Source organism: Lampetra fluviatilis, chromosome 5, assembly GCF_964198595.1.
Source record: "Lampetra fluviatilis chromosome 5, kcLamFluv1.1, whole genome shotgun sequence".
NCBI classification, from domain to species: Eukaryota; Metazoa; Chordata; class Hyperoartia; order Petromyzontiformes; family Petromyzontidae; genus Lampetra; species Lampetra fluviatilis.
This window is the reverse complement of record NC_136279.1, coordinates 18946390-19018138: the sequence shown is the minus strand read 5'-3', so window position 1 is coordinate 19018138 and position 71749 is coordinate 18946390. Positions and strand designations below refer to the sequence as shown.

Here is a 71749-nt window from a genome sequence, read left to right as displayed (position 1 = left end):
AATTCAACGCTTCCACCGTCAATGTTCCGCGCAGTGGGCCAGCCGTGCAGGACAGACGAGGCCAGGCGTGGGACCGACTCGTTCCCGAGGCAGGAGCCTCTCCACCACCACCACCCCCATCAACACCACCACCATCAACACCACCCCCATCACCACCACCCCCATCACCACCACCCCCATCACCACCACCCCCATCACCACCACCCCCATCACCACCACCCCCATCACCACCACCCCCATCACCACCACCCACAACCCCCATCATCACCACCCCCATCATCACCACCACCACCACCACCCCCATCACCACCACCCCCATCATCACCACCCCCATCATCACCACCCCCATCATCACCACCACCACCCCCATCACCACCACCCCCATCACCACCACCCCCATCACCACCACCCCCATCACCACCACCCCCATCACCACCACCCCCATCACCACCACCCCCATCACCACCCCCACCACCACCCCCATCACCACCCCCACCACCACCCCCACCACCACCCCCATCACCACCACCCCCATTACCTTCGATGCGAGTGTCGAGTCCGCCTCCCCATTGACCGTCTCCAGCACGCCGCTGTCCGGCGCGTACAGGTTGCTGGCCTCTGCCGCTGACCCGGGGAACTCCATCTCGGTGGTGGTGGTGGCGGTGATGGTGGTGGTGGTAGTGGTGATGGTGGTGGTGCTACCACCAGGTGCTCGCTCGCTCTTCCTCCTTCACCTCACCGACGGCGATTCACTGAAAATAAACTTGACCCCGAGTGTCGCCTTCCAACGCAGACCTGCGACCTCTAACCCCCCCGCTCCCACGATACAATCAACGTCTCTCCCCCCCCCCCCCAAACTCGCGTTGCTTCTACGACACCACAACGGGGGAATCGGTGGCAATAAATAAGTGCACCTGGGACCCGAACGACAATGGTCACGTCTGAGGTGATCGCGAAAAGCGAACGTTAAGAGCGGCTGTCACTTTCCCACGCGTCAACAACAAGTGTGACCCCCCCCCCCCCCTAAACCACTAAACAACTCAGCGCTGTTGTAATCGATGTTGTGCTCGTGTTAGTAGGAGTCGAACTGTCCCCGCGGATATCAACGGCAGCGAAATCGACGGCAGCAGTGGCCGTGCCGAGCCGGGGCCGCGCGACGAAACGAAGCCTCCGCTCGCCATTCCGACTCCAGGAGCCGCCGTCAAAAGCCTCTTCTCGTCCTCGCCGTCCGCCCCCCCCCCTGCCTCAACTCCTTGCGCTTTGACGACGCCGCGAATACCCTCTCCACCGCCGCTCTTGCCGCTCCTCAGCAGTTGCACGGCCGCGCTAAGTCACGAAGACGACGACGACGACATCATCATCATCATCGGGACGTTTCCTCGGCAGCGCGCACTGTCCGCGCTCGGTTGTGCTGACGACATCAGCCCGCAACGAACCCCGGGGTGGTGGTGGGGGGGTGGTGTGGGTGGGTGGGGGGGTCAGTGGTGGTGGTGGGGGGTGTGGTGGGTGGAGAGGCGACGTCCTGAAGCGTCGTCACACAGTGGGGAGGCCGCTGCTGCCGCTGCCCCTCCTCGCCGCGGTGCTAACGGTGTCTTTGGCGGCCATCTTGGTACTCCGGCGCGCACTGATTGGTCGGCTTCGAAGACGCGGCGTGGGAGGAGCGGGTGGGGGTTCAGATCCCGCCTCGCCATTGGTTCCTCCACACACCCCCCCGTCGTCGCTTGTGACGTCATCGGAGCAGGCAGTCAACCCCGTGGTAAGATGGCGGCGGGCGGGCGGTCGCCGCGTTGCCCCTCCTCCAATAGGGCCGCGCGACGGCGTAACGGGCAAACAGCCGCCGCCTCGCGGGTTGCGCTGATTGGTCACCGCGGGCGAACGCTCTTGTGATTGGTTCGCGGCCCAATAGGGGGGTGTGGCCTGGGGCGTGCGTGGTGTTGATTGGATGGATGGGGAGAGAGGGCGGGGGCAGAGCTGATGATCACCAATGGATTTGTCGAGCGGCGGGCGGCATGTTGACTGCGGGCGAACGCTCTTGTGATTGGTTCCGCGGCTCAATAGGGGGGTGTGGCCTGGGGCGTGCGTGGTGTTGATTGGATGGATGGGGCGAGAGGGCGGGGGATGCGGCCGCGCTGATGATCACCAATGGAGACGAAGCCAGTTGTTTCATGCCAGTTTAACACGCAGTAAGTAGGCTTTCGCGACCAATATCATCCACAATAGAGTTTTTTTTTAGTTAGCGTAAATATTTCAATTTAAAGCTTTCGTGACTGCAGGGATTCATCTTCTTGGTTCTTTCGGTAAAGTCACGTAGAATGGAAATAATAAAATAATAAAAATAAAACAATTAAATAATTCTCACGACGTTTCGGCCACAACGCAAGCAGCCGTCCTCAGGTGGAGAACAGGTATGTCGAGAAGACAGAGTCTGAATGACCTAGTGTAAATATATCAATGTGTCGTAAAGCCGCCACCACCCGACAGCCAATTTAGTAAGGTTTGTCACGATAAACAGCGTGGGTTTAACGACACATTTACGCGATCTGACCCAAGAAAACCTGTATAATGGATGTTTCATAGCTGTCAACCCATACGGGTTACCCTGTATTCTTGTACAGGGAAATTGAGTTTTCAGATCCATACGGCGTACAGCCGTTTCAATATGGGCAACATTTGTGCGCCTTTTGGCGTCATCTGGTCCAACACCATGTGAGACTAGGCTCTAAGAAAAGCTGTCTCGGGTGTGGACCAATCAATTACAAGGACAGTGCATACATTATCAGAGTTGCGTGTTTTTTGTTTGCATTCTGACTGCAGGTATTGTGATCTATGCAAACATGACTCCGTGTAAAAAAGGTGTCAGTTTTGTTGCCAGATAAAAGGGTAAAAACCCAATTATCAACATTTGTGTTGTCTATTTGTTTGTGTTTCTCCCTTGTGATGGGACTTTGTAGGATGAACGTTGAGATTTATAAGGGCACGGGGTGACCAGTAAGGTCTGAATTGGGCTGTAATAATGTAAAACGCTGATAAGGGGTTGACAGGTGTGTTGTTTACACACAATAAGCATCTTTATTTTGACTGGAAGAATCCGATTAGCTATAAAGCTCTTTTTTCACACGTGTCCTCTCGTGTACTTTGCACTCCTATTGTTTTGGACTGTTTGTTATTGCAATGTCCTTACCCGCCCCTAATGGGCATCTGTGAAAAAAATTAACCCGTAAAAACAAAGTTTTTCACTATAAATCCTTTATATGCGTGGCGGCTAGAGTCCTCTCTAATTTTTTCCTAAAAAAGTGTAAAATTTTGTAAACTTTTTTTTCACGAAAATACATTGTCACGCACAACGAGTCTGTGTGCAAAATGTCAGCTCGATTGGGTCACGGGAAGTGGGTTAAAAAAACGACCGAAAGATTTGCACGGTCGTAAGCAAGCAAGCAAGTGAACTTAATATAAAGGATTTTAAAATAGCTTGGGGGGCGTCCATAAATGACGTCACGCACCTAGGGGGGGGGGGTTCAGACATTTGTGACGATGTGTGACGAGGGGGGGGGGGTGAGAAATGTGACGTCACGTAAAAATGCGCAACTTTAAATAAATATAGACAACACGTTCTACTTAATTAAATAGACTTTTTAATAAATGTTTTCTCCTACAACATCATAGCGCAGCGCCACATTAAATACGCACTACAATGACAATAGTTTAAAGCGATTTGAAGCATGTTTTATTTTCAAAATGTTAATATGGTTTGGGGGGGGGGGCAGAGCTTTGTGATGTCATATTTGATGGGGGTATGACTTTGTGACGAGGGGGGGGGGTCAAAAATCGTCCAAAATAGCGTGACGTCATTTATGGACGGCCCCTTGAGAGCTCATCGGATTCCTCCTGTGTAAATAAATATTCTTATTCTGAACGAACAATGTGAAATACACGTTAGTAGCGCAACGTATAGGTAAGGTAAGCAAATCACAATTTTTTGAGACTTTTCTATTTACGTGGCTTTACCAAAAGACCCAAAGAATATAATAATAAACTTTTTATATCAATAAACAAACAACTTTTACCAGGTAAAGTCCACTGAGTTATAACGGTTGCTTCTTTGTCATGGATTACGGAGATATAATAAGTAAGAATAAAACCCACGTTATATACAAAGTAGCAGTAATTAGTGGCTGTATATCACTGATGAAGTTCAATAAAGGTGAAACCGTGACTGTCATGACGATTGCCATTATGCCAACAAGGCCATGTCGATGATGAACACAAAGAGTGAAAGAGTAGCACAGTTGCTATTTGGGTTAACACGGTCACGTCACTCACGAGTCACAGAGTTAACCCCATAATGGCACGTTTGCCCGATACAAATTGGCATGGTTATGTCAGCGATGAGCATAACAAGAGTGAATCCTGTACGAACACAGATGTCATCTACATCTGTGTAAGATGTGGGAGGGGGAGGGTTATTTGACTATACTTCATCATCAGTGCGGGTTGGTGAAGGCGGGAAACGTGAACTTGGAAGCGTAGAAGTACGGTACAACATTTTTCTGTACTGCCCTCTGCGGTGCACAACAAAGCCTGGCAGCTCCCTAAAACAACCCGTTAATGTATAGGAGTCACCAACCCGTGGACTATCCAGGCTTACACCTGCTTAGATTGGCCATAGCTGCTTTGCTTTGGTTACTTGGTAATTTTTGTAATTTTCAAATAACCTCTAAAAAAATGCGTTATGTGCGTCTTCTCATGTGTGTTGTCTGTGTGCCATATTCATGTGTTGTCTGTGTGCCATATTTGGGCTGGCTGATCCGGATTAAATTGTGACTGACTAATGCGCACAAACTCGCCGCACTGCGAGTTAATGCTGTGTGGAGCATTCTGGAGGGAAACCAAATATAAACAGAATTCCGTTCCGTCTCCACATTAATAAAACATATACTGTATAGTCTATACTCTTGGTTTTTTCCGTAAAGTCACGTAGGTAAAAAATTGAATTAAAATTAATAAGAAATAAAATAATAAAAATCAATTGATTTTATAGATTTGAAGCTTTCGTGACTGCAAGGATTCATACTCTTAGTAAAATAATAAAAATCAAATGATTTTTATTATTTTATATTTTTTATTAATTTTAATTACATGTTTTACCTACGTGACTTTACCGAAAAAACTAAGAGTATGAATCCTTGCAGTCACGAAAGCTTCAAATCTAGAACTGTATAGTCTATCCGCCTTTTGCATGTCTTTCTAGATCACAATGTCTTTAACAAGCCTGACCGCTGATGAGGCCCAGATTTGTCTAAACCGCTGCAGAGTTTGCTTGCTCTGGTAACATTTATTGCCAATTATTTTTAGAGACAAACCATATCTACAGTGTGAAATGACGTGACGAAATAAATGTTTTACGAATCGTATAATATTTGGGCTGATCCACGTAAATAAATTATCCGGCCAAATATGTGTTGTAAGACCCTCCACCAACCGGACACAAATTCAGTCGTCACGCGTACGAAGCGTGGCACGTGACACATTTGGCCAGATCATTTCGCGTGACCTAACTCGCGACCAACTCAATTGTGAATCATGATCATTGGTGGCGACTAAAAACCACATTAGGGGCCGTCCATAAATGACGTCACTCGATTTTGGACGATTTTTGACCCCCCCCCCCTTCGTCACACGGCGTCACAAAAAGTCAGACCCCCCCCCCCTCAAATATGATGTCACAAAGCTCTGCCCCCCCCCAAAAAATAAAACATGCTTCAAATCGCTTTAAACTATTGTCATTGTAGTGCTTATTTAATGTGGCGCTGCACTCTGATGTTGTAGGAGAAAACATTTATTAAAAAGTCTATTTAATTAAGTGGAACGCGTTGTCTAAATTTAAAGTTTCGCATTTTGATGTGACGTCACATTTCTCCCCTCGTCATACATCGTCACAAATGTCTGACCCTCCCCCCCCCCCAGGTGCGTGACGTCATTTATGTACGGCCCTTAAGTGCTTAAAGTTAAAATTAATTTAATTGGCACAGGCACCCACGGAGAGCTCTGCGGGTAGCCCTAGCCCCCACCCACCACCAGAAAGGACCCCAACTACCAGCCCCCACCCCGATGCATGACGGGACACCCCCCCCCCCCCCCGGCTAAATTTAATTATTTTCGTAATTAACTCGCGACTTTGGTTTTCTTAACCATCACCAAGATTCATCATAAGCACACGAAAAAAAAAACATTTTTAAACAAACTAAAAAAAATAACCACGCAAGTGTGGATTATCAACTTAATTGTTTACGGCTCCGCGGCGGGACGCTCAGATTGGCCGAGGTGAGTCCACGTGACCGCGTCGTCGACCAATGGGAGGCGTCCCAGTGGTGGGGGTGGAAGTGCTGCCCGGGTGAGGGGGTGAGGGAGTGAGGAGGGGGGGAGGGCAGCAGAGCGAGGGAGGAGGCCGCCGAGGACGGTCACGCGGTGAAGGTGGTCGTGGTGGTCGTGGTGGTGGTGGTCGTGGTGGTGGTGGAGGAGGTTGATAAGGTGGATGCTGAGGAGGTAGTGGTGGTTCGTGTCGAGGAGGTGGTGGGAAATCGGGTGAGGAATAGAGTGGTGGTGGAGGACGTTGACGAAGTGGCTGCTAAAGAGACGTGGAGGGGGTAGTGTGGTGGTTCGTGTCGAAGAGGCGGTGGGTTGAGGTGGTTGGCTGAGTGGTGAGGAACAGAGTGGTGGTGAGGAGGTTGACGAAGTGGATACCACAAAGGTGTTGAGGAGGTAGTAGTGGTTCGTGTCGAAGAAGTGGTGGGCAATCGGGTGAGAAATAGAGTGGTGGTGGTGGTGGTGAAGGTGGTGGTAGACGAGGTGGATGTTGAGGAGGTAGTAGTGGTTCGTGTCGAAGAGACGGTGGGTTATCATCGGGTGGGGTGGTGAGGAATAGTGTGAGGTGCCTGTTTGTGGTGGGGAATAGAGGGTGGTGGTGGTGAGGAGGAGGCAGACGAGGTGGGGATTGAAGAGGTGTGGAGGTGGTTGTGTGGGAAATAGGGTGACGTGGTGGTGGTGGGGGGTAGTAGTAAGGTGGTGAGGAGGAGGAGGTGGCGATTGGTGTTCAAATAGGTGGTGTGGCAGGGGTCGTGAGGCGTCGTCGTGGTGAGCTTCGGAAGAGAAGTGGTGGTGAGGAGGAGGAGAGGTAGGAGGAGGACGAAGGGTGGTTGGTGGTGAATGTTGTTGTTGATGAGGAGGTGAAGAGGTGAACACGGTAACAGCGAGGACCCCTCCGTTGGGCCGAGAGCTCCCGGTGGTGGTGGTGGTTGTTGTTGTTGTGGTTTCTTTGGCCTCCTCTTCCTCACCAACAACAACAACGTCTTTCACGTCGTCGTCTTCCTCATCTCCATCGTCGTCTTCCTCAATCGGCATCGAGCTCGGGGTAAATGAGATTCACCCTTCTTCACCATCATCGCCATCATCACCATCATCCTCATCATCATCATCACCCTCATCATCATCATCACCCTCATCATCATCACCCTCATCATCATTCTTCATCATCACCCTCATCATCACCATCATCATTCTTCATCATCATCATTCTTCATCATCACCCTCATCATCATCACCCTCATCCTCATCACCCTCATCATCTTCATCATCACCCTCATCATCATCATCACCATCATCATTCTTCATCATCATCATTCATCATCATCATTCTTCATCATCACCCTCATCATCATCACCCTCATCATCATCACCCTCATCCTCATCACCCTCATCATCTTCATCATCACCCTCATCATCTTCATCATCACCCTCATCTTCATCATCATCACCCTCATCATCATCATCCTCATCATCTCCATCATCACCCTCATCATCACCCTCATCATCACCATCCTCATCATCACCACCCTCATCTCCATCATCACCCTCATCGTCATCATCATCACCCTCATCGTCATCATCATCACCCTCATCATCACCCTCATCATCATCTCCATCTCCATCATCACCCTCATCGTCATCATCACCCTCATCACCCTCATCATCATCATCACCCTCATCGTCATCATCATCACCCTCATCACCCTCATCATCATCACCCTCATCATCATCATCACCCTCATCATCATCATCACCCTCATCATCATCATCACCCTCATCATCATCATCACCCTCATCATCATCATCACCCTCATCGTCATCATCACCCTCATCACCCTCATCATCATCACCCTCATCATCACCCTCATCATCACCCTCATCATCACCCTCATCATCATCACCCTCATGATCACCCTCATCATCATCATCACCCTCATCATCATCACCCTCATCATCATCATCACCCTCATCATCACCATCACCCTCATCACCATCACCCTCATCACCCTCATCATCATCACCCTCATCATCACCCTCATCATCATCACCCTCATCATCATCATCACCCTCATCATCATCATCACCATCATCATCATCACCCTCATCATCATCATCATCACCCTCATCATCATCATCACCCTCATCATCATCATCACCCTCATCATCATCATCACCCTCATCATCATCATCACCCTCATCATCACCCTCATCATCACCCTCATCACCCTCATCATCATCATCACCCTCATCATCATCATCACCCTCATCATCACCCTCATCATCATCATGAATAATCCCGCAGCGCAACATTTGCATCGCACCGCACTCTCTTCTTATCTATTGTCGATACCCACGATCTTCCTCATCGTATTAACAACAAAAGAAAGTACCGTATCTCCTTTCAACATTTGTTATTAACTTGTGATTGCACAGTACTGTACAGCTCTCTACCGCCTCCGGTAGTCTCGGTTAGCTTACACTGTACACAATGATGATCATCATCATCCTCCAACGTCGTCTTTTACTATCTTTTAAAACTATCGCCAACATCATCGTCTTTCCGGCGTCTCGGTGGATGGGTTTCTGGCCAGTTGATAGTTGTCTTCATTACGTTCAAAGTGTCATTAATTACCCGTCTGTCTATCTCGATTAATCTGCGTAATAGCCGCACACACACACACAACACGTGCGCCCTGCCTGGGGTTGTCTCGGTGAATGGTCGTCAACGTTATCGCATCTCGCATAGGGTGGTGGGGTGGTGGCGGCAAACATCAACAACATCATCATCATCTTGTTTGTATGGCTTAGCCTCATCATCATCGGCGGTATCGTCTTCATCGGCAGCGTCTTCATCAATAGCGTACTCATCGCAGCATCTTCATCATCGTCAGCAGCACCTTCATCAGCATCATATTCAGCATCATCGCAATCATGCTGTTTATGGTCATCCTAAAGTGTTGGCTAATCTAACATCGGTTTGTTTTTGTGTGGTGAGAATACAAGATCGGAAATGTAGCGTTCTCTTGCGCTTATCAATCAAGCTCATCACCAATCACCCGAAGGTGTTGTATGATCTCTAAATCGTCGTGTTGGCAGTAGGAACCCAATACAACAACAGCTTTCTCTTGTGCTCATCACCCAACCCCCCCCCTCTCCCTTATAGGTCTCCCCAGCGAATGGTCGACATCGCTTGCATCCCCATCCCCCTAGATATCTGCTTCGCCACCACCATCACCATCACCACCATCATCATCATCGTCGTGGCCACACGCTTCGCCCTGGCGGCTTCGGCTAAGACCTCGACCACGGCAGCAGCAGCAACGACGACGACATCATCATCATCATCCACGGCCATGAACTGCGTGCCGTGGACGAGCGCAGCGAAGAAGATGAAGGTGGAAGCCGACGCGTTGCAGCAGCTGCAGCAGCAGCAGCAGCAGGCGGCGGCCCCCATCGGCCTGTACCACGAACGGCAGCGGCGCGAGCTGTGCGCGTTGCACGCCCTCAACAACGTCTTCCAGGACGGCGACGCCTTCACCAAGGAGCAGCTCGACGAGATCTGCCAGAGGTGTGTGTGGTGTGGTGGGGGGGTGGGGTGTGGGGGGTGTGTGTGGGGTGGTGTGTGTGGTGGGGGGTGATGTGTGTGTGATGCTGGGGGGTGATGGGGTGATGGGGGTGATAGGGAGTGTGTGGTGTGATGGGGGTGATGTGTTGGTGTGTGTGATGGAGTTTATGTGTTGGTGTGATGGGGGTGGTGTGTGGTGTGATGGGGGTCATGTGTTGGTATGATGGGGGTGATGTGTTGGTGTGATGGGGGTGATGTGTTTGTGTGTGTGTGGTGTGATGTGGGTGGTGTGTGTGGGTGATGGGGGTGATGTGTTTGTCTGTGTGGTGTGATGGGGGTGGTGTGTGTGGTGTGATGGGGGTGATGTGTTTGTGTGTGTGGTGTGTGTGGTGTGATGGGGGTGATGTGTTTGTGTGTGGTGTGATGGGGGGTATTTGTGATGTGATGGGGATGTGTGTGTGTGTGGTATGAAGGGGGTGATGGGGAGTGTGTGGTGTGATGGGGGTGATGTGTGGTGTGATTTTATCGGGGGTGGTGTGTTTGTGTGATGGGGGGATGTAGTATGATATGATGGGGGTAGTGTGATGTGGGGTGATGTGTTTGTGTGATGGGGGTGATGTGTATGGTTGTGGTGTGAGGGGTTTGATGTGTTTGTATGTGTGTGGTGTTATTTTATGGGGGTGGTGTGTTTGTGTGACGTGATGTGCGTGGTGTGATGTATGTACAGTATGTTGAACTTCATTCGCACCGTACGTAGCCAACCGTGCTACTCGGAGGTCCGTGATAGGGGTAGCATGCGTGTTGTTGTTGCGAGAGAGCAGTGTGGCGAGGCGGTGTGTTGTACATGTACGTAGTTTAGATATCGAGTTGTGTGTGAGTGGTTCGTGTGTGTGATGATGGGAGCTGCATGATCTCAGAGGTGCCGTGTGTGTGAACGGGTGGGTGTTTGTGTGCGATGGTTGGGAGTGTTTTTAGGTGTGTATGTGTGTGTGTGAGAGAGGTGTTGGTGTGTGTGGTGATTTGTGGCATAGTAGGTGGTGTGTGTGGTGGTTGTGAGCGGTGTGTGGGGAGTGGTCAGCGCGTTGCGCTACGAACTTTGCGACCTGAGTTCGATTCCCGCTCACGGCCAACACCTGTGACGAGTATTTGAATCGGTCCTGGGCCTCCCCTAGGTCGACTCAGCCTCGCATGAGTACTTGGTGTGGTGTGTAAACATCGCCACTGGGGAGACAAAGGCGGCCGGCCGTGGTGTTGGCCACCCACCCCCTCGTGTGGCGTGCCGGCCTTCATAGGTGCTCGCTAACAGCGCTTACCGCAACAGCCTGTTAAAGACTATACAGGTGGTCTTTGCCTCTGTGTACAAGATGTGTGCAGGATGCTGGGATATGTATGTATGTTGAACTTATTTCGCACCATATGTAGCCAACAGTGCTAAATGTGTGTTACAGGAGGTGTGTTTGTGTGCTAGAGGTGTGGGTGTGTATCGTTTCAGTAGATATGTATAAGGAGGAGTGTTTGAGATGTGGCGTTTGATATCGTTTCTTTTGTTTATTTGGGAGGGTGCGTTTTCCTTTTGTGTATACTGGAAGTGTGATGGAGCGTGTGTGTATTGCTAGAGATGTTTGTGTTGGAGGTGTTTGCACAAAAAGTATGTGTGTGTTAGAGTCTTTGTGGTTCAGTTTGGAGCGGTGGTGTAGCAGCGGTTAGCGCGCTGCGCTACGAACCCGACGACCCAAGTTCGATTCCCGCTCACGGCCGCGAAGACCAGTGACGATTATCTAAACCGGTCCTGGGCCTCCCCTAGGTCGACTCAGTCTCAAATGATTACCTGGTGTGGTGTGTAAATATCGCCACTGGGAAGACAAAGGCGGCCGGACGTGGTGTTGGCCACCCACCCCCTCATGTGCTGTGCTGGCCTTCATAGGTGCTACTCGCTAACAGCACTTGCCCCTACAGACTGTTAAAGGCTACACGGGGGAATCTTTTCTTTTAGTGCTACCCACACCACCCTGATGTACAGTGCTGACCTTCTTAGGTGCTCGCTAAACATTTTTTTGGGGATATGATTGTGGTGTGGATGAGTATTGTTCTGTACGTCGTGTTCCGGGGATATTGGTGTATTTGTGTGTCGTAGTTGTGTCTGTGTGTGTGCACACTAATGTGCACTGCAGGTGTCTTGTATGTGTGTTACTGAAAGTGTTCGAGGTGGAGATGCGGTGGGTGATGGAGGTGTGTGTATGCTGCGATGGGTGTTTGTATGCAAGTATGTATGGGTGGCATGTGCTGAATCAGAATTGTGTGTGTACTGTGGGTGTGTGTGTGTGTGCGGCATGCAAATAGTAATATACGTTATCTTTTAGTTTATAGCAATTCTGTGTTATTGAAGCTTGTATCTCTGCTTTATTGTGCTTTGAGTTTGTTGGTGTGTGAGTGTTAACCAGCAGTTTGCTTGTTTCAACTTGTGGTGTGTATGCGCCTGTGTGTCTACGCTGTACAAGTGTGTAAGCTATATATTTGGCATGAGCATGCAGTGTGATGTGCGTTGAGCTTGTGGTGTATCTGAGCCTTGTATTTGTTTTATTGCCTTGTGTTGTGCACTTTTGTGTGAGTTTGTGCAGGCTGGTGTGTGCGAGTGGCATGAATACCATAAATATTCTTGACCATGGTGGGAGGGTAGTTCAGGTGAAAGTCATTCAAACACACTATTCTGTCGCCGTTGCAAACTAAACAAACCCATAACTTTCACCGTTTAATACCACTTTCTATATAGCATACTCATGTATTGAGTTATTTTCTCATTGTTATTACAGTACATACCACTGTCGACGCAGTCCCGACCTGTTAATTTCACCGGTTAGAAGCTCTTAAGAGTTAAATCTTGACTTAACGCTTTCGTGACTGCAGGAATTAATATTCTTTGGGTCTTTCGGTAAAGTCATGTAGATAGGTTCAAAGAAAATAACCAAAAACTACGACGTTTCGATGACGACCGCTTGTGTTGCGATCGAAACGTCGTAGTTTTTGGTTATTTTATTTGAACCTATCTATGTGACTTTACCCAAAGGACCCAAAGAACCCTTACGAGTTGACAAAAACCTTTTGAAAGAGACACAAAATACAGGAACAATTGCTTGAATAGGGTACAGACTTATCAGCACACGAAGCCCGGTTTGATACAGGCGTTGTATTTTGTTGTTTCGGTGGAGATTTTGGTGATTGGACTTTACGCGTGGTCACCATTAGACCATAATGAGCTTCGGCAGTAATTGTGACGGAGGGTAAAGTAAAAAAAATAAAAAACGTCACTTGTTTAACGTGGCCCGCTTGCACGCGCGTGAGGGCCCCGCGCGCGATTAGAGCCAGCCGGGGAGAGATCAAAAACACCCAATTAAATATTAACGTAATGCGACGAGCCGATGATGTGCCTTGCGCATCGGTGACATGCCCGTGCGGGTTATAATTACCGGAGCATGCGACTGGGTTCGCCCCCCCCCTCCCCCATTTGATTCTGCCAGCGTTCGTAGTTTTTGGAAAAATATTTTTTGTTTACTTTCTGTATTTTCCGCTATTTGCCCCCACCACCACCTCGACCGGGCTTCTGGCGTCGCGGTTGTCATGGAACGGAGGAATTTCCCGTTGGGTCACTGAGGGCCAGAGTGCTGTGTATCATCACACATCGTGTCCGTCTCCTAGGAAGATGTCACCCAACTACGTCTGGAGTCGTGAATATTATCGGGGCGTCTTATCCGCACGACTCCACGCCCACCGTTCCTCTTAAATTCCTCGCAAAGAGTATTCGTAGCATCGTGATGAAACTTTTTATTCTCTACTTAATTGTGCCAAATTGTGACCAACTGAACTTTAATCATATTTTTTTTTCTGCGACCATCGACTCACTCGGTGACTCCATTTCTTGCCCAGGATCCCGGCGGCGCTAGTTCGGTGTCTCTGACGCGGTCACGATGAACCCGCCCCCCCCCCCGACCTCTGGTCACCTATTTTTTATATCACCAGCAATGACCACCCCCACTTAACACTGGGTGTGTCCGCTAACATTTCTAATAAAAAAAATGCCACAGTGTTATTGAGAGCTATTTCGGTGGTTTGGTATGTAATGTTGCGTAAGCGTCGGCGCTGGTGATACAAGAGGTGGCCGGGTGTGGTGCCCTCGTCACCACCACTCCTTCATCACGTGCCGTACCGGCCTTAATAGGTGCTCGCTAACAACATTTACTGTGGTCTGTCATATTAACGGCTGGGGGGTGTATCGATTGTCTTCTCACAGGCTGTCTCCAGACTCGATGCTGAACCCACACAAGAGCATGCTGGGAACGGGAAACTACGACGTGAACGTCATCATGGCCGCCCTGCAGACCAAGGCGTGCGAAGCCGTGTGGTGGGATAAGCGCAGGTATTGAACCAGTCACACTAGCACTCCGAGACCTCTCGGTCAGAACACCATGGCGGGATCTTCTTGGTTCTTTCGGTAAAGTCACGTAGAAGGGAAGTAATAAAATAATAAAAATTAAACGTAATAAAATAATTCTCACGACGTTTCGGCCACAACGCAAGCAGCCATCCTCAGGTGAAAACCAGGTCTGTCGAGGCGACAGCGTCTGAATGAAACAGCACCATGCTTGGAGCATATAATATTTAAGCTGGGTTGGAAGTGGGGGAAAGGGAGCCTTGACAAAATAATTTGCATATCAAGAGGAATTTGGCATATTTATGGGAAATGCAGGTATGTGATTAGTACTACTTATGCCCGTGCATTATGCAGGATTACTTCCCTTCTACGTGACTTTACCGAAAGAACCAAGAAGATGAATCCCCGCAGTCACGAAAGCTTTAAATCGAAATTTAACCATGGCGGGAGTCCGCAAGACGATCGCTGATTATTGTAATAACATCTCTACCATGCCGACATGCCAGATACCTTGCTGATCTCGTCAAGGAGCATAAACCATCACTGAAACTCCGGTCATCCTCGTAGCAGCAGCAGCAGCAGCAACAGCTTTTGGGTCGCCATCGAACAAAGATGGTCACTACATCGCGCGCTTTCAGATGGGCTTCTATGGCCATCTTGAACGCTGTTCTTTCCGATATTAGGAAGCCATTTGAGCTTTGCACTTTTAATTCTAAGTTAAAAACGTATTTCTTTCGAACTGATTTATGTTTAGTTTGTTGTCCTTCCCCTACACCTCCGATTAGCACATTTGGCTACATACGGTGCGAAAGAAGTTCAACATACATGTCATCAGGAAAGTCGAGGAGGAGGCTTGTGTGTTCACAATGGCCGCGTCGAAACGCAACACTTCACAGCACTCCACTGTGGCATTCACATAATCGAGGCAGAATTTGTGATGTTTTAATCTCAAATGTATTTGCTATCACGTTTTTTTTCTTTATTCCGTTGTCTGCCTCGCAAAACACAGAAAAACGACAGTTAAACATTGATAGGCAACGGTTTCTGGTTAAACAAATCGTGTGCAGGGACCTGGATTTTATTCCCAGTGCTTATTTGCTTGGCTGGGCTGTCCAAGCAAAGCTGCTTGTGGGACACGGTGGTGAGACGTTAATTACCTCGCCCGGTATGGAGGAGGTCGTGGGTTCGATCCCGACCCTGACGCCTGCTGCTGTGTATGTGGACTTTGTGCGTCTCTCTTCCTGTGGATTCTTCTCCGGGTCCTCCGGTTCTTCCCCGCCACATTTAGAAACATGCTTTTCAGAGTATTTGGCTGCTATACATTTCCACATGATGAGCGTTTTTGTTGAGCTATTATTTGTTTCCAGGTCGCTTCTAAAAAAGAGCTATGTATCTCAGTGGGCCTTAACTGGTGAAAAAAAAAAATTTGTTTTCATAGTTTGTGGGTTCTTGGCAGAGACGGATCCTCCAACAGAATTTCACTGACAAAAGTGCAGGCAGTCCCCGAGATGCGAACATTCGCACTAACAAACGAACCACCATAAGATTTATCTTCTTGGTTCTTTCGGTAAAGTCACGTAGAAGGGAAGTAATAAAATAATAAAAATAAAACATAATAATTCTCACGACGTTTCGGCTACAACGCAAGCAGCCGTCTTCAGGTGAAGAATGAGACACTACCAAGCTAGGAGCTTATATATAAACTGGGTTGGAGGTGGAAGAGCGCCTTAACAAAAAGAATGTGCATATGAAGAGGAATTTAGCATATTCATGGAAAATGCGTAGGAGGTGGGCGTGGGGGGTTTCAAAGTCATATTATGCCCATGCATTATGCAGGATCAGCAGCACCAAGGGGGGGTGCAGGGAGTAGCATTAACAAAGGAAAGGAATGTTAATGATATGTAGCTGCAGTTACTAAACAACCACGTAGAAAACTAAAGTATAAACTACATAAAAAACTAAAGTATAAACTGCATAGCACCATCAGTATACTTACTATACTCTACAATAAGCTGAGTTACTAACAGCAAGTAATACATTACAATTCTACGTCGTAAAAATTATATAATATGCTTCCATCTAAACTTTATTCTCTTACATCACACGAGCATATACCGTACTATATACTGCCATAGATAAACCCAACATTAAATTATATACTGTATTACTATAAACCACCTTATACATTTCAACATAACACTATGTATTATTCTACCCACCCTAATGTGTATCGAAATGGTTTATTACGTCCTTCCAATGATTGCTAAGCCAGAATCCATCTTCTCGGTTAAAATTGTCTCTGTGTTTGTATATGTGGATCGCCTCATGAACGAATCTCTCATGATAGCCAGATGGCTTGCAGAGAACCTCTGTCTTGGAGAAGTCAATGTCATGTGAGCCCACTGAGTTGTAACAGTGATCTGCCACGGCTGAGGTGTTTGTCCTACCGTGTTTCAGGTCAGCTTTATGTTCACGGATGCGGTCCGAGACATGTCGTTTGGTTTCCCCAATGTAACTGCTACCGCAGAGGCAACTTAGTTTGTAGACACCAGGGTACTGTATGTCTGGAACCACATCTTTTACAGACGGTACCAGATCACGGATTTTATGTACTGTGTTGAATCGGACCTGGATCTTGTGTTTAATCAGGATTTTGGAGATCTTTTTTGTGACCCCAGCAATGTAGAGTAAGGTGATGGTCTTGAAAGGCTCCTCAACAGGATCCTTCTTGATGGTTGGAGTGATGGCTTTGCGGATTGTGTAGTCGGAGTAACCATTAGCCTTAAGAGCTTATTAGCCTTAAGAGCTTGTGAGAACCTAAGGTCGTACTTACGAACCGAACCGCATAACTATTTTGTTCAGCGGAGGGATCCCCCGCAAGATGTAATGAGTCCCAGCATCCTAGAAACACCCTTTCAGGATTCAACGTACGTGAAAGTAAAACTATTTTTGGTTCTTTTCATGTCACTTTAAGTTACGCTTTCTTTACAGTCATATTACATGCACGTGTACACATTCTTCTCATGAGTTTCACAAAACTTCCCTTTTTTGTTGAACCATAACACGTTTTATGACACTGACCGTACGTACCAGTGAATACTGAGTTTCCGAGATGCGAACAACTCCACTCACGAACGGATCCCGGGGAACGTAGCCCGTCGTTCGTAAGTCGAGGACTGCCCGTGGTAAAAAAGGTCAACAGACTCCCAAAGCCGTGAGGGGTGTGGATCAGTGGGGGTAGATCCCGGGTCGGAGGACGCAGAACCGGCACCACTATCCCGAGATCCTGGGTTCAAATCCAGGTTTCGGCCGCACATGGTTACAAACCACCCAGAAGAGTTGACGGTCCCAGTCCGTTCGCCAAGTTCCCCCACCTCTGATTAGCACAGTCGGATGCTTTTACGGTGCCAAAGATGTGCAACATACATGCATGCATACACACAAGTCATGCAGTATAATGTAAATAATTAGCTCCCACATTCGACGAATGCTTGGAGTTGACGGTCCCAGTCCGTTCACCAAGTTCCCCCACCTCTGATTAGCACAGTCGGATGCTTTTACGGTGCCAAAGATGTGCAACATACATGCATGCATACACACAAGTCATGCAGTATCATGTAAATAATTAGCTCCCACATTCGACGAATGCTTGGATTTTCAGACCGGCCACAACGGATACTTAACAAAGCGGTCACAAGGCGTGGCGTGATTTCACCGCCCTGCCGATTAGATGATAAATCAAAACCGGCGACTTGGTTATTTTCCTGGAACTATTTCAATTTTCTGTCGTCTCATTTGTCGTGTATCGTTTTCATGGTCTGTCTCATATTGTGTTTTGTTCTTTTATAGCATCAAGGTACAGTAGTATTTAATTTGCATACACGGGGGAAAAAGTTTTTTTACTTCCATGTCAATGCACGTACAAACCAGTTTTGACGTATGAATTGTTCAAGGTCACATAATCAAGTTCGTGTCTCCATTCTCAAATGAACATCGGGTTGATGGCTCATCTCAGCTGTCCTGACACAATGGTGCAAATTCCACATTCGGATGACAATACAATTTTCAATACAATGCAAGTCAGTCGTAGGCAGACTAAACAAGAGGGCCTTGAGCCTGGACTTGAACAGTGGCAGGGAGTCGACAGCACTCATTGCTCGGGGAACGACATTCCAGACTGTGGGAGCAGCAGGGGAGAAAGAGCAACTGTACAGGAGGCAGTCTTCTGAATAGAGCAGGCAACTTGTGTTGACTTCCCACAAGGCAGTGCTCATTTTAACCCTTTCCCATTCCAAGACGCCTGCAAGTTGCAGGGTGGGTCCCGTTCACCGCTGAATCTCGGAACGCGCAAGCCGTTCAGCATTTATTTCATTTAGAGAGGCATAGCATCATTGTTTTTAAAGACATTGGACTGTAATCATCACAGAACCTTAGTGACACGACCACACTTTGATAGCTGGCGCCAAACTGCCACACACCCTTACGCATGGCCTTTGACTTCCGATTCCGTTGGGAATTGATTCGATTCCGATGATGTAAACGTACGTAAATCGGAACGGAATCAGAAGGGTTCATGAACCTCAATTGGGGGGGTCATGATAGTGGTGATTGACGCAGGCGACCCCCTGGCAGGATTTGAACTCGACTCGCCGTTGTCGCCAGGAGGACACCCGTCTGATCGGACGCAGCGGGTTTCGTTCACTTTGCGATTCTAACAACGATGAGCAATTTTAGCTCGTGACCTTACAATTTTGAGTTGGCGACGCAAGCGGCTGAAGACATTTAAATGTTAGCAGTGTCGGCGGAGACCAACGAGTTTGTGTCAAGAATTAAAAATATTGCAGCCTTTTTGCCCAGGCTCTTTATAGCAATGCTCAACGAGAGTGGCCTTTTAGTACGAGAAAAAAACATTGGAATTTAATGATAATAATTGTAATAACTGTAATGGCGAGTGGGGCTTTACGTCAAACAGATTTAGAAGCTCTCAAACAGATTTAGCGGAGACGTATTGCGCATTTTGAAATCAGCTTTGTAAAGAGACTCATCAGGATTAAAAAACGGGCGAGGGCTTGTATCAGTCTGTGAGCCAGCAATGCTGATATTTTTTAGTATTTGAGTGTAAAAAAAACAAATTCCATTAAAAAAACATTTCCACTGGTCTGTAAGAGATTCAAAGAGAACAATGAAACTTGATGGACGCTGGATTATGGTTTTACATTCAGCGGGTGGGAACCTGGACTGAGACCTATAAGCTTAGTGGTTCATATTCTTAGGTTTTTTTTCGGTAAAGTCACGTAGGTAAAACATTAAATTAATAAAAGTAAAATAAAATAAAAATCACGACGTTTCGGAGGCAACACAAGCTTCCGTCTTCAGGTGGAACCGTCACAGCCACGACAGCTGTATCAAGTAAATGAGAGATTGCAAGAGCTACCACTCCGTGTGAAAGCGATGGGTATTACCTTGTTATCTCGGCATCTCTTGAGGAAGGCCAGCGTCTCGAGAAGCTGTGACTTCTTGTCTCGTTGTCTGTTAAAAACTCTAACAGATAGGTGGAATTCCTCCCCGTAGAGGGCATTAATTCTAGATTTGAAGCTTTCGTGACTGCAAGGATTCATATTCTGAGGTTTTTTTTATTTTTATTTTATTTTACTTTTATTAATTTTAATGTTTTACCTACGTGACTTTACCGAAAAAAAACAAAACCTAAGAATATGAATCCTTGCAGTCACGAAAGCTTCAAATCTTAAAGCTTAGTGGTGCCGGCTCGTGTGCTCTGACAATCATTATGTAAAACCCCACGAGAGAGAGAGGACACCCATACCCTGGACTCAAACCCACAGATCGCAATCGCGTCAGTCGAGGTGCTCTCTGACAATGCTGTTATGAACCCTCAGGAGAAAAAATTCCCGGTGTCGGTATCGGAAACCTGATTTGTTTCAACGGTACAAGTTCTCAGGCGCTGATGTGACCGTTAGGGGTGACCTTGAGAGAGACAGAGAGACAGAGTGAGAGAGACACCACCCCAGGATGTGAAACCAGAAGCTTTGGTGCTAGGTCGCCTGCTCTGACGTGGTTATTACGAGTCTACTTACAGAGACGTACATCGACAAGACTCTACGTTTCTCACTCGGTCTCTGGGCAGCACTTGCTCTTGTGCCATCGAAGGCATGGATCTCACGCAGCAGCAGCAGTGTGGGCTCTGCCACTCCGACACGGCCGTTATGAGCCCCCTGTGCCCACCGCCTCATTACCGCGTCTCCTGGCGGGTTCGCTAGCCACGCTTTAACGAGCGGTGACCGTCGGATTGGCGTCACACCTGGGTTGTCCAAGGCCCAAGGCTCGGCGCCTCCACCGCCCCACCCTCTCCCACTATCCCGCACTCCCCACCCTCGACTACCACTCCCTCCACAGCGGCAACGTCACCAACGCGAGATTTCCCATTTCAACTGCCCCGTGCAAATACCGGGCACGCCTTACTCCCACCGCTGCTATATTTAACCGCTCAACACCTACGGCTATTATGCATTGCCCTGCCATCCTACGCTTTGGGTTGGAGGCGAGGGCTGGTAGCTCGTGCAGAGATTTGCAAAACGCCTAAACCCATTGGCTTCCCAGAACCTGTTTGTCCTCGCGTCACCTCGAGTGCGTTGGTGGGTTTTCTCCGGATGGATTGCCAAATACCTCAAGGCAGGACGCTGCAAATAGAGTCTTTAAGTCTTGTTGAAGACTTGTGAATGAACTATTATTTTCAATCCAGTGTCCTTTATTTAATCAGCTGAGAATGATGGCTGGGTGACAAAGACGAGTCACATTTCTCATGCAGCGTAGAAACAATAAAGTCGGAGCATGGGGACAGCACTTGGCGCCATTGGCAATCCTGGGTCAGCGGTGGGAATTCCACAGTCTGATGGCAAGAGTCAGTCCCTCCTTGGGGGGATCACTGTTGGTGTCTATCAGAGTTGAGCTGTGTGTTTTATATATGTCCGAGAGATGATTATTTTATGTCAAGTCTACACCCAACCAACCAGATTTGAACTCAAAACGTTCCAATTGTGAGTGTAATTCTCACCATGGTGCTGTCTGGTTAGTTAAACGTTTTCGGAGATAATTTTGCACGTATGGTGTGGGTGAGTGTATTTTAAGGATAATGTGGTGTGTGCGTGTGGTGTAATGGAGTGGGATGGTGTGGTGTATGAATGGAGTTGCGGGCGTTTGTATTTGTGGTATGGGTGGCTGTGGCATATTTTGATGAAGTGGTGTGGATTGATGTGTGTATTGTTAATGGGTGCGTGTTGTGTGGATGCAGTTGGTGTAGTATATGTGTGGGTGTTGTATGTATGGAGTGAGCATCTTAATAGTGTTGCTTTATGTGGAGGGATTTATGAATGGTGTGGTTAGCATATTGGTGCTTGTCATATGTGGTGTGGTGTCTAATCATTAAGGGTTTCCATGATGGTGGGCAGGCGCGGGCTACGTGGCCAAGAGTCAGAGCCATTCCCTGTTCACTTTGGGGTGCGACAGGGATGTCCTTTGGCTCCCACATTATTTAACATCATCTTTGACCACGTAGCTGGAGAAGCTTTCCATGGCTGTACCGGAGAAATTTCCATCTGGCACAGATACAATGGGAGGCTGATCGATGCTCGAGTGTGGTCGAGGGATGGCTCCCTATTGGTCAACCATGTTATGTATGCTGATGATCTGGTGATTGCTGCTCACTCAGAGGAGGAGTTTGAGGCGCTGCTGCTGAACCTGGAGTGAACCACTAAGAGGGTGGGGTCCTACCATTAACTCCGCCAAAACTAAGCAACTGCCTGGATATTTTGTGCCATCAAACACTCCACCCATCAACTCTCCATTGGTGATAGAGCAGTTGTGGAGAGTTTTCCATACCTGGGCAGTGTGATTATGACCAGCTCCGATTTGAGAGTAGAGGTCTCACTCTGAATCAGTCAGGTGGCATTATATTTTAATCGGCTGCGTAACGCTGTGTGGAAGCTACCTGATCTGTCGCTCCACATGACACTTCGGGTCTTCCCGGCCACAGTCATGCCCTCCCTTCTCTATCCTTGTGAAACGTGGACCCCTCAGTTCTGTTTGGAAACATTCAGGCTGGCCTGCCTACCATCCATACTGGGTTTAACCAGGCTGGATTGTATGAGGAGCTCACAAATCCTTGAAAGATCTGGACACATTCCCATCCGTGAGCTCCTCCGGCAGACAAGGCTGCATTGGCTGGGTTATGTAGCCCGCAAGTCTAGCCACCGCACGCCTAAGCAGCTTCTGTGTGGCCGCATTGAGGGGGCTATAACGGGCAAGGCACGGCCTGGAGAAGAGATGGAGCTAATGCGGTATGGGAGGATGTGGAGCTGAGTGGACTTGCCGATGACTGGTACTAGCGGTGTCAAGATCGGCCTCTATGGAGGTGGCTCGTGAAGGACGCTACTGGGCAGTTTGAGGCAGTCTCCCTCCAATAACAACTGAGGACAGAGGATTGAAGCTCACAACAACGAGCGGAGCGCCGGGCGGCTAAAACACAGCAAGTTGGCACAGTAGGTTGCACGGCTGGTGCATTTGCCAGTCTCTTAGTCAGCTGAGCCATGGCACCTGCTGGGTCTGTCCCGTGACCCCATGGTCTCTAAGTGCACCTGGCCTGGCACAGGCGCCGTGGTGATGTCACCATCACTTTGTGGCAAATGGCGGGTATCAGTATTGGTCTATTGGTGTGAGTCGTGGAGCGTTATCCCCTCATACATGTGGTGGTGGTGGTGGTATGGGCTGTCTCTGAGCACTTTGGTTCCTATCACGTGCAGAAAACACCTAATTACTGACAAGGAATTGGCCAAACATCCCAACGTAGCAGGATCCTCCTGAAAAAATAAGTCTTAAGGCTCGACGAGGCTTTGCCGTGTTAATATGACATTTTTATCATTGCCATATAACGTTTAATGATGTTCGTTGGTTGTGCGTTGCCATGCGCCTTGAAGTCGCTCTAAAAATATATTTTTCCCCGTGCACACATGCGTACATTTCGCACGCACGGCCGGTTAATTGTGCAGCCGTGGTCTGTTCCATAAAACATTTCAAATGATGAAGCTAATTATTAAAATGGGAAAGCCTCACTGAGCTTCAAGACTTTTTTTTTTTTAGAATTGCCCTGCCTTTACCAATTCCATTCATGAGTGTTTGACTTCGTCTACCATCTCCTGACCATACCTCGTCCGCCCCATGCCCGCAACACCTGGACAGTTCTGATGGTCATTGCTAACCGGGCCCAGTCCAATTCTAGACCTGAATGGCTAACCAGGCCTGAATGACAAACCAAGCGATTGGGGGAGCGTTGATAATCATTTCGTTAAATTTCGATTTAAAGCTTTCGTGACTGCAGGGATTCATCTTCTTGGTTCTTTCGGTAAAGTCACGTAGAAGGGAAATAATAAAATCATAAAAATAAAACATAATAAAATACAATTCTCACGACGTTTCGGCCACAACGCAAGCAGCCGTCCTCAGGTGAAGAACAGGTCTGTCGGAAAGACAGTTCATTCATTCAGACACTGTCTTTCCGACAGACCTGTTCTTCACCTGAGGACGGCTGCTTGCGTTGTGGCCGAAACGTCGTGAGAATTATTTTATTATGTTTTATTTTTATTATTTCCCTTCTACGTGACTTTCCCGAAAGAACCAAGAAGAAAAAAGAATCATTTCGTTGTAAGCAATGGAAAATTTCTCACTCTTTAACTCCTATTCTTTCTCTCACCACCCCCCACCCGGCTTCTCTCCCGTCCCCACGGTCCCTCCCTCCGTCCCTGCCTCCCTCCCCTCCCCTCCGAGCAGGGACGTGGACAGCATCGCGTTTGGGAACGTCGTGGGCCTCATTCTCAACATCCCGTCGAGCATGCGCTGGGGACCCCTGCAGCTGCCGCTCAAGCGCAAGCACTGGATTGGCGTGCGCCAGGTCGCTGGCGTTTACTACAACCTCGACTCCAAGCTCAAGGCGCCGCAGCGCATCGGCTGCGAGGACGAGCTGCGGTGAGCGATGGCGCAGGCGATCGTCACGGTTCAGGTCGACGTAGGGCAGCGATGGGCAACCGCAGACGAGTCGGTGGGTCACCCGAGCGAGCCCCTCCTTCGTGTCTCGGTTGGACCGCAAGCGTGACAATCCCACACCTCCAATTAGCTCGGTTGGCTACATACCAGAGGTCGCAAACGGGTTTTGATTCCTTACCCGTACCTGTACCCGGCCGCACCAGGGTCGCAAACGGGTACCCGTACCCTACCCGTACCCGGCCGGGTACGGGTAGGGTACGGGTACCCGTTTGCGACCTCTGGGATGAAGCCATGTTGCAAACGTGGGTGGGTTGATTCTAGGAACTTGAATTGTGAGAAGAGACAAGACGCTGGGAAATGAGTGACAAACGGTTACTCACCAGTGACTCACGGTCTACCCGTACCCGTACCCGGCCGCACCAGGGTCGCAAACGGGTACCCGTACCTGGCCGGGTACGGGTAGCCGGGTATCGGGTAGGGTACGGGTATCGGATACCCGGTTGCGACCTCTGCTACATACAGTGCGAAAGGAGTTCAACATACATACACAACATAGAGACAACTTCGACCAGGATACCACGAGGGGCTCCATGGGGCGGGTGAGGTCTGCGGGAGGCAGGTTGCCCACCACTGACCTGGCGAGATGTTGACTCCCTCGCCTGGTTTGCAGGAGGTCGTGGGTTCGATCCCGACTCTGACGCCTGCTGTGTATTTGAAGTTTGTGTTTTCGCTCTCCCCGTGGTGGCGTGGATTTTTCTCTCCGCGTCCTCTGGTTTTTTGCCTCATTTTAGATAAATGTCCATTCAGAGCATTTGGCTGCTATCAATTTCCACATGATTTGCCACTTCATTGAGCTATCGTTTGTGGCCAGGTCGCTTAAAAAAAGGGCAATATAACTCGGTAGGCTTTACCTGTTCAATAAAAAAATTATTACGAGAGCGTTTTGCTACTTAAGCAGCTTCCTCAGGAGAGGGCGTAGCTGCGTTTGTAGCTTCATCCAATTCGAGTTTTTTTTTTAAACTTTCTAATTACGCACATTTGGATCATGAGCGCAATTACACATGGCCCACTCTTTTATTAAACTAACATCTCGAGATCTTTAACATCAGCAATGTTTAGCAGGATGGCCGCTTGGCCTCAAACCGCGAACCTCTTGCAGCATGTGACAAATGCGCTAACGCTCGTCCCCGGGTCACTGGGGTTGCACCTTGAAGGAACCACAAAACATTTTTAGGAAGCTGCCGCCCCTATCCTTAACTATCTAAACGAGGATATAAGGCCCACTGAGTGTTATATCCTCTTTTTCAGAAGTGACCTGGCTATCACAAAAGATAGCTCAACGAAGTGGCTTATCATGTGGAAATCCAATGCAGCCAAACACTCTAAACGCGTGAGAAAAATCCACGCAACCACGGGGGGAATATGCAAACTCCAAATGGACAACCACCAGGGTCGGGATTGAACCCACGGCCCCCTATATAACAGGCAACGTAGTTAACATACCACCGTGGTTCCCTAAAACATCCGCCATAAGATGTTAGAGGATTGGATTGTATGGGATTGTGTGACACATGTTTAGAAACTCTTAAGTAAAAATGTAGAGGTGGTTGGGTGGCTCGGAGGCCAAGAGTGTTGAGCTGGTGCCGCTGAGAAGCTGAATTAGAATCCAGGCAGCTGCTGCCAGTGATTGAAGCGACTTTTTTTAAGTGTGTATATTTGATGGTCTCAGACCGGAGTGGTCACCGTCGACCTTGTGCGTGCTGTCCAGGCGCTTCCTGAAGGAGCAGTTCAGCGGGAAGCACTGTGAGCTGCTACTCGTCGTCAGCATCGAGGTGGAGGCTGAGCAGAGCTGGCGCCGGGACGAGTGACCGGACAACACCATTACTCGCCCTCATCCCCCACCCCCCCCCCCCCCCCCCCGACTAACGCTGTCATGGGAACGTCGATTGGGACCGCAGCGGCATCGGCGTCCGACGACGGCGACAAAAACATAGTAGCAACCAAACGGATAAACGAACTGACAACGCAAATATCCATTCGCGAACATCTACGACGGAGTTGGACCGCAAGCGGAAAGGCCTATGTGGGTGAGATTGCGTCGGAGCTGACGTGGAGCTGACGTGGATCTGACGTGGATCTGACGTGGAGCTGACGTGGAGCTGACGTAGATCCGACGTGGATCCGACGTGGATCTGACGTGGATCTGACGTGGAGCTGACGTGGAGCTGACGTGGATCTGACGTGGAGCTGACGTGGATCTGACGTGGAGCTGACGTGGATCTGACGTGGAGCTGACGTGGAGCTGACGTGGAGCTGACGTGGATCTGACGTGGATCTGACGTGGATCTGACGTGGAGCTGACGTGGAGCTGACGTGGATCTGACGTGGATCTGACGTGGAGCTGACGTGGATCTGACGTGGATCTGACGTGGATCTGACGTGGAGCTGACGTGGAGCTGACGTGGAGCTGACGTGGAGCTGACGTGGATCCGACGTGGATCCGACGTGGATCCGACGTGGATCCGACGTGGAGCTGACGTGGATCTGACGTGGAGCTGACGTGGATCTGACGTGGATCTGACGTGGATCTGACGTGGAGCTGACGTGGAGCTGACGTGGATCTGACGTGGAGCTGACGTGGAGCTGACGTGGAGCTGACGTGGAGCTGACGTGGAGCTGACGTGGAGCACGTTGACCGACTTGCTGTGCCCACACAGAGGCGCGCGGTGACGGGAGGGACGCCGCGCCAGCGTGACGGTGCTCTGGCACGCCACGTGGCGTCATATACCACACCCACGTGCGCACCACGCGTACTTTCCACGATGCGAAGCACACGCCATCGACCACAAATAGCGTGCACACCACGAGCTCGCGACACCACATGCACCATGTACACCTTGCGCAGAAAACACCACGCACAGACAGCAATACAATACGTCACAAACCATGTACACCACATGCACTATGCACCACACACCCCACACTGCTCACTGCACACCACACCATTCTCACCGTGCACTCACACCCCCACTGTTTGGCATGTGCACCGAACACCCCAATCCACAGCATTTTCAGCAGACAACTGCTCACACTATACCCCCATGCACATTACACACTGCCACGTACGCCGCGCATCGCCATGCATTATGTACGCCGGGGTGCACATCCGCCATGCATAATGCACACGCCAGCCACGCCACTCAGCGTGTACCTGTCATACACCACCGACTGTACGCACCACCAACACAAACCGCTCCACCACTCAAAACCGCACACAGCTACCAAGGTCCTCTTTATAATGGTTAAGCAGGTTGTGTTACCCTGATCCTCATTTATTGATGATGGGGGGGGGAGGGGAGAGCCAGTGGGGGTTGTTTCCTCTCGTCCAGATCTTTTGAGGTCTTTTGTAAAATAATATTAATATTAAGAAACCGCAAGCGAGTGAGAAACGTAAACAAAGCACACAAGCAGCCGAACTCGGAAGAGGAAGGGCAAGGCCGTGGTGTTTTTAATCAGAACAGCGACCCCGTGACATGGATACGCACGGACGTCGGCTTCAGGGGACAGAGAATGTAACTCCGATTAAATAAAGAAACGGGGACTTTGTCGTTATTCACACACGGCAAAGAGGGGGTGTGTGTGGGGGGGGGGTGCAACTCGCTATATCGCCATCATCAAACTGTAATAACTACATCGGTTTTGATATATATAAATACTGTATATGAAAATAAGCAAAAAAAATTATCTAAAACGGAAAAAAACAACCGCGAACAGATGAACGCGTCTTTTGTAGCAGATTTTGGTTGTGTTTTTTCTGGTGTGTGTGTGTGTTTGTGCGCGTGTGTGTGCCGGAAGCGTCGTGGCAGTTATCGTGAGCGCTACGTGCCAGCGTCCCGGTTTTATTGGACCTGATGCACACAGAACACCGGTTTTGCCAAATTGGCATCTGATCTCCCTCTCGGTTGACTTCAATCTTACCACATTTGGTGTTGTGCCAGCGCGTTTGTCAACGCCGGGTTCGAGACAAAGACAGCCTCGTGTGTGATCGCTAACTTACTTGCCTGCCTCAACACTGTACAATGTTTAAAGGTGGGCCGCGTGAAGAGTTCACGGTTCTGGCGTTCACAAAAGCAAATGTTTTTCGCGGGCAAAAACCAAAGTGAAATATTGAGGAACGTAGGTTATTGTGGTCCACAGACTAAAAGCTGGGGTTGATGGATTATGTAAAGGATGAGACATCAAAACCCGTGTGCTCCGGTTTCCTCGTAACAAAAGGTTTTACCGTAAAGCGGGACGTTTCTGGAAAAGTGTCTTTAGACTCGGTGAGCATTTTGTGGGTAAAGGTTTCCTGTTGTTACATAAAGGGGGGAGGGAGGATCTCTCATAACTTGCCAGACTTCCTTTGCAGACGCGTGCATTTTTCGATTTGGTGCAATTTTCAGTGTTGTTAATTCGTTTCGTTATTATTGTATTGTAGTTTCATTTTTTTACGTCTTTTGTTTCTCGTTTGTGTGTTTTTTTTGGACAAAATAATAACTTGTATATGGCATGGGGGGGATTTACGTGTACCGAACTGTGCAGTGCTCACAATCTCAATGTTGCCTTTGTTCCTGAGAACTTAAATACTTGGGACCCCAATGTGTGTGCTGGTGGAAAGCCAATTGTCCACCAATATTCGATGGACGCAAACGGGCAAATCACAATGTGCTGCCAATTTGGCCCTTTCCCACAAATAATCGACGGGGGGAAAGTAATTTCCACCAATTCACGGATTGTGACCTCCCTGTTCCGTATTCCTCCGTTAATGTTTTGTCGTTCGTGAAATCAAAAGTGGAACCCAAAAAATATGTACCTATATTTTTTTTGTATTCACCGCAGAATGTACAGAAAACGAACCGCGAATGCTTTAGTGGTGGCAAACGCTCACTCCTTTTGTCTTGAGAGTCAAATAAAATTGAGTGTAAAATGACTGACTCGTTCTAGATTTGAAGCTTTCGTGACTGCAAGGATTCATATTCTTAGGTTTTTTCGGTAAAGTCACGTAGGTAAAACATTACAATTAATAAAAGTAAAATAAAATAAAAATCACGACGTTTCGGAAGCTTGTGTTGCCTCCGAAACGTCGTGATTTTTATTTTATTTTACTTTTATTAATTTTAATGTTTTAACTACGTAACTTTACCGAAAAAACCTAAGAATATGACTGACTCGTCATGTCCTCAGACACTGGCAGGGTCGATTTTTATACATTTACACATTTTAGTTTTATTGGGGGGGGGGGGGGGGAAGAAAATAATTGGGTCTGTTTTGACATTTCGAGAATTGAGTGGATGGGCCAAGTCGTTCGGAGGTCCAAGCACTTAGCTGGCAGACGTGAGGGCCTGGGTTAAAAACCGGCAAACCACTTGTAGTTAAGTTTAACACGTAGGCTTTCGCGACCAATATTCATAATCAACGTTTTTGGGTTTAGATCGCGTTATTTATAAATGTGTCGTAACCCTCCACCACCCGACACGGCCAATCAGTAAAAAAGTGTCACGTTGACAAAAGACAAATAGTTCACTGCTTTAGCCCACCGGTGTGTTGAAGCGTGAAACCACAACATTTACACTTGTAGTTAAACCAAATCCTCAGGTTCAGCGAGTTGGTCACAGCCTAGTCACCAGAATAACTGCACAAAATTAACATCACATTTACATCTGTTTTGGCACTTAATGTGTCATTTCCTTGGATCTTAATTATTTAAAAAATCATTGGTCCAAGGTTTTATCGGAGCAGGTGTAAAATGCGCTGCCTTCGACTGCGTGGACCAGAGGGTCACGTTCGAAGGGATCTCGGAGGATCCTCGAATGTTCCATTGGCCATTCTTCAAACACGAAGGCTTGCACTGCTCTGTGAGACGGTGGATTTCATTGAGTTTAACTGTTTCATTGCTGTGTATGTTGAACTTCCTTCGCACCGTACGTAGCCAACCTTGGTAATCGGAAGTACATAATTGAAGGAGGGCCATTGCCTGTAGTACTATCGTACTGTCGCGTACTTTATATTTCTTATAAGGCAGTGTTTAATGAACGATGAAGGTGAGTTGTGTGTGTGTTGATACACCACTGGCAAGCCAGTCCCCGAATTATCTACAATACTACGTGTGTGTTTTGCATCATTGAGTTGGTCTTCATCTTCGTACGGTTGATGTTCGTGCAGAGCACCGAACTGTAATTTTACATTGAGGTGGTGGGTCGAGCCGGATTATTGCGTCCCGAATCGTCCAGTGCATCGCTGTGACGATGATGCCTCCTTCGTATCTGTGAATCGGGCCTTGAGTCATTATCTTCCGTCGTTCTTGTTCTGGGTGACCACAGTTGCACATCGCAGAGGGGTTTTTTAAAATCCTTTATATTAAGTTCGCTTGCTTGCTTAGGACCGTGCAAATCTTTCGGTCGTTTTTTAACCCACTTCCCGTGATCCAATCGAGCTGACATTTTCCACACAGACTCGTTGTGCGTGACAATTAATGTTCGTGAAAAAAATTTCCCAAAATTTGACACTTTTTAGGACAAATATATTATATTTAATTACCAATTGCTTAATGGTGCCAGACAATCATCTGACCCATAGGTGGCAGCCATCTCAAGCCAGAGGACGAGAGGACTCTAGCCGCCACGCATATAAAGGATTTATAGTCAAAAACTTTGTTTTTACGGGTTATACTTGTTTTATTTTCCATTTGTGCGACGACATTTCTACATCTGCCATGGTTTGTGCGGATGCGATTTATGGTTTATTGAATTTGTGTGTGCGAGTGTCTTCACGTGGGCAGCGGTGGTGGAGGCTGTTAGCGCGCTGCACTACGAACCCAGGACACCCGAGTTCGATTCCCGCACACGGCCAACACCGGTGACCAGTGGCGGCTCCTGCAAAATCTCTCAGGGGGGGCAAATGTCTGGATGATTGATAAGGATAAGGTCCACCCATGCAATGGATAAATTAACAGCTTAAGCATGTAAAGGCAACTTCACTTCTTTAATATTAATGAAAAATAAAGTGACTCTTACAATACATCTTGTTTGTTTCTATACTCACTATTAAAACAAACCACTCAAGTTTCTTTTATTAAAGATTCCACTAGGAGGCGACAAATTATATTGTTGGATGAAACGTGCTTATGTATGATGACGTAAGCACGTATGATGACGTAAGCACGTTAGGGCGAGCCCTCCCGGAAGCCATAGAGAATGCATTGCAGCGCCCCCGTTCGAAAAAAAACATCTTTGAATGTAAGTCTATGGGGCTAGGGGTCGGCACGGTTTGGCTCAAACCACCAAACCGCGGTTTGAACCGAACCAAATCGGTTTGGTTTGGCTCTGTTTGAACTGGTTCGGTTTGGTTTGGGGCTACGAAAACCGACTCGGTTTGGCTCGGACAGGGTGGAACCGGCTCAAACTAGTTTGGTTCAAGCCAACTTAAGAGGTTTGGTTTAGCTTAGTTTGGTTTGGTTTTGGTTTGGTTTGGTTCAGTCGTCGCTGGTTTGGTTTGGATTGCTCAATTTGAAACCAGTTTGAGTCGGTTCAAACCGTGCCGACCCCTATATAATGGGGCCACTCGGGGCGATTCTCAGCTGGAGGGAAATCGCCCAAAAAGAGGCGGTACTCCACAGAGCGTAGCATGACGCTGATTGGACTATATCCAGAGGCACAGTGACGGCTAGCGTGACTCTGTGGTTGAATGACATTGGTGGTGCGTCGCCCAATCGCCCTAATGAAGAAACCGCCCCTGCCGGTGACGATTGTCTGAACCGGTCCTGGTCCTCCCCTAGGTCGACTCATGCTCAAATGAGTACCTGGTGCGGTGTGTAAACATCGCCACTCGGGAGACAAAGGCGGCCGGGCGTGGTGTTGGCCACCCACCCCCTCGTGTGCCGTGCCAGCCTTCATAGATGCTACTTGCTAACAGCACTTGCCCCCAGCAGTCTGTTCAGGCTAATCGCGGGATCTTTGGTTTGTCTTTGTCGTGCACATTCGTGAGCTGGCGTGTGTTAGTGTGTATTTGTGAGATCGATCTTATAGTGTATATTTTCAGTGCACGTATTGGTGAACAGTTGTGTGTGAATGTTGAACTTTCGCGCAAACCGTACGTAGCCAACCGGGCTTATCGGAGGTTCGGTGAAGGACGGCAAACTAAACACGAAAGTCTGTTCTCAAGAAATTATAGATTTTGAAGTTTTCGTGACTGCAAGGATCCATACTCTTTGGTTCTTTCGGTAAAGTCACGTAGGTGAAAATAAGAAGAAAAAATAAAATAAATAATTCAAATTATTCTTAATTTTTATTCTTTTTTTCCTTTTTATTTTAACCTACGTGATCTCAAGAAATTAGTTTTTTAAATCTAGATTTGGAAGTTGCATAGCTCCAGTGGCTTCCAAATAGTGTTGTCCCATTTCCATTCGTATATCGCATAGTTTAAGCGTTTCTGTTCGTCCAACTTGTGCGTTTGAGTGTGCCAGTCATCTGGTGTCTTGTTATTATGTGGTCATTGTTCGTTGGTACGGTATTACAGTTGTATTGGTTATATTGTGTTTACTGTGTGAGTGAGTTATAGATAAGTTGGCGTGTAATGGCTGTGTATTTATGAGCTTGTGTGTAAATGATATTCGAGAGTTTAGTGTGTTCGTTCGTTGATAGTTGTGTTGGTCAGCTGACATGTATATGTGTGTTGGTTGTACGGAATTAGTGTCTGTACGGTTTTAATATTGGTGAGCTGGTATGTATGACACAGTATCAGTGTAGTGGGTTCGAATTAGGTGCACACACACACAGCTTGGAGGCAACACTATTTATTAAACGGTAAGTAATATAACACTGTACATGAGGTGGTGACCACCTTCCTCAACTCACTAACACTCTGGAACGCGACACAGACTGGACCAGGCAGGCAACGGCCTGCCTGGCCCAGGACGACGACTCGGGACTTGACGACCGATGATGTCTTCACTTCGGAGTACAGTACAACAGCCTTGCTCTGCGTTCACACCACGCTTATATCTGCTTTGGCGTGGCTGGCTCCGCCCCGGCGTGGCTGGCTCTCTTCAGGCCACGCCTCCCTTCCCAGGACACGCCTCACTTCCCCCACCTCTGGGAAGGTCCGGATCCCTCCACCACGTGACCCCCCAGGCACCCCCTTGGGGCCCCCAGCCTTCGTACAGGCCGACACAGTAGTTACCGTTCTATGTCACTACATCAGTGTTACGGGAACACATTCCTGCGGAGGGAGCTGGTAGAAACGTTGGGTTGCTCGGTCAATGGCCAGGGTCAACGGCGGCGTGGTGTATTCCGCAAATATGTCCGACTGTGAGGGCGGGCACAAGCCGGCGTGAGTAGGTTTAACGTTGAGTTTTATAAGGGCACCACGGGGTGACCAGCCCCTCCACACCCAGCCCCACCCTTCCCACCCAGCCCCACCCTCTCCACCCAGCCCCTACCCACCCAGCCCCACCCCTCCCACCCCCCACCCAGCCCCACCCTCCTCACCCAGCCCCTCCCCACCCTCCCCACCCAGCCCATCCCTCCCCACCCAGCCCCACCCTGCACGACGGACGGACACAATAATCGCTTGTGGGCTGGTGTAACCAGGAGGCTCCTACCAGTATAGTAGTACCTATATGGCATGGGTGTGCGGTGTATCAGTACTTTATAGTCATAGTTGGTTGCTGACAGCAGGCTGTTAAAAGCTATATGGGGGGTCTTTGTTTACATATGGGAGTAAGGGGCCGTCCATAAATGACGTCCAGCACCTGGGGGGGGGGTCATACATTTTGTGACGAGGTGGGGGGGGTTTGAGAAATGTGACGTCACATCAAAATGCGCAACTTTAAATAAATATAGACGACACGTTCTACTTAATTAAATAGACTTTGTAATGTTTTATCCAACAACATCAGAGTGCAGCGCCACATTAAATACGCACTACAATGACAATAGTTTAAAGCGATTTGAAGCATGTTTTATTTTAGGGGAGGGGCAGAGCTTTGTGACGTCATATTTGAGGGGGGGGGGTCTGACTTTTTGTGACGTCGTGTGACGAAGGAGGGGGGGGGTCAAAACTCGTCCAAAATCGCGTGACGTCATTTATGGATGACCTCGCCAATTTAAGTGACTCCTAACATTTGTTTTACCTTTGCATATTCGTTTCTGTTTTTCCACACCCATTGGTAGCCAACGAGTATCAGGTTTTAGATCATTAATTGTGGGGGTGGGGGGCGGCGTCACAAGACTTCTGGACCAGTCTGAACCGTCTTGTATATTTGTTGGTGGCATACTGTGGAATTATTGCGACTATGACCAAACCACAGGTCTGTATGGATGTTAGACGACCGTGTATGTAACAGCAGGCTTTGTAGACCTGTGAGCGAATGTTTGGCACGATATTCGTGGCTGTGTTTAACTACAAATATCATGCCATGCTGTTGTACTGTGTACGTATGTACTATATGTTGAACTTCTTTCACACCCTACGTAGCCAACCGTGCTTATCGGAAGTAAATGATGGTTTAAATATCAGGTAAAATTCATATTCTCCCAGCGTTTATTAATCTGTTGCGATGTGTATAGAGTGCAGCAGTGATTATTATACAATCCATTAATGTATGTGAGGTACATTCTCTTTTTGTATCATACTAGTTCATAAAGCCTGTCTTCACCAGCCAAAACTTTTCAATAAATATAATAATTAGCCTGATATGATTTTTGTTACAATTTTTATCTACGATCAGACACTACCAACTACAAAAAAATATTTTTCTGCTAAAAAAAAACTTATATTGTTGACCACTTGATTAAATTTCTTATATTTAAAGACGTACCCATCGGATAGCGTTGAATTTAAAGATTCCGTTATTTTTTTTTATTAAAAAGAACAAAAAGTATTTAACTTAATACTCTGAGAGAGAAAGCTCTCTTACATTTTCCGGTTTCCGAATTATTCAGATATGAACATCATAAAATGCGTTTTTTTTAATTCAAAACTCGTCTGAACCCGAAGTATCTCAAAAACAATAAAATATAGAACAATGGTTCTCGCTTTAATTTTATTTTCCGCCTAACGCTCAAACGAAACAACCCCGCATTCTTATATTTGTTTATGGCGCACTTAAAATCGAGATTTAGGGGGCCTTAAAATAAAAAAAATCTCTGATTTTCAGATTTTCGCCCTGTTGTTTGGTGTCCTAAAAGCAGAGGTGTGGACTCGAGTCATGTGACTTGGACTCGAGTCAGACTCGAGTCATGAATTTGATGACTTGCGACTCGACTTGGACTTGCATAACAATGACTTTGTCCCACCTATGAGATGTGGACTCGAGTCATGTGACTTGGACTCGAGTCAGACTCGAGTCATGAATTTGATGACTTGCGACTCGACTTGGACTTGCATAACAATGACTTTGTCCCACCTATGAGATGTGGACTCGAGTCATGTGACTTGGACTCGAGTCAGACTCGAGTCATGAATTTGATGACTTGCGACTCGACTTGGACTTGCATAACAATGACTTTGTCCCACCTCTGCCTAAAAGCGATCTGGGTACCATATTTCAGCTTTATACCTCGTCGGGATATGCCTTAGAGGTTTTTGAGACACATACAGATTAAGGTATTTCATTTTAGTTCCCAAGATGATGCTAATAGTTGTAGTTTAATTTTCAGGGGAGAGAGATCCATATTCTCCCCGGGTATATACGTGTGAACGTGCAAGCATTGTGTTATTTCGCACTCATTCCTATAATTGTGGGGTAAAAGTACAATTTTAATTCTCAGGGAAAATCCGTAACATGGCGCGTGGTCGTGTGAATTTGTTCCCCCATTAGTATTTGCGTGCCCCCCGAGGTTAATTCTCGTTGTATGTACGTGATGGTTATAACAGATTTTTTAAAATCTCAATTCTTTCCCCGGGTCCATAAAGAGTTATTTCTGAGTAACAAAACAATGGCCAATGATGACGAAATTCATCCCATAAATAAACCAAATCGCCGCCTCCATCTCTCTCCCCGCAGACCCCCCCCCCCGTCCCGTATGGCTCTCGTAATAGTGTGAAGTTAAATGAAATTATCTTATTTACTTTACTAATTTATCTTTGTTGTGGGTTATAATATCCCAGCAACGGGAGGGCCATCAGCTGATTTCTCAAAAACAGCCCGCATCACGTGGCCGCGCAGCCGCCCATTGGTCGAGGCGGCGAGGTCAAAGGTCGGGGCAGTAGCAGCAGCAGCTGATCGTGATGCTGCCGAGTTGTTCCGGGAAAGAGGTGAGTCCGAGGGAGCTGCTGTTGCTGTTACTCTCTCCTCTTCACTCTCTCTTCTCTCTCTCTTCACTCTCTCTTCTCTCTCACTCGCACCAGCGTATTGCATTCCCAGACAGACACTCGCGTACGTGCACCAACCCCCGTGTGTCGGTCGCACCCAGGCTCGCTCACACCCTGTGTTGTGTCACAACCCTGTGTGTCACACACACAGACTCACACCCTGTGTGTCACTCGCAGTCCTGTGTGTCACTCACAGTCCTGTGTGTCACACACAGACACACCCTGCGTGTGTCACAACCCCGTGTGTCACATACTCACCCTGTGTGTGTCACAACCTTGTGTGTCACTCACACAGAGATTCACACCCTGTGTGTCAAACACAGACTCACACCCTGTGTGTGTCACTCACAACCCTGTGTGTGTCACACACAGAGACTCACACCCTCTGTCACTGACAACCCTGAGTGTCATTCACAGATTCACACTCTCTGTGTGTCACCCACAACCCTGAGTGTCACCCACACACAGATTCGCCCTGTGTGTGTCACAACCCTGAGATGTCACCTACACACAGACTCACACCCTGTGTGTGTGTCACTCACACCCCTGTGTGTCACACATACTCCCAACGTCACTCACAAAACAAAGATCTCCCGTTATCGCCCTAACAGACTGCTAGGGCGAGTGCTCTTGGTGAGTAGCACATTCCAAGGCCGATACAGTTCACGAGGGGAGGGGGGTTTCCTAGCGGCGATGTTCACACACCACACAGCAGAGGTCGCAACCGGGTACCCGATACCCGTACCCTACCCAATACCCGGCTACCCGTACCCGGCCGGGTACGGGTAGGCCGTAAGTCACTGGTGAGTCACCGGTTGTCACTCATTTCCCAACGTCTTGTCTCTTCTCACGATTCAAGTTCCTAGAATCAACCCACCCGCGCCTGCAACGTGGCTTCATCCCAGAGGTCGCAATCAGGTACCCGATACCCGTACCCTACGCGTACCCGGCCGGTAGGGTACGGGTACGGCCGGGTACGGGTACCCGTTTGCGACCCTGGTGCGGCCGGGTACGGGTAAGGAATCAAAACCCGTTTGCGACCTCTGCCACACTGGGGTTCTGTACTCAACCTCGGGAGAGGGTCAGGTAACCGGTTCAGAGAATCATCACTGGTGTTGGCCCTGAGCGGAAATCGATCTCGGCATCGCCGGCTTTGTAAGCGCGGCGCGCCGATCGCTCCACCACCGCTCCCCACGCCAACCCACGTGTCGCACTGCCAGCGCCAGGATTATCCCGGGAGCACAAGTAGCTACATCATGCTACGGGCCCCCCACTTTGAAGGCCCCCCCCCCCACTTTGAAGGGCCCCCCGCACTTTGAAGGGCCCCCCACGCGCTAAATGCTTTCAAGCTGTCAATTCCGGTTCAGTGATTCTGCACTCGCTCTATTGCTATAGTACTATACCGCCTTGGACTTTTATGAACGACTGTGTGTTTAAGGTTAGCGATTTGTCGTATTATCTGGCTGTATAGCGAATGAAAAAAAAACTATTTATTACGCAGGTAAAAAAAAATGTGTGTTTTAATATTTATGTTTGTTTTTATACGCTTTGGTTCTTTCGGTAAAGTCACGTAGGTGAATTTTTTAACAAAATTTGTTTTAATAGAAATAACTAAATTAAATCACGACGTTTCGATCGCAACACAAGCAATCATCATCACGTGTGGAAATCACAGCTAGAAAATGTTGTCACTTTAGTAAAACGCAGCACGCGCTGTTGATGGCACCCGGAATGCCCCCTAAGGTCCCGCTACTCGTCGCACGCAAAGAGCCACTGCCACAAGGTGAACCACGATACCTCGATCATCTCGCTAATGAGCATAAACCACAGAGGTCGCAAACGGGTTTTGATTCCTTACCCGTACCCGGCCGCACCAGGGTCACAAACGGGTACCCGTACCCGGCCGTACCCGTACCCTACCCGTATCCGGCTGGGTACGGGTATCGGGTACCCGGTTGCGACCTCTGGGATGAAGCCATGTTGCAGGCGCGGGTGGGTTGATTCTAGGAACTTGAATTGTGAGAAGAGACAAGACGTTGGGAAATGAGTGACAAACGGTGACTCACCAGTGACTCACGGCCTACCCGTACCCGGCCGCACCAGATCGCACCAGAGTCGCAAACGGGTATCGGGTAGGGTACGGGTATCGGGTACCCGGTTGCGACCTCTGATAAACCATCATCACGCGAAACTCCCCTCGTGCTGGCAGCAGCGGCTTTTGGCCACCGTCGGACAAAGAACAAAGACGGCCATCGCATCGCGCGCTTTCGGATGCACTCTCTGTGGCCATCTGGAACGCTCTTTCTTCTGATGCAAGTAGCACTGCACCTAAGGGGCCGTCCATAAATGACGTCACGCGATTTTGGACGATTTTTGACCCCCCCCCCCGCATCAAATATGACGTCACAAAGCTCTGCCCCCCCCCCCAAAATAAAACATGCTTCAAATCGCTTTAAACTTTTGTCATTGAAGTGCGTATTTAATGTGGCGCTGCACTCTGATGTTGTAGGAGAAAACATTTATTTTAAAAAGTCTATTTAGTTAAGTGGAACGTGTTGTCTATATTTATTTAAAGTTGCGCATTTTGATGTGACGTCACATTTCTCAACCCCCCCCCCCTCGTCACACATCGTCACAAATGTCTGACCCCCCCCCCCCCCCGAGGTGCGTGACGTCATTTATTTAAGTTTCCGCTCCACCTTTCTGCTTGTGGAGTGACGTCATCCGTTAGCGATTATTAATGAGGGGGGGGTACCCAATATGGAGTGACGTCAGCCCTTCATGATTATTAATGAGAAGGGGTGGGTGGGGGGGTGTCTATTTTCAGGATGGCACCTGCTAATGCATATTAATGAGGGGGGGCTGGTTCAACGTGGAGTGACGTCACGAGCGTTAAGGACATTCCTGAGTGATTATAGTCGGTATTAGAAAGTCACTGGAGCTGTACACTTTTCAATCTGCAGTGAAAACTAATTTTGTTTCGAACAGCTTTTTGCGTTTAGGTTGTTATCCTCCGGTGAGCACAGTTGTCTACATACAGCGCGCACGAAGTGCAACGTGCATGCATTGATAAACACACCTTGGGTGCCACTGCACACCCCCAGGCTTCAATCACCCTCGTGTCCTGCACACCCACGGCCTCATGCACTCCTACAACTCGTTTTCGGTACTATACCATACAAAGACAAACATCCTCCGTGTAGTCATCTTCTTGGTTCTTTCGGTAAAGTCACGTAGAAGGGAAATAATAAAATAATAAAAATAAAACATAATAAAATGTGAGAATTATTTTATTATGTTTTCTTTTTATTATTTTGCTGAAAATTAATTTATTATGTTTTATTTTTATTATTTTAGTGAGAATTATTTAATGTTTTTTTATTATTATTTTATTATTTCCCTTCTACATGACTTTACCGAAAGAACCAAGAAGATGAATCCCTGCAGTCACGAAAGCTTTAAATCGAAATCCTCCATGTAGCCCTAACAGACTGTTGGAGCAAGTGCTGTTCGCGAGCACCTATGAAGGCCGGCACGGCACACGAGGAGGTGGGTGGCCAACACCACGCCCGGCCGACTTTATCTCCCTGGTAGCGATGTTAACACATCGCACCAGGTACTCATTTGAGGTTGAGTCGACCTAGAGGACGCCCAGGATCGGTTCAGATAATTGCCACTGGTGTTGGCCGTGAGCGGGAGTTGAACCCGGGTCACCAGGTTCGTAGCGTAGCGCGCTAACCGCGACACTACCGCTCCCCATACGCACATACACACACAACCCTGAACTCACCACGGCTTCACAGCCCTCGCACGCCCCCTCCCTCGTCCTGCATGCACACCGTGACCTCCCTGCGGGTTCACTTTTAAACTTTGCCACGCGTACATTGTCATGAGAATGGCGTTTGTTCGGTGTAGCAAGCGTGGATCTCCTTGTGTCTTTTTGTCTCTGTAGGAGAGGACCCCTCCATTCCATCAAGAAGAACCAGCCCACCAGCCAACCAACATCCAGGGCCCTGAGTTTCCTTGAAGCCCTGCTCCCCCACACCCCCCTCCACCCCCACCCACCCACGCTCTCTAATTTACAGATCCGCAGCTTCTTGGGGATCCCAAATCCTCGTTAAAGCACACCCCCCCCCCCCCCCCCCAGCTGCCCGAGTCCGTGTAGTGCTCCCCCTACCAACCCATTTTCAACCCGCGCTTCACGCGCGACCATGACGGGTCCTTTTTTCAAGAACGTCAAGAACCAATACGGCGGCGCTGGCAACGGCGGTAGCAACGGCGGCGATGACGGTGGCGACGGTGGGAACGATGCCGCACCGCTGCTGCTGCTGCCGCTTCCTCGTGTCGGCGGCGAACAGACGACGACGACGACGACGATGACGGCGGCGGCGATGGCGGTGACCTCCTCGGTAGTGCGGAGGCGCTTGCTGGCGGTGCTGGCGGTGGTGCTGGTGCTGCTGCTGGCGGTGAACGTGTGCGTGGTGTGGTCCGAGTACAATTCGTCACGGCCGTTCCGCCCACCAGCACCTGCACGCCCACGACCAGGTTGGAATGAGGGAGAGCCCCCTCCCTTCCCCTGCGTATCCCGTCCTCCTCCGCACACCTAATTGACTCGTGATCTTCTAGCGTCCAGATTTAAGTTTGCTTCGGGAGTAGTGCGGCTCACGCCAAATTAAGTGCCCAAACAAATAAAAATGTGATGCTATTTTTGCGCCTATCTACGCGACTTGACCGAAAGACCCAAAGAATATGAATTCCTGCAGTCACGTTTGCGAAATTATGCAAGTTGTCTTATTATTAATAAAAAAAAAAAATTCATAATTAGGTGAGAAGCAATTGTGGCATGAGTCTCTCTCACAAAAAATGTTGTGTTGTGTTCTCCAATTTATTTTTCGCATTCCTTGCAGGCAACGCTTCATCACCCTCATCGACATCCACATCATCCACATCATCATTATCGTCGTGCTCGTCCGTCGCCGAGTCCTGGCGCTTCGACTGCTATCCCGAACGAGGCGCCGTGGTGACGGAGGCTATGTGCGCCGCCCGCAACTGCTGCTACATTCCCGTGGTGACCGGAGAGGGTGGAACCAACGGCGGCAGCCGCGGCGACGGCATCGGCGTGCCGTGGTGCTTCTACGGGCCGGGCTATGGCCTCTACATGGCGCCGGCGGGCGGCTGGGTGGAGACGGCGCTGGGCATGGAGGGCAACCTGACGCTGGTGGCGCGGAGCCCCTACCCGCGCGACGTCGCCACCGTGCGGCTCAGCGTCGCCATGGAAACCGACAGCCGCCTGCGCATACGGGTGGCGCTCACACACGCGTTCGCCGCACACGCGCGAGTGCACGGCAGCGCCCAGGCTAGCTCGCTTGACCGCTGCTCACAAGCTGCTGCTGCTATCGCATGCGGCGCTAGCGAGTGCGCGTCGTCAATTCCTTTCGCCCGGTACCGGGGGGTTAGGACCATCGCACAGGGATCAGAATCACGGAGGGGCGAGGGGAGACTCACACGGTCGCACACGGTGCGCTAATGCAGGTTCTCTCTGGAGGCTAGCTCACGATCGCACAGGGGCGAGGATGAAAATACGGGGGCCTAGTACAGCCGCACGGGCCATTGGCACACGAGGATAAAACAATATATTTATAAAAAATTAGGTTGTATGCGCTACTGATTGTTGTGGTTTGTGTGCTTTTTTTAAATTATCTTTTTCGCGCAGCTGACGGACGCGTCGGCGCCGCGCTTCGAGGTGCCGGTGTCGGTGCCGAACGTGTCGCGCCGCGCGCCCAGCCAGCTGTACCGCGTGGAGCTCACGCAGGAGCCGCCCGGCATCCTCGTCGTGCGCCGCTCCACCGGCGCTGTGCTGTGAGTCCGCTAGCCGCGCACGCCTGTCGGCGCTTCGGCCGCGGCGGTGAAGGGAGGCCTCGTCCCTCCCCAAGGGGTCTTGGCGGTCAACGTGTTGCCCCTTTCAGTCTCTGGGTGTGATGGCGATCGTTCATCTCTGCGCGTCAATGCGCACCTTTCAGCTTTTGTTCCATCTCTTTCATCACCATCCACAAGTCCGATATATCAGAGCACATTGGCATGTGCACACACCCTTATATATACATACATACACCCCGATACACACACATGCTTACACACTCTCGCATAAAAGGATATGTACATACAAAGACAAATATTCCCCCTGTAGCCGAAACAGACTGTAGGGGCAAGTGCTGTTAGTGAGTAGCACCTATGAAGGCCGGCACAGCACACGAGGAGGTGGGTGTCTCCCTAGCGACGATGTTTACACACCGCACCAGGTACTCATTTGAGGCTGAGTCGACCTAGGGGAGGCCCAGGACCGGTTCAGATAATCGTCACCGATGTTTGCCGTGAGCGGGAATCGAACCCGGGTCGCCAAGTTCGTAGTGCAGCGCGCTAACCGCTACACTTCCGCTCCCCGTTACATACACACACACACATACCCAAGCATTCAGACGCTCAGCTTTTCACACGTACATGCTTACTTACACACACTTGCGCACACAGGCTAATGTACACACTGGATGTTCTCACACACACACACACTGCAGGTCACAAGTTCAAATTCCAGTGCTGGGTTGACTCGGCCTACCAACCGTACCTTGTCATTTAATGAGTTACCACCACTCTGACCGACCAGCCGTCTTGCAGAGAGCCTGACCCCTGTCATAGGAATGGGCAATTTCTTGAAAGCAGTTCAGGGCTGGGCTGCCAACAGAAATAGGCACCACCCCCCGCACCTCCGATTAGCACGGTCGGCTACGTACGGTATATAATAAGTTCAACATACGTACTTGCGTACAACAACCGCCATTCGCCACTAAGTGGCGGTGACGTCACCCCGGTGCTTGTGCCAGGCCATGTGCACGTTAAGGCCACGTGAAGTGTCTAACACCTGCTGGCGGAAGGTCACGGGGCAGACCCAGGTGCCACGGCTCGACTGACTGAGATGACTGGATCAACGCACCACCTGTGCCCCCTTGCGTACACACGCAGACACACACGAGCGAAACCCGTTCTATCTCCCTCTCCTCCAGGATCAACACCACGGTGGCGCCGCTCGTATTTGCCGACCAGTTCCTGTCCCTGTCGACGCGGCTGCCCTCGACGCAGATCTACGGGCTCGGAGAGCACCGCGCCGGCCTCCGCCAAAACGTGAACTGGAACCGGCTGTCATTCTGGGCACGCGACAACCCTCCGACGGTCAGTCAGGGCAGGGGAGCGGCCCGTCGGATGGAAAGATCGATAGGCCCAGTCCGGGGGTCAGCAAACCGAAATAATGATGAGGTGGTTTTTTGTTTGTTCCGAATTCTTTACTTTGCACACCTGTCGTTGTAACCGTTCTGACCCCCGTGCCCCTACTGGGCATCTGTTAAAAAAAAGAGCTTCATAGATCATCGGATTCATCCAGTATAAATAAATATTCTGTAAAAAAAAATCTCTATACTCTTTGGTTCTTTCGGTAAAGTCACGTAGATGAAAAGGAAAAACTTAAAATCTTGAAAAAATCTCTATTTCAAGAGGATGGGTCCTTAATCAATGACGTCACCAAACGGTCCTTAAAGAGCCGTATGCGGCTCCTCCGGAGCCGCAGGTTGTCGACCCCTGGCCTAGTCGGTCAGCGGACCTTTTCCGTCAGTCTATTTTATCATTCAATTGGCTGAATAAATATTCAAGCAGTTGGACGTTCAATTGGTCGGTTGGTTTATAATTCAATGCAGTCGGGAGTCAGTTATTCAGTCATTCAGTTAGTCAATTAGTCATTCGATCTGCTAGTCAATTGGATAGTCATTTAATCTGTCATTTAGTTAGCAGTCCAATCAGTTGAGGAATGAATAATTTGAATAGGTAAATAATTGAATCAGGAAGTCCATCAGTCAATTATTAGATTAAGTAATGATATCTGTTCATGACCAGGTGTTCAGAGGTCATGACTATATTTAAACAGTGGTCGTACAAAGGGATGATGTAAATCCATTTGCTCTAAGTCCAAGTTTTTCAGTGCCCAGGCAAGCAAGCAATGGTGCTCATCTCCATTGGTGTCTCTCGGCCAGTGGTAGAAATTCCACATTCCGATAGCTGGGGTCAGTCTATCCGCAGGACAAACCACCGTTGAACTGCTCCGCAATAAGGACACTAATTTGATCTGTCCCTTAAGTGATGAGCTGGGCTGCAATCCGATTTTATTTTTTTAAATCGATTCCTCTACCGACTGATTATATCGGTTCGATTACCCGACCGGTGGGATTACACCAACATCATCCATTCCCGCGCGTGCCGCTGGACTGGAGGTGATGGCCCGGGCTTGGTGACATCATTGGCCGTGTCATGCCGCGTGCGGCTTTGTCGGAGGTGTGCTGCCTTCACGAGGCAGGATGTTAAAACAAAAACTAAAACTAAACTATTTTATGTTATCAGGTAAGGTCCACTGAGCTAAATAGCTCGTTTTCAGAAACCACCTGGCCCAGGTGATAGATCAGCAAAGTGGCTCATCATGTGGAAATTTATAGCATCATATTACTCTAAATGTTGGGGGTTTATAGCAGCCAAATACTCAAAGATGTTGGGGGTGGCCATTATGTATCCTTCGGCCTGAGTAATCAACCACGCAAAATGTTTAATCAGTTACACTTTCATTCCATTGAGCTGCTAAGTGACTAAATTGCTCCAGCTCTATGTGAGCCACCACTACGACGATGACAATGATGATAATGATGATGATGATGTTTAACACGTAGTAGACTTCCGCGACCAATATTTTCCATAATAGAGGTTTTTTGGGTGAGATGGCGTAAATATAAATGTGTCGTTAAACGTGCGACCACCCGACACAGCCAATTAGTAAGGTTTGTCACGTAAACAAAACATGCCAATTAGTTACTAGTTCAGCACACCGGTGTGTTGGAGAATAAGCCCGCAACACTTTGAGCACCGTGACGTTTCGTCGGTTATTACAACCAATGTCATCAAGCGACAGCCAGAATCGTGGAGACATCCTCCCACGCGATCTAACCCAAAACACCTCTGAAGAATGATGAAGATGGCTCGCGTGAACCCCCAACGGGGATTCGAACTCTGACCTTGCAGCGCAGGGCTGAACGCTTTGTCCACCGTTGCCGGTTGTCCATCTCTGTGCTGCTGCTGCTGCCGCTGCTGCTGCTGCCACCTGTAGGAGTCGACGAACCTGTACGGTGCCCATCCATTCTACCTGGCCCTGGAGGCCGGCGGAGCGGCACACGGAGTCTTCCTGCTCAACAGCAACGCCATGGGTGAGAGGCCATCCTGGGGAGAATGCGTGGTGGCAGTGGTGGTGGTGGTGATGGTAGTGGTGATCTTGAAGATGGTGGTAGTGTTAGAGCGGAACGCCGGACGGCTAAAACACAGCCAGATGGCACAGTAGGGGGCACAGGCGGTGCATCGACCAGTCATCTCAGTCAGCCAACTCATGGCACCTGGGTCTTTCCCATGACCTCCTGCCGGTGGGCGTTCAACACTTCACGTGGCCTTAAAGTGCACATAGCCTGGCACAAGCGCCTTGACATCACAGCCACTTAGTGGCGAATGGCGGTTTTGTTGTTGCTGTTATTGATTGAAAACTAATTTCTTTAAAACTGCATGCACAGCGGGCGCAGTCACGTGCTTCTGTGGCCATCTGGAACGCTCTTCTGATATTAGAAAGCCACTGGAGCTATGCACTTTTAAAGCACTTAGATTGAAAGCTTATTTCTTTAGAACTGTTTTTTGTATTTAGTTTGTTGTCCTATCCCCGCTTCTCCGATTAGTACGGTTGGCTACGTATGGTGCAACAAAAATGTCAACATACATACAGCAGCACTATTAAGGCTATATGTCCTTGTTCGTAGTTAAAGTGGTTGGGTGGGTCATGATGGTGGTTGTTGTGTTGACAATTGTAGTAATGGTGGTGATGATGGTGCTGAAGGTGGTTATTGTGGCTGTGATAGTGATGATGATGATCGTTGTGGTGTTTGTGATGGTAATAGTGGCGGCGGTGGTGGTGGTTGAGTTTGTGGTGCTAATAGCGGTGAGGATGCTGTTGGTAAGGATGGTGAGGTGGCAGCGATTGGTGATAGTGCTGCTGACGATAGCTATTAGGCCCGTGACGATCCCATGGATTTCTCACAACCCCTTGATGGTCTCGGTACTAATGGCGGCCATGGTGGTGGTGGCGGCAGTGGCGGCTGTTTCGATGGTTGTGGCGGTTGTGGCAGTTGTGGCGGTTGCGGCAGTTGTGGCGGTTGCGGCAGTTGTGGCGGCCGTGGCGGGTGATGTCACCTCCGGGTCTCATAGCCCGCATGCCCAGCCACCGCATGGCCAGACAAGGCTGCGTTAGCTGGGTCATGTAGCCCACATGCCCCACCACCGCATGCTCAAACAGCTTTTGTTCGGCCGGATAGAGGTTGCTAAACGGGCACGCCACGGCCTAGAGGAGAGATGGAATAATGTCGTACAAGAGGATATGGATCTGAGTGGACTTGCCAATGACTGGTACCAGTGGTGTCAAGATCGGCCTCTATGAAGGAGGCTCTTGAAGGACGATACTGGTCAGTTGTAGGCAGTCGCCCTCCAGCAACAACGGAGGGCAGAGGAGCGACGCTCACAACAACGACCGGAGCGCCGGGTGGCTAAAATGCAGCAAGTTAGCACAGTGGGGAGCACAGCTGCCAATCATCTCAGTCAGTCAACCCATGGCACCTGGGTCTGTCTCGTGACCTCCTGCCAGCAGCGAGCCTTCGACACTTCACGTGGCCTCAAGGTGCACCTGGCCTGGCACAGGCGCCATGGTGACATCACCACCACTTGGTGACGAATGGCGGCTGTTGTTATTGTTGATGTCGCCGCCGTGCAGATGTGGTGCTGCAGCCGGCGCCGGCCGTGACGTGGCGGACGATCGGAGGGATCCTGGACCTCTACGTGTTGCTCGGGCCTACCCCCGACGCCGTCGTGCAGCAGTACACCGAGGTCGTAGGTCAGCAGCGCGCGCACTCGCTCGCACGTCACATTCAAAGACAACGATCCCCCCTCCCCTACCCCGTGTAGCCCGCGCAAGGCTGTGGCGGTCAAATAGTTCAGGCCACAACAAGCCTCTCGTGCGCTGGTGACGGCCTGTTAAGGCTATCGAGGGATATTTGTCTTTGGTTTCGTGCATACGTGTGAACACGCATGAGCGTGCGTGTGTCTCTGTGCGTACATTTTAGTACATGCAAGCAATGGGTGCGTGAGCGTCCGTGCGTGTGTGAGTATCTGGTGTTGTGTGTAAACATCCTCACGAGGGAGACAAAGGCGGCCGAGCGTGGTGCTGGCCGGCCACCTCCTCGTGTGCCGTGCCGGCCTTCATAGGTGCTACTCACTAACAGCACTTGACCCAAAATCCTGTTAAAGGTTCTCCAGCAAGTCCTCATTTAACACGGTATATACGTTCCTAAAAAGTGCCACGTGAAGGGAAAAATACGTGAAGCGAAAACAATATCCCCACTAATAATGTAATGATAAAGTTTGGCGAGATACGATGTATGCACACACACGGCAATATGGCGGGACAAATAACTGAGAGTACGCCGCCGTATTTAATGTATCTTTCCGCGTACTGTATCACTGTACCACTAGGCCTCAGGTCGCAAAGGGGTTTTGATTCCTTACCCGTACCCGGCCGCACCAGGGTCGCAAACGGGTACCCGTACCCGGCCGTACCCGTACCCTACCCGTACCCGGCCGGGTACGGGTAGGGTATCGGGTACCCGGTTGCGACCTCTGGGATGAAGCCATGTTGCAGGTGCGGGTGGGTTGATTCTAGGAACTTGAATTGTGAGAAGAGACAAGACGTTGGGAAATGAGTGACAAACGGTGACTCACCAGTGACTCACGGTCTACCCGTACCCGGCCGCACCAGGGTCGCAAACGGGCACCCGTACCCGGCCGGGTACGGGTAGCCGGGTATCGGGTAGGGTACGGGTATCGGGTACCCGGTTGCGACCTCTGCTAGGCCTCACAGCTCAAGAAAGTGGCTTGTCATCGACCGCTGAGAAACCACGTTATAACGGGGCCCGTTCGGCGTTATAACAGGACGCACATTCCGAACGGAAGAACCGCGTTGTAGCGAAAACCCGTTATAGCATAAACACCGCACGCTAAGCGAGTGCTCAGCGTACGGGGGGGATCTTTGTGTGTGCGTGCGTGCGTGTGCGTACCTGCAGGGCGACCGGCCTTGCCCCCGTACTGGGCCCTGGGCTTCCACCTGTGCCGCTGGGGCTACAACAGCAGCGACGGCACCATGAGCACCGTGCGCGCCATGAGGGCGGCAGGGATCCCGCAGGTCGGGCCGCCACCCTTCCCTCTGCCTCCTTCTGCCTCCCTCTATCGTCCCTCTCGCACCACGCACCCCCCTGCCCCCGCCTCCTCCAGCAAGGTGTCATTGCCACGTGATTCTTGGACTGAACCGACCGATTGTTAAAATGAACCGCGAGCCTGGATCGTCGCGAGCGAGTTTGTGCGTGGGGTTCACGACGGGAGCGCGAATTGTCACAGCTCTGCCACAGTGCCGGATTAAGGTAGTGCGGGGCCTGTAGAATATGTTATAAAGGGGCTCTAAATAACAAAATATAAATATTCAAAAAACACATACATTTTTCACTTGCATAGTAAAGTAATTGTATTTTTTTATTTGCTATACAGCCAGATAATGACAAATCGCTAACTTTAAACACCCAGTCGTTCATAAAAGTTGAAGGTGCTATAGTAGTATAGTAATAGAGCGAGTGCAGAATCACTGAACCTGAACTGATAGCTTGAAAGCATTTAGCGCGGGGCCCTTCAAAGTGCGGGGCCCGTAGCATTTGCTACTTTTGCTACGAGGATAATCCGGCACTACTCTGCCATCCACTGAATAACAAGATTCTCCTCTGCTGCCCCGACGGTCTGGAGCTGCCGACCTCCGTGCTGTCGACTCTAAACTTCATCGCTTTCCAACTGAGGTCGAAAGTGTTGATCGTAACTGGAGCCACTTGTCTTCTTGGTTCTTTCGGTAAAGTCACGTAGAAGGGAAGTAATAAGATAATAGAAAAAAAACATAATAAAATAATTCTCACGACGTTTCGGCCACAACGCAAGCAGCCGTCTTCAGGTGAAGAATTCTTCCAAGAAGATGAATCCCTGCAGTCACGAAAGCTTTAAATCGAAATTAGGAGCCACTTGATTGGATAGCTTTGCATGGAGGATTTTCTTTACAGCCGATATTAAACTAGCTATATAGCCTTACCAGGTAAGGCTATATAGCTAGTTTTCAGATGCGACCTGGCCACAAATGATAGCTCAGCGAAGTGGCTTATCACGTGGGAATGTATTGCAGCTAAATACTCTAAACGCGTGTTTCTAAATGTGGCGGGAAAAACCGGAGGACCTGGAGAAAAATCCACGCGACTACGAGGAGAACGTGCAAACTCCAGATATACACTTGTCGGGGTTGGGATCGAACTGACGACCTCCTATATACCAGGCGAGGTAGTTAGCATCTCGCCACCTTGGCGCCCCTTAAAGAGATCCCTTGATGAGCCACAAGTTGCTGATCCCTGCACGATCATCATCATTATTTTGTATTATTCCAGGTGATTTGGTTATTGGCTCAGCAGGCCTTGTATAGATCCAGAGGGCGACATTGTTTTGTTGTTGTTATCGTTATTGTGCGGGTCACGTGGTGTTGTTGCAGGATGCGCAGTGGAACGATATCGAGTACATGCACAAGCGTCTCGTGTTCACGTACGACACGAAGGCCTTCGCGAGCCTCCCGGCCATGGTGCAAGACCTGCACGCGCACGGCCAGAAATACGTCGTCATCTTGGTACGTGTGTGTGCACGCGCGTGTGCGTGTGACGTGCACGAACCCACACGTGGCGCACACGTGTGTGTTCGAGCTCGCACCATGAGAATTACGGGGTCCGGGTTCAGGAAACCCCTGGGCTGGATTAGAGGTGGACATACACAAACAAAGATCCCCCCCCTCCCATAGCCTTAGCAGACTGTTTGGGGCAAGTGCTAGCGGGTGGGTGGCCAACACCGCGCCTGACCGCCTTTGTCTCCCCAGTGGCGATGTTTACACACCGCAGCGGGTACTCATTTGAGGCTGAGTCGACCTCAGGGAGGAGGCCCAGGGGATTGATAACCGGGTCAGAGACGCTGAGCAGCGTCTCCAGTGCAGCAGCTTCAGGGTCTGCAGGACGGATAGACGGCGTTGGATGTGCGGTGCGGCGGTGGCATCGGGGGCTCTGGCCACGGCGACGTCTCGATGCGTACGCACGTCGCGTGTGTACGCACGTGTGTACGTTGAACTTCTTTCTCACCACTGTACGTAGCCAACCGTGCTAATCGGAGGTGCGGGGGAAGCACAACAAACTAAACATACAAATCAGTTCTAAAGAAATGAGTTTTCAATCTAAATTATTTAAAGTGCGTAGCTCCAGCGGCTCCCAAACTTCAGAAGGAAGAGCGTTCCAGACGGCCGCAGAAGCGCACCTGAAAGTGTACGCCCGCGTGCACGCAGGACCCGGGGGTGAGCAGCTCCCAGCCGCGAGGCACGTACCCAGCGTTCGACGTCGCACTGGCACGCGGCCTCTTCATCAACAACACCGATGGCACCGCTCCTCTCATTGGAAAGGTGCTTACGTGCGTGCGTGCGTGCGTGGAGGTGTGCGTGGAGGTGTGCGTGGAGGTGTGCGTGGAGGTGTGCGTGGAGGTGTGCGTGGAGGTGTGCGTGGAGGTGTGCGGGGAGGTGTGCGTGGAGGTGTGCGTGGAGGTGTGCGTGGAGGTGTGCGTGGAGGTGTGCGTGGAGGTGTGCGTGGAGGTGTGCGTGGAGGTGTGTGTGGAGGTGTGCATGCGGGGAGGTGTGCGTGGAGGTGTGCGTGGAGGTGTGCGTGGAGGTGTGCGTGGACGTGTGCGTGGAGGTGTGCGTGGAGGTGTGCGTGGAGGTGTGCGTGGAGGTGTGCGTGGAGGTGTGCGTGGAGGTGTGCATGCGGGGAGGTGTGCGTGGAGGTGTGCGTGGAGGCGCGCATGCGGGGAGGCGCGCGTGCGTGGAGGTGTGCGTGGAGGTGTGCGTGGAGGTGTGCGTGGAGGTGTGCGTGGAGGTGTGCGTGGAGGTGTGCGTGGAGGTGTGCGTGGAGGTGTGCGTGGAGGTGTGCGTGGAGGTGTGCGTGGAGGTGCGCATGCGGGGAGGTGTGCGTGGAGGTGTGCGTGGAGGTGTGCGTGGAGGTGTGCGTGGAGGTGTGCGTGGAGGCGCGCGTGCGGGGAGGTGTGCGCTGGACTGGGCAGGTGTGGGGAGATGTGAACGGGAGCTGTGATGGAGGGGCAGAAGAGTGGGTTGAAGGCGTTGTGTAATCAATGTGTCTCTGCTGTGTATCGGTGTGTCTCTGGTGTATCAGCGCGTGTATTCGTGTCTATTGGCATGTGTATTAACGTGTGTCTGCTGTGTACGAGTGTGCGTCTGCCTTGTATCGTTGTGTATCAGTGTGTCTTTTTGAGTAACAGTTTACATCGGTGTGTCTGTGTGTGTATCAATGTGTATCTGAGTGTGTATGGATTTGTATCAGAGTGTGTGTTTCTGCATGTATCAATGTGTATCTGAGTGTGTGTCTCTGAATGTACCAATGTGTATCTGAGTGTGTGTATGGATTTGTATCGGTGTGTATCAATGTATATCTTGAGTGTGTGTCTCTGCATGTAGCAATGTATACCAGAATGTGTATCAGTATGTATCTGAGTGTGTATCGTTCTGCATGTACCAGTGTGTATCTGAGTGTGTGTATGAATTTGTATCGGTGTGTATCAATGTGTATCTTGAGTGTGTGTTTCTGCATGTAGTAATGTATATCGGAATGTGTATCAGTGTGTATCTGAGTGTGTGTCTGTGTGTGTATCAGAGTGTTTGTCTCTGCATGTGTAGTGATACACATGTATCAATGTGTATCTGAGTGTGTGTCTGTGTGTGTATCAGAGTGTGTGTCTCTGCATGTATCAATGTGTATCTGAGTGTGTGTCTGTGTGTGTATCGGAGTGTGTGTCTCTGCATGTACCAGTGTGTATCTGAGTGTGTGTATCTGAGTGTGTCTCTGAGTGTGTCTCTGAGTGTGTATCTGAGTGTGTGTCTCTGAGTGTGTGTCTGAGTGTGTATCTGAGTGTGTATCTGAGTGTGTCTCTGAGTGTGTATCTGAGTGTGTGTCTGAGTGTGTATCTAAGTGTGTGTCTGAGTGTGTGTCTGAGTGTGTATCTGAGCGCGTGTCTGAGTGTGTATCTGAGTGTGTGTTCCGTTGTGTTTCAGGTGTGGCCGGGTGAGACCGCGTTTCCCGACTTTACGAACCGTGCAACGCGCCAATGGTGGTCGGAGAACCTCAAGTCACTGCACGACCTCGTGCCCTTCGACGGGCTATGGATTGTACGTGCGCGCTTGTCCCTCCCCCTGGTCCACTCGGCCGTAACATTCAATCGCAGTGCCTTGACTACTCGTATGAGCAATGCGGTAGCACGCGTTTCCAACGGCGTTCGAAAGCCAGTAGTGGAAATTTCTATGCTTGGGGGCCAATCTTATCGACCGATGACTTCCCACGAAGGGATACACGCCATTGATTAACCATTCAATTAAACAGTAATTATTATCCGTCAATACAAATTCAAATCGATGTCCCATTAGAAGTACAGCAAGTCCTCTTTTAACGCGGTAGATACATTCCTGAAAAGTGCCGCATTCAGCGAAAGTGCGTTAAGCGAAAGCGATTTCCCCATGAATACTTTAATGATAAAGTTTGGCGATGTACGATGCACTACGTGCGCACACACACACACACCGTGGAACAAATAACTGAGCGTATATGCCCCACCTCGTTACTGTATCACTACAGTGAGGGAAAGAAGTATTTGATCCCCTGCTGATTTTGTACGTTTGCCCACTGACAGAGAAATGATCAGTCTGTAATTTTAATGGTGGGTTTATTTGAACAGTAAGAGACAGAATAACAACACAAAAATCCAGAAAAACGCATGTCAAAAATGTTATAAATTGGTTTTCTGTCTCTCACTGTTCAAATTAACCTACCATTAAAATTATAGACTGATCATTTATTTGTCAGTGGGCAAACGTGCAAAATCAGCAGGGGATCAAATACTTTATTCCCTCACTGTATCTCCCGATCGCCCCTCCCCCCCATCGCCCCTCCCCCCGTCGCCCCTCCCCCCATCGCCCCTCTCCCCATCGCCCCTCTTCCCATCGCCCCTCTCCCCATCGCCGCTCTCCCCATCGCCCCTCACCCCATCGCCCCTCTTTCCCCATCGCCCCTCACCCCATCGCCGCTCTCCCCATCGTCCCTCTCCCCATCGCCGCTCTCCCCATCGCCCCTCTTTCCCCATCGCCCCTCACCCCATCGCCGCTCTCCCCATCGCCCCTCTCCCCATCGCCCCTCTTCCCATCGCCCCTCTCCCCATCGCCGCTCTCCCCATCGCCCCTCACCCCATCGCCCCTCACCCCATTGCCCCTCTCCCCATCGCCGCTCTCCCCATCGCCGCTCTCCCCTCCTCGCGCAGGACATGAATGAGCCATCTAACTTCGTGGATGGCTCGGTGGACGGGTGTCCCAATAACGAGCTGGAGAACCCACCCTACACTCCTGGTACGCACACACACACACCTGCACACGTACACACACACACACCTACACACGTACACACACACACACCTGCACACGTACACACACACACACCTGCACACACACACGTACACACACACACACCTACACACACACACGTACACACACACCTGCACACGTACACACACACACACGTACACACACACACGTACACACGTACACACACACACCTACACATGTACACACACACACACCTACACACACACACGTACACACACACCTGCACACGTACACACACACACACCTACACACGTACACAAACGAACATCCCCTGTATAGCCTTAAAAGTATTTTGGGGCAAGTGCTGTTAGCGATTAGCACCTATGTCGGCCTGCACGGCACACGAGGGGGGGTGGGTGGCCAGCGCCACGCCCGACCGCCTTTGTCTCCCCAGTGGCGATGTTTACACACCGCACCAGCTACTCATTGGAGGATGAGTCGAACTCGGGTCGCCGGGTTCATAGTGCAGCGCGCTACGCTACCACTCCCCACACACAATAGCGCATACGTACTTATAGATGTCGGCTGTTGTACGCCATGCTGTATTCCAGACGCGCTCGCTCATTGCCCCGGTAGCCTACGTAGGCTACAGATGGGATCTTCCTCCATCTCAATATATACAAAACATTGTGTGTGTGTGTGTCGGTATATCTATCCCTGTTTCAGCCGTGCAGGGAGACTCTCTGAAGGCAAAGACGATCTGCGCGTCTGCGCGGCAGTCGATCTCCTCCCACTACAACCTGCACAACCTGTACGGGCTCACCGAGGCCATGGTCTCCTACAGGTAGCTCACCTGCACTCACCTGGGCAGCCGGGATCACGCCTGGCCTCTCGGTGTCCGACTACATTACAAGCTGCCGCTCGTTACACACAAAAGTGCTCGCCACAAATGAACCACAATCCCTTTCTGATCTCGTCAAGGAGCATAAACTCCAGTCACCCTCGCGGCGGCTTTTGGCTAAACATCGAACAAAGACGGTCACGGCGTCGTGCACTCTCAGGTGCACTTCTATGGCCGTCTGGAACGCTCTTCCTTCCGATATGAGGAAGCCACTGGGGCTACGCACTTTTCAATCTAAATGTGAAAACTCATTTCTTTTGAACTGCTTTCCGCGTTTAGTTTGTTGTCCTTCCCCCCCGTGCCTCGGTTCGGCACGGTTGGCTACGTGCGGTGCGCGAGAGAACTTCAACGTACGCACGGACTCGCTCGTCCACCATCCGCTCGGCCCGCACTGCCCGCCGCAGCCGAAGGCTTGAAGCCACACGAGCTCTTCTCCTGCTCACAGCACAGCAGAGCCCAGTGGTGACAATTCCACATTGCTGTGGCGGGCAGCGCGTCTATTCACGGGGGCCAACCACCGTTGACTTACCCCGCCCCCCCCCCCCGCCCCCCACAATGCGACACTCGTGGTAACCGGTGCGCGTGGCTCGCGGTTAACGTGCGGTCGTTGATCTTGTGTGCGGCGGCGGCGGCGGCGGCGGCGGCGGCGGTGGCGACGGGGAGTGCAATGGAGGAGCTCAGGGGCAGGAGGCCGCTGATCATCTCCCGCTCCACCTTCCCGAGCCACGGCCACTACGCGGGCCACTGGCTTGGAGACAACCGCAGCACGTGGAAGGACCTGGCGTGCTCCATAGCCGGTAGGGCCCACGCGCACGCACACACGCACGCAAAGACAAAGATCCCCCGTGTAGCCTTCGCATACTGTTGGGGCAAGTGCTGTTGGCGAGCAGCACCTATGAAGGCCGGCACGGCACGCGCCGTGCTACAAACCCGGGGACGCGGGTTCGATTCCTGCTCGTGGCCGACACCAGTGACGATTATCTGAAACGGTCCTGGGCCTCCCCGACTCGGCCTCAAACGAGTACCTGGTGCGGTGTGTAAACATCGCCACTAAGGGGAGACAAAGGCGGTCGGGCGTGGTGCTGGCCAACCCACCCCATCGTGTGCCGTGCCGGCCTTCATAGGTGCTCGCTGATAGCACTTGCCCCAACAGTCTGTTAAGGTTATACGGGGGACGTTTGCCTTTGTGTGCGCGTGCGTACATCTGCTAGTCAGAATCAGAATATTTATTTATACTGGCGAAATCCAATGAGCCGCAAAGCTTTTTTCACAGATGTCCAGTCGGGGCGGGTAAGAACGTTACAGTCAACGCCGTGGCACTTGGGCCCTGTCCCGTGACCTCCTGCCAGCGGGCGACCCTCCGACACTGCATCACGTGGCCTCAAAGTGCACCTAGCCTGGTGCACGAGCCCCGTGGTGACGTCACCGCCGCTTAGTGGCGAATGGCGGCTGCTGCTGTTGTCGCTGCACGTCGCTGCACCCGTCCCCTCTTCGCAGGCGTCCTGAACTTCAACCTCTTCGGCGTGCCGCTGGTGGGAGCCGACATCTGTGGCTTTAATGGCGACACAATGGAGGAGCTCTGCGTGCGGTGGATGCAGCTCGGAGCCTTCTACCCTTTCTCCCGCAACCACAACACCATCGGCGCCGCCGTGAGACTCGCACACCAAAGACAAAGATGCCTCGTGTAGCCTTCGACTTACTCTTGGGGAAAGTGCCGTTTTGTTTCTTCGTACGCCTGTGTGCTTCAGTGCGAGCGTGTACGCACACCTGTGTACGCACACCTGTGTACGCCTGCGTGTGTGTGCGGGCGTTGTGTGTGTGTGTGTGCACACCTGTGTACCTGCTGCGTGTGTGCGCGCACCTTTGTACTTATGGATGTTTTGTATGTGTGTGTGTGCGCACCTGTGTACTAATGCATGTGTGTGTGCATTTATGTATTTTTTGTGTGCGTGCACGTGTGTGCGCGTTCCGTGTGTATACATTGTGTGTGTGTGTGTTGCGTTACATGTGTATACAGTTTGTGTGTGTGTGCGTTGCGTGTGTATACATTGTGTGTGTGTGTGTTGCGTTACATGTGTATACAGTTTGTGTGTGTGTGTGTGCGTTACGTGTGTATACATTGTGTGTGTGTGCGTTGCGTTATGTGTGTATACATTGTGTGTGTGTGCGTTGCGTGTGTATACATTGTGTGTGTGTGTGCGTTGCGTGTGTATACATTGTGTGTGTGCGTTGCGTTACGTGTGTATACATTGTGTGTGTGTGCGTTGCGTTATGTGTGTATACATTGTGTGTGTGTGCGTTGCGTGTGTATACATTGTGTGTGTGTGTGCGTTGCGTGTGTATACATTGTGTGTGTGCGTTGCGTTACGTGTGTATACATTGTGTGTGTGTGCGTTGCGTTACGTGTGTATACATTGTGTGTGTGTATGCGCGTTACGTGTGTATACATTGTGTGTGTGTGCGTTGCGTGTGTATACCTTGTGTGTGTGTGCGTTGCGTGTGTATGCCTTGTGTGTGTGTGCGTTACGTGTGTATACATTGTGTGTGTGTGCGTTGCGTGTGTATACCTTGTGTGTGTGTGCGTTGCGTGTGTATACATTGTGTGTGTGTGCGTTGCGTGTGTATACCTTGTGTGTGTGTGTGCGTTGCGTGTGTATACATTGTGTGTGTGTGTGCGTTACGTGTGTATACATTGTGTGTGTGTGCGTTGCGTTACGTGTGTATACATTGTGTGTGTGTATGCGCGTTACGTGTGTATACATTGTGTGTGTGTGCGTTGCGTGTGTATACATTGTGTGTGTGTGCGTTACGTGTGTATACATTGTGTGTGTGTGCGTTACGTGTGTATACATTGTGTGTGTGTGCGTTGCGTGTGTATACCTTGTGTGTGTGTGCGTTGCGTGTGTATGCCTTGTGTGTGTGTGCGTTACGTGTGTATGCCTTGTGTGTGTGTGTGCGTTACGTGTGTATACATTGTGTGTGTGTGTGCGTTACGTGTGTATACATTGTGCGTGTGTGTGTGCGTTACGTGTGTATACATTGTGCGTGTGTGTGTGCGTTACGTGTGTATACATTGTGCGTGTGTGTGTGCGTTACGTGTGTATACATTGTGCGTGTGTGTGTGCGTTACGTGTGTATACATTGCGTGTGTGTGTGCGTTGCGCGTGTATACATTGTGTGTGTGTGTGCGTTACGTATGTATACATTGCGTGTGTGTGTGTGCGTTACGTGTGTATACATTGCGTGTGTGCGTGTGCGTGTGTATACATTGCGTGTGTGTGTGTGCGTTACGTGTGTATACATTGCGTGTGTGTGTGCGTTACGCGTGTATACATTGCGTGTGTGCGTTGCGTGTGTATACATTGTGTGTGTGTGTGCGTTGCGTGTGTATACATTGTGTGTGTGTGTGCGTTGCGTGTGTATACATTGTGTGTGTGTGTGCGTTGCGTGTGTATACATTGTGTGTGTGTGTGCGTTGCGTGTGTATACATTGTGTGTGTGTGTGCGTTACGCGTGTATACATTGCGTGTGTGCGTTGCGTGTGTATACATTGTGTGTGTGTGCGTTGCGTGTGTATACATTGTGTGTGTGTGTGCATTGCGTGTGTATACATTGTGTGTGTGTGTGCGTTGCGTGTGTATACATTGTGTGTGCGTGTGCGTTGCGTGTGTATACATTGTGTGTGCGTGTGCGTGTGTATACATTGTGTGTGCGTGTGCGTGTGTATACATTGTGTGTGTGTGTGCGTTGCGTGTGTAGCCCCAGGACCCCACGGTGTTCTCGGCCGCTGCTCAGGCTGCGATGCGGCGAGCGCTCCTCACGCGCTACTCGCTGCTGCCCCTCCTGTACTCGCTCTTCATGGGCGCTCACCAGAGGGGAAGCACCGTGGCACGGCCTCTCTTCTTCGAGTGAGACGGGGTCCCCCTCCCTCCCACCTCACCGCTTCACTCCCATCACCCCCTTCTTCTCTCCTTACTACTCCCTCCCTCACAGCTTCACTCCTCCGATTAGCACGGGTGGCTATGTACGGTGCGAAAGAAATTCGGCACTCCCATCACTCTCTCATAATCTCAACTCACTACTTACTCACTCCCTCCTTGCTCCCTTATTCCCCATTTTCCTCCCTCTCACCATCAACTCGCCTTCCACCCTTAACCCTGACTGTTTTCTCTACTTCATTCTTTACTCTCTCCTCACTCGCTCACTCGCTCCCTACCTCACTCCCACTCGGCATCCTTTTTTCCTCTCAATTTTGAGTGAGCTCCCTCTTTATTTCCTCCAACTCTCCGTCCCTCGCACCCCTCTCATAGCCTCGCTCCCTGCTGCCCTCACTCTCACCCTTGTCCTCAGTTTGACACAATTCTGGAAAGATCGCCCAGTGATGCTTGATGTAATTTACCGGCAAAATGTCGTATTCACATTGTAAATGTTGTGAAATTACTCTCCAAAACACTGGTGGGCTGAAGTTGTAATTAATTGGCACGTTTTGTTTACACGACAAACCAAACTAATTGGCCGTGTCCGACGGCTCTCTGTATCGGCTGAGATGACCGTGCTGTTCGGGTTGAGGTGGGTTGACCGGCGCTCTGCATCGGACGATACGAACGTCTCCCGTGTCGGATGGGTCATCATTTACAGACTCCAAAAACCGCGCTCCAACAGCAGAACCAAACTGGGTCGCCGACTCGTTTACACAAAACTCTCGCCGATCGACACGCTGTTTGTCGAAACCGGTCCAGAGTTTTGCTTTCGTTCAGGCAACGCTGCTGAAATTATGCACTCGTGGGAGTCTGCCGGGCCGATGCGCGAAAAAATGTGGAAGGACGCTTGTATCGAGGAGTTCCCAGGACGCACTCGGAGACGGAGATAAAGTTATGGACTTCGCCAAAGGTTGATTAGAGCTGTTACAATCTAACACACAAGGGTACACAACTCCCAGGGGCTAGGGGTCCTACGGTGAGTCCTGGTCCCTGCCGGCTAGCTCCGGTCTCTCTCTCTCTCGTGTCGGATCGGGGACTCTGCCAACTCCACCGACCGGAGAGAGAAGCACCTCTACGGCTACCACCAGCGTCCTTCCAGTCTCACCACTTCGTCCCTCTACCCCCTGGTTCCCTCTCTACCCTTCTCACTCTACCCGTTCCCACGGTGACCCCGCTCTCGTCACGGGGTCTCCCTTAAGTACTCCACGAGACGTGACGTCATCGCACTGGACGGCACACATGACGTCACACATGACGTCACGTCCCCATTTTACTCCTCTACACTTGTATGCGAAGGAGACGTCGTCTGCTGATCTGGTTCCTTCATGCGAAGCCAACGTCAGCCAACGACTCGTCACGATCAGCGTTGCTCACGTAGCGTGTGCGTGTGTGCGTGTGTGCGCGTGTGGGGAGCGGTAGTGTAGCGGTTAGCGCGCTGCACTACGAACCCGGCGACACAGGTTCAATTCCCGCTCACGGCCAACACCAGTGGCGGTTATCTGAACCGGTCCTGGGCCTCCCCTAGGTCGACTCAGCCTCAAATGAGTACCCGGTGCGGTGTGTAAACATCGCTGCTGGGGAGACAAAGTCGGTCGGGCGTGGTGCTGGCCACCCACCCCCTCGTGTGCCGTTCTGGCCTTCATAGGTGCTCGCTAACCGCACTTGCCCCTACAGTCTGTTAAGGCTATACGGGGGATCTTTGTCTTTATCTTTGCGCGTGTGCGCGTGCGCTCAACGGCGCAAGGTTTCCGCACGACGAGCAGGCGTACGCCATCGACCGGCAGCTGCTGTGGGGGCCGGCGCTGCTCGTGTCGCCGGCGCTGGAGGAAGGCGCGCGCTCCGTGCAGGCCTACCTTCCCGCCGGCACGTGGTACGACTTCTACACGGTACGCCGCACCGTCGCGCACCGCACCACGGGCACCCAGCGGTACGCGCCGGCCACATCACCCCCACACCCACGGTGCATGCTGGGAGGTTCAAAGTTCAAAGTCGAAGTTCATTTATTAGGTATAGCCCTGTGAGCCATTCGGCTCTTGAATCGGGTGCAACCGCAACAAACAAAAAACAAAAACATGAACAAGAAAACATCTTAAAGTGACTATGTGCAAACAGAAAATCCAAGAAAAGACAGCAAAATATTGCAGAAAAAATTACCGTACACCAACCCTGTGCAAATATCCCAGTGGGATGCAAGTCAAACAACAACAACCACAAGACAACTTAGATTAAGGCCATCAGTCTAACTCTGTACTACAACAAACAAACATGGCCAATCCAAAAAACTTTTCGAAAATCACCAAAATAAAGCCATGAAAGCAATGAAACAGTGCAGGTCATAGGAACTGTGACCGAATTTTCACAATAAACGACGTAAACAACATGCACTACCAAACTCTGCAGCCATAGGTGCTCCACGTTAAGTCTGTTCTTGCCATTGGACAGTCCTAATAATCTGCGACGCAGATCCTATTAATCCTATTAATAGGTCCCAGATTTCACACGTAATTTGGATCAAGAGCATTTAACGTGGCTGGTCCCAGCTGTTGGAACCACCACAAAACTTTTGTTGCCTATTGGCATCTCCATTCTAGATTTGAAGCTTTCGTGACTGCAAGGATTCATATTCTTAGTTTTTTCGTTAAAGTCACGTAGGTAAAAAAATGAAATAAAAATTAATAAAAATAAAATAATAAAAATCACGACGTTTCGGAGGCAACACAAGTCTCCGTCATCAGGTGGGACCGTCACATCTAGATTTTCTGTATCAAGTGATACACTTGTGATACACTTGTGATACACTTGATACATCAAATCTGGCTGTGACGGTCCCACTTGATGACGGAGACTTGTGTTGCCTCCGAAACGTCGTGATTTTTATTATTTTATTTTTATTAATTTTTATTTCAAATTGTTTTTTCCTACGTGACTTTACCGAAAAAATCTCCATTCTGTCATCTCTGTCCTCATTCAAACTAACTATTGAAATCACTAAAGTTTAAGTGTGAATGTAATTTTACAGCATCATTTATTTTGCATAATAGAGGATGTTTTTTTTGGGTAAGATCACGTAAATATAAATGTAAACCCACAACATTACCATTCGGGTTTACTCTCAAGCACGACCGGTGTGCTGAACTGGTAACTAATTGGCACGTTTCGTTCACGTGACAAACCTTACTAATTGGCCGTGTCGGGTGGTGGCGGGTTTAATGACAATTTATATTTACGCGATTTAATCAATGGATATTGGTCGCGAAAGCCTACGTGTTAAAATTGTTTATTTTATAAATATAGATATTTTTTTAAAATCTGTAATTGCTTTGTGTTGTCTGCCGGCCCGAATCGCCCTTGACAACGAGCTCCTTAACTCGACGGATTTTACTCGGTGGGAAATACACTTCACTCATTCTGAACATGCTGAACATCTCATTCTGATGCCAGTCGGAATTCTGCTACGCGCTTGCTCAGCAGTGGCCGGCCTGGCGTTCTGTCACTTGGCCATCATCGTCAGCGTTGGTGTACGGTGATTTTTTTTTCTGCAATATTTTGCTGTCTTTTCTTGGAATTTCTGTTTGCACTTAGTCACGTATTCACTTTAAGATGTTTTTTTGTTCATGTTTTTTGTTTGTTGCGGTTGCACCCGATTCTAGAGCCGAATGGCTCACAGGGCTATACCAAATAAATGAACTTGAACTTGAATGATCTCTCCACCCATGGCCCCAAGTTCATTTAATCACTTTCCAACTATGGTTGAAAGCGTTTAATGTAATCGGAGCCGCTTGATTGGATAGCTTCACATGAAGATTTTTCTTTACAGCCAACATTATACTAATTATTTTATTTTTACTCGGTAAGGCCCACTGAGCTATATAGCGCCTCTTTCAGAAGCGACCTGGCCACAAATGATAGCTCAGCGAAGTGGCTTATCACGTGGAAATTTATTGTATTCTAAAAAGATGTTCTCAATGTTGGGGGAATAACTGGATTTCCTGGATAAAAATCCACACGACTACGAGTAAAACACGCAAACTCCAAATATGCAGGCGCCAGGGTCGGCATCGAACCCACGACCTCCTGTATACGAGACAAGGTAGTTAACATCTGATCAAATTTGAAACCCTCTACCCAACATTGAGATTCATCATGATACAGAAGTCAGAATTCTTCTGAATTCTTCTGAATTCTCACTTCCTGAAATTATTATTGTGACTTCCTGGATCATGTTGTCCTGAAGATGCTTAACGCAGTTTCAAGCGATATCTCGCGTATCCGTAATTGAGTTAAATGTATCTATGAGCTAAATTTGTTTGTGAGAATTATTCTTCAACTGAAACAGTATGAATTGGCACAGTAAATCCCTTGTGCACCACGTGACAATTTAATTTGGCCGGTCTGGTGGCGGAGCATCTTCAATCCTCACCTCTTCTCTGTTGCCCATCCTCTTCCCTCCCTTCGTCCCTCCACTCTTTCCACTCGGGACGGGAAGGAGTGATCCCTAAGTACCCCTCTATCGCCGTCGCTCATTTCTCAATCCCTGTAGCACCGCCCCTACCATCGACAACACATTCCTGCTGCGGAGGGAGCTGGTAGGAACGTTGGGTTGCTCGGTCAATGGCCAGGGTCAACGGCGGCGTGGTGTATTCCGCAAATATGCCCGACTGTGAGGGCGGGCACAAGCCGGCGTGAGTAGGTTAAACGTTGAGTTTTATAAGGGCACCACGGGGTGACCAGCCCCTCCCCACCCAGCCCCACCCCTCCCACCCCCCACCCAGCCCCACCCTCCCCAACCAGCCCCTCCCCACCCTCCCCTCCCCACCCAGCCCCTCCCTCCCCACCCAGCCCCTCCCCACCCAGCCCCTCCCTCCCTACCCAGCCCCTCCCTGCATGACGGACGGACACAATAATCCCCTATGGGCTGGTGTAACCAGGAGGTTCCTACCAGAATAATTCCATTCTGTGTCATCGTTTTGTAAGCTACGTCATAGAGTGACTTGAGTGAAGGCGTTCTATAAATATACATTAGAATAATTCGATTTAATCAGATAATTACGTGGCCTAGTCCCAAACAATCGAGTGCGTGGATTATTCTCGAGGTTAGCGAGTTCAGTGTGGGCACCCCCCTCCCTCTCTCTCCTCCTTCCCCCAGGGATCGGCGATCCGGAGCAAAGGGGAGAACTTTACCCTCGACGCTCCGCTCGACAAAATCAACCTACACCTGCGCGCCGGCTTCATCGTGCCCACACAGGTGAGCGCGGTGGCATTTCCCCCCCCCCACCCCCCCTGCCCCCCACCCCCCCCACCCCCCCGCCCCCCCCATAGGATCCCTGGGAGGTTCGCCACGCGGGGCAGAGGTGGCCGCGATGAACCGAACCGCGTCTCTAATCCACTCGTCTCCCTCTCATGTCCCCTCATGGCTCCGTGCTGGCTCCCTGCGTTTCCTCGCATCTTCGCTCATCTGCCTGTGCTCTCACGCGGTCCATCATTTCCCCGCATCCCCACCCCCCCCCCCCCCCCCGGGTCCCCGCCCCCGCCACGCCCCGCCCCGCCCCCCCCACGCCACGCTCCCTTGCTCCCCTCCTGTCTGCCCGCAGGTCCCGGACACGACGAGCAGTGCGAGTCGCAGGAATCCCCTGGGCATCGTGGCTGCGCTACGGCCACCGGAGTCCGATGAGGGTGACGATGGCGGAGAGGAAGAGGAGGAGGAGGAGGGGGCCCAAGGGGACCTCTTCTGGGATGACGGGGACACCCCAGGGCCCCTGCAGAGCGGCCGATACTGGGCCCTCAAGTTCAAGGCCACGCAGGTCAGGCAGGGGAGCGGCCGTTGGTGGATTGGGGGCTTGCGTAGCTGCGTGTACGCGTGCGTGTGTGTACCTGTGGAGAGCGGTGGGGTAGCGGTTAGCGCTACGCTGCGCTATGAACCTGGCGACCCGGGTTCGATTCCCGCTCACGGCCAACACCAGTGACGATTATCTGATCCAGTCCTGGGCCTCCCCTAGGTCGACTCAGCCAGAAATGAGTGTACGCGTGCGTGTGTGTACCTGTGGAGAGCGGTGGGGTAGCGGTTAGCGCTACGCTGCGCTATGAACCTGGCGACCCGGGTTCGATTCCCGCTCACGACCAACACCAGTGACGATTATCTGATCCAGTCCTGGGCCTCCCCTAGGTCGACTCAGCCAGAAATGAGTGTACGCGTGCGTGTGTGTACCTGTGGAGAGCGGTGGGGTAGCGGTTAGCGCTACGCTGCGCTATAAACCTGGCGACCCGGGTTCGATTCCCGCTCACGGCCAACACCAGTGACGATTATCTGATCCAGTCCTGGGCCTCCCCTAGGTCGACTCAGCCAGAAATGAGTGTATGCGTGCGTGTGTGTACCTGTGGGGAGTGGTGGGGTAGCGGTTAGCGCGCTGCGCTATGAACCTGGCGACCCGGGTTCGATTCCCGCTCACGACCAACACCAGTGACAATTATCTGATCCAGTCCTGGGCCTCCCCTAGGTCGACTCAGCCAGAAATGAGTACCTGGTACGGTGTGTAAACATCGCCACTGGGGAGACAAAGGCGGTCGGGCGTGGTGCTGGCCACCCACCCCCTCGTATGTTGTGCCGGCCTTCGTGGATGCTCGCTAACAGCACTTGCCCCTACAGCCTGTTAAGGCTATACTGGGGATCTTTGTCTGTCTACGTGCGTGTGTAGCGGTCAGCGCGCCGCGGTACAAATCCGGACACCCGAGTCGATCGACTCGCCACTTGCCCCAAAAGTCAGCCGAGGCTATACGGGGGATCTCTCTCTTTGTAGGGCACGCTGCACTCCACCGTGCTGCATGCCGCGCCCGGCACTCCACTGCCCCCGCTCGGCTCCGTCTCCGTGATGGGCGTCCCCCGGCGCCCCAGCCGCGTTCGCCTCAACGGGGGCTACGTCTCCTTCTCCTACTCCAGCAGCACGCAGGTGACGGGGGGCACGGGGGGGAGGGGGGGAGGGGGGGGCACGGGGGGGGGGGAGGGGGGAGGGGGGCACAGAGAGGGGCAGGTGACCCGGGGAAGGAGGGGGAGGGGGGGAGGGGAGGGGGGCACAGAGAGGGGAAGGTGATGGGGGGAAGGAGGGGGGAGGTCGCATTTTAGCACAAAGTTGTGGTGAATATTAATGCGAGGCCAGGGGGGAGGGTACAAGGGCTGGGGCGAGGGCGTGTCTCGTCTCGTGTGCTCACTTTGTCCCCGTGACCCCCAGGTGTTGTCCGTGTCGAACCTCACCGTGCCGTTGTCCGAGGCCATCACGTTGGAGTGGCAGTGAAGACACGCGCGCAAGCACATGCGCGTAATGCACAGACACGCGCGCACACACCTACACTCACACCTACACACACCCCTACACACACGCCTACACACACACACCTACACACACACCTACACCCCTACACACACCCCTACACACACACCTACACACACACCTACACACACACACCCCTACACACACACCTACACACACACCTACACCTACACACACACCTGCACACACACCTACACACACGCCTATACACACGCCTATACACACCCCTACACACACCCCTACACACACACCTACACACACACCTACACACACACCTACACACACACACACCTACGCACACCTACACACACACCTACACACACCCCTACACACACACCTGCACACACACATCGGTACCCGCATACACGTGCACGGACACACACGCACCTTCACTCGCACGGAACTGAAATTCTCTGATAGATTTTTTTGTCTATCGTCGCGTATGGCAAGGTGCAACGAGCACGTTACGCTTGGATATATGAACCTTATGGCAGGACCCCGGGGTCCCGAATTAACGGAAGTCACAATCGCAAATTATTTATTTATTTTGGGCGACTCCGTCCCACCGCGCACATAAACGCCGCGACCCGCCTGGCACGGATCATTCTGTTGTCGTGTCGCGTCCAAGCGCAGTGGCAGCAGGGAGGACGAATGCGCAGAAGAGCTGAACTAGCGAATGCAACTCCACGCTTGGGTATGGGCAGGATCATTATAGATCTTATCCAAAGCTGCTCAAACTGCCTACACGACTTAAGTCCTTTATTTGTCATCACGGGATGCATAATACAGTGAAACTTATCTTCATTATTATTTGTGACCTACCAATGTCTGCAGCCAGGATCAATCGATGACGATCCTGTTACCTGTAGATATTTAACAGATGAGATGCGTTGCACCGTTAATTCCTCCTGTTTGGTAATACTTCTCTTGTCCGTATGCATCTGTGCAGATAGGTTTTTTTTTTTTGCGGTTAAGCCATAGTCCCCACATACCGCTCGTATCGACACGTATCAGAGGAGCGACGACCCACTACTCTGTAGAGTAACATTGGTATAAACGCTTGTTACAATATGAACAGCGCATTGAAAATGCGTACTATTTTATGTACTGTTTACAAAGCGTGTTCACAAATCCATACTGAGAAACGTGATGATTGACAGGGTGTATTTAAATAGAGGCACTGCAGGTAAGTAGTTTTCAGTTTTAAAGGCATAGCTTAACAAGACAACACTTGCCACCATCCTTCAAACCCATTGGTGTAAAAGAGCAACGTTTTTGTTGACATTATAACATAATGTTTATGCGAGAGCCAGGGGCTTATGGGACCCCGTGGTCCCGCCATGAGGTTCATACACACACACACACACGACTCTGTCGTAACGTTCCGTCGTGCGTTCGGTACGAATAGCCGAACTACGGCAGCGTTTCGGCGGCACGCATGCCCACACGGCACGTAGAGTTCACTCTGGTGGAGAGGGCCCTTCTGGCAGCAGTGACGTGAGCAAAGCAGTTGCAGGGACCGTACCCCGATATACACGCACCTGTGTGTGTGTGTGTATCCAAACAGAGCAGTGGTGCAGCGGTTAGCGCGTTGCGCTACGAACCCGGCGACCCGAGTTCGATTCCCGCTCACGGCCAACACCAACAATGATCTGAATCAGTCATGGGCCTCGCCTAGCTCGACTAGGCCTCAAATGAGTACCCGGTGCGGTATTTAAGCATCGCCACTGGGGAGACAAAGGCGGCCGGGCGTGGTGCTGGCCACCCAGCCCCTCATTTGCTGTGCCGGGCTTCATAGGTGCTCGCTAACAGCACTTGCTCCAACAGTCTGTTAAGGCGATACGGGGGATCTTTGTCTTTGTTATGCATACCTCAAAACGCGACTTTGAACACTTCATACCCAGCCCCCACCACCACCCTCCATCCATACACAGGTCTTAGAAGGCCATCACTGCATGGCTACTTTGGCTCTCAGAGCAAAGAGGGAGATGTTGCAAGAGAGAAGGAAGCGTTAAAATGTCGAGTAAGAAGATTAATAACACTGGTCAACAAAATAAAAAAAAATTCTGGCCTGGACTTTTGCAGCTGTTTTAGACTAATTTCACAGGGTGCTGATTCCAAATCTGATCTCAGATTTGCTCTATCACATCTCATTTTATGCTATCGGCATACCCCATTTTCATTGATTTTACCCGAAATTAACTCTGTCACTTATAATTGCAAGTTGTTGCGAGTCAGTGACTGCTTTAGTGTTAAAATATGGTGCTGTATTTTTAGGATAGTGTGTTTATAATATCATTTTATGTAGATATCCACATTTATTTAATATTTTTCTTCTGCAGTTTTTATTGAAAATGCAATATTTGATATCTCAAAAACCTGATATGATAGACAAAAACTGATGCCAGATTTGGAATCGGCACCCCAAAATTACCTTAAACCCGTTGGAATACCTTATGCCAGAAAAAGTGTGTTGACCAGGGTAAGCAGACGAAATGCCTCCTCCCATATCTTGTCATGGCAGTATTTTTAACACACGTAATTGGCTGCACGGCCTTCTTGGAGCGTGTCATTTCAGCAGCGTTGGTATCGATGCAAGCAAACTCCGGACCGGTTTCGACGTTCCCTGTCTCGCCAGCAGAGCCAGGCTCGCTTGAACCAATTGCTGCCGAAGTGGTCACGCGCGCGGTACGTCCTGCTCGTTTTTAGCGGCATCAGCTGAGCGGTGTTTAAGCGTCTACCGTGAAGCAGACTTGCGCGTAGTGTGATATGGTCGATGGTTAAAAGACACCCCGCTGAGTGGGCCGCGTCACTTTATTGCTTTCGCGATTACTCTTTAAAAAAAAAAACTAATGAGGTTCGATTGAGGCTCGCAAACGACATCGCTCGGCTGTAACCGTGGCTGTGTTTTGTGATCAGAGTGCATGAGCTGCTGCCACGCCTAGCGTTGAGCAAACCTGCCGGCATCAATTCCTCCGTTAATTTATTTCGGAGTTGCGCCGTCATTTTAAAATAGCCGCTTGCTCGTCCTTTTGACGCGTCCGTCCATCCACCCATCCCCTCTGTCCCTCTCTCCTGCCAGCCAGCCAGCCAGCCAGCAAAACTTTTGTCTGATGTAGTCGATGATACACGGCCGGGGTGGAAGGTGGCCGAGCAGGCTGTGGGATGCAGGTGGCATCACCATCGCGCACATAGCCCCCCCCCCGCAAGCCAGCCAGGTGGCCCAGGAATGCAGCCAGCAAGCCACTAGATGAAGGCCACCCCCACCCTATGCCGTGTCTCATCTAAAATGTAACGTAATTATTTTTCGAGTAACTACTAGGACATGCATCTGGTAGTTAGTAAGGTTAACCAGATTAACACAGGAACAACAGAGTAATAGGATTAGTTGTAAAATTGGTCATATGATTACGGCACTGGCTGTAAATGGTAGAGGCACTGTGTAAATTAGTCAGTGTGAGCATTTGTTTTTGCACTCTATTAAGAGTCCTGTCCATCACAAATATGCATGTGTGTGTATGTAGCACAGAGTGGCTGCTTTATAGAACTAAATGCCGTATACTGTGTGTATACATATATATGATGAAACGAAAGATGTTACATTTTAAAGCTGGGAGGAAACGTTCGGTTAACAACCGATTGGCGCCGAATTCCGCCCAAGTTATCGAGTGATCTTCGGCAACTCGCATCAGCGTCGTGATGTTTGGCAGTCACTGGCCAGTTGTGATTGTAATGAGAGTAAGACGCAAACGGAATGTGCACAGTTTCGCAAAAGTTTGAGCGCGACTCAGAGGCTCGCTGGCCGGAACGGCTGCGGTTGCCTCGGTGTTCATTGAAAGTGCAAGATGACTCGGATGCTGATGCTGCTGCTGCTGTGCGTGTGGTGTATGTGAAGGGTGGGGTGGAATGTATAACACGTAGTATGTGAGACTAGGCTCTAAGGAAAGCTGTCTCGGGTGTGGACCAATCAACTTCAAGGACAGTGCATACATTATAAGAGTTGTGGTTTTTTTTGCATTATGACTGCAGCTATTGTGGTCTATGCAAACATGACTCCTTGTAAAAAAAGGTGTCAGTTTTGTTGCCAGATAAAAAGGTAAAAAAAACAATTATATTTTTTACCGGCAAATGAGATTCCAATGGTGTAAATGCTTGCCCGAGCTCTCATACTCTGATGGTGCATTGTCTTTGAGTTGTGCGCCTTTTGGCGTCATCTGGTCCAACACCATGTGAGACTAGGCTCTAAGGAAAGCTGTCTCGGGTGTGGACCAATCAACTTCAAGGACAGTGCATACATCAGAGTTATGTTTTTTGTTTGCATTATGACTGCAGGTATTGTGGTCTATGCAAACATGACTCCTTGTAAAAAAGGTGTCAGTTTTGTTGCCAGATAAAGGGGTAAAAAAAACAATTATCATATTTTTTACTGGCAAATGAGGTTCCAATGGCGTAGTAGGCTTTCAAGACCAATATCCATGAGAGAGTATTTTTTTCCATTAGATCGCGTAAATGTATCGTTAAACCCGCCACCACCCGACACATCCAATTCGTGAGGTTTTTGCCACGAAAATAAAACATGTCAATTAGTTTGCGGGTTTTACGACGCGTTTACATGTACACGATCTAACCCAAAATATACTCGATTATGGATATTGGGAGTAGAATTCCACGGTGCCACCCTGCTTGGCTGCACAGCGGCGTGAAGATCGTTGTTGGCGGAAATCGCCGGTCATCCTTGGTGTGGTCATCGGTGAGGTTTGAGCCAAATTTATGCGAAATTTTCGTCGGGAGCAACGCGCAACTCGAACAACGATTGTGAACGTTGAGCGCAGGCGTAGAACTCGTTGTTGGTTCTCATCAGTGGGGCCACTGGCTAAGTTGAGCTGTAATAAGTAATATATATAAAAAAAAATACTTTTTTGAAGACACGCTTTAATGCAATGTACCCTACGAGTAATGGCAGAACTCCACAACTCCAGGAAGTGGCAGCAAAGCTTGCCATAACGTAAAAGGGGCCGTGGTGATTTACAGCCAACGTCAGATGAGCGTGGACAATTAGACCCAAGCCGAAACATAAGTAATACAAATTAATGTTTTAAAAAACGTTTTCATTTTTTTTGATAGAATAC

General features: G+C 50.1%; 3 protein-coding genes across 7 annotated transcripts in view; 2 read left to right on the top strand and 1 right to left on the bottom strand.

Annotated features, from left to right (window-relative positions):
• Positions 1-1465, bottom strand: part of GTPBP1 (GTP binding protein 1) — an 18310-nt gene extending 16845 nt beyond the window's left edge. For both annotated transcript variants that reach the window (XM_078857086.1, XM_078857087.1), the window contains exon 1: positions 539-1465. In XM_078857086.1, coding sequence (XP_078713212.1) covers positions 539-643 — 105 coding nt within the window. In that variant the 5' untranslated portion in view covers positions 644-1465. The remainder of the gene's footprint in view (positions 1-538) is intronic.
• JOSD1 (Josephin domain containing 1) overlaps positions 1-29469 on the top strand; it is a 92363-nt gene extending 62894 nt beyond the window's left edge. Inside the window, exons 1-6 of one of the 3 annotated variants that reach the window (XM_078857092.1) lie at positions 6442-7001; positions 7071-7408; positions 9527-9931; positions 14214-14339; positions 24195-24389; positions 26176-29469. In XM_078857092.1, the coding sequence (XP_078713218.1) occupies positions 9540-9931; positions 14214-14339; positions 24195-24389; positions 26176-26275 (813 nt within the window). In that variant the 5' untranslated portion in view covers positions 6442-7001; positions 7071-7408; positions 9527-9539 and the 3' untranslated portion in view covers positions 26276-29469. Of the gene's footprint in view, positions 1-1671; positions 1757-6441; positions 7409-9526; positions 9932-14213; positions 14340-24194; positions 24390-26175 lie in introns of those variants that run through there. The other 2 variants (XM_078857093.1, XM_078857094.1) reach the window with 2 other exon arrangements.
• A 7152-nt stretch (positions 29470-36621) lies between these two features.
• On the top strand, positions 36622-70668 carry GAA (alpha glucosidase). 2 transcript variants are annotated; one of them, XM_078857080.1, is made up of 21 exons: positions 36622-36701; positions 40711-41303; positions 41666-42060; positions 42472-42617; positions 43817-43982; positions 45952-46048; positions 47647-47766; positions 48992-49110; positions 50500-50631; positions 51331-51444; positions 53101-53214; positions 54357-54441; positions 55144-55261; positions 55982-56115; positions 56816-56967; positions 59078-59226; positions 61043-61184; positions 64445-64543; positions 64890-65099; positions 66093-66242; positions 66522-70668. In XM_078857080.1, the coding sequence occupies exons 2-21, from the start codon at positions 40970-40972 to the stop codon at positions 66582-66584; spliced, it is 3039 nt and encodes a 1012-aa protein (XP_078713206.1). In that variant the 5' UTR covers positions 36622-36701; positions 40711-40969; the 3' UTR covers positions 66585-70668. The 2 variants fall into 2 exon arrangements, with proteins under 2 accessions (XP_078713206.1, XP_078713207.1); XM_078857081.1 differs by having other exon boundaries at positions 36648-36701; positions 41000-41303.
• The last annotated feature ends 1081 nt before the right edge of the window (positions 70669-71749 follow it).

Bases quoted from the DNA above. Each gene is read 5' to 3' on its own strand.
- GAA (XM_078857080.1), top strand. From the start codon at position 40,970: ATGACGGGTCCTTTTTTCAAGAACGTCAAGAACCAATACGGCGGCGCT. The intron at 59,227-61,042 runs GTGAGACGGGGT...CAACGGCGCAAG, and splicing joins GCACGGCCTCTCTTCTTCGA to GTTTCCGCACGACGAGCAGG. The intron at 64,544-64,889 runs GTGAGCGCGGTG...GTCTGCCCGCAG, and splicing joins GCTTCATCGTGCCCACACAG to GTCCCGGACACGACGAGCAG.